The 72,089-nt window shown below is 43.8% G+C and overlaps 1 protein-coding gene across 1 annotated transcript; it reads right to left on the bottom strand.

The window, feature by feature from the left end:
- Window positions 1-27,334: 27,334 nt before the first annotated feature.
- Window positions 27,335-66,924, bottom strand: ANGPT4 (angiopoietin 4). The gene is given in 10 exon segments (XM_081323883.1): window positions 27,335-28,219; window positions 32,926-33,056; window positions 35,241-35,407; window positions 36,459-36,560; window positions 37,776-37,891; window positions 38,933-39,165; window positions 42,535-42,646; window positions 42,649-42,655; window positions 46,407-46,562; window positions 66,600-66,924. Coding segments are annotated over 10 exon segments (1,512 nt in total). The 5' UTR covers window positions 66,915-66,924; the 3' UTR covers window positions 27,335-28,046.
- Between the last annotated feature and the right edge of the window lie 5,165 nt (window positions 66,925-72,089).

The following is a 72,089-nucleotide window of genomic DNA, read 5'->3' as shown; positions in this document are numbered from 1 at the left end:
TGAAGACCCCTGCTCTAGTGTCACAGCTAGTCCTTGACTTACACCCATTCATTTACTGACCGAAATTACGACATCACGGAAAAGCCTGACTTAACAACCGCTTTTTCGCACTTACGACCATCGGTCAGGTGTTCAAAATTCGGGTGCTTGGCAACAGGCCTGTATTTAGGACGGTCACAGCATCCTGTCCCAGGGGTGTGTGTGTGTGTGTGTGTCTTTTGATTGCCATGTGTGGCCCTCCCAGCCGGCTTTGGATGGGCAAATTCAATGGGGGGAAGGTCGATTCGCTTTACGACCGCAGGAATCGCCGAACGAACGGCGGCGATTCGCTTAACGAGCGTGGAGAAAAGGTCGTAAGAGGTTGCAAAGCTCACTTAGCAACCGTCCCGTTCAGCAACGGAGATTTTGGGGCTTCGGTTGTGGCCGTAAGTGGAGGACTACCTGTATTGTGCTGGGGATGAGGGGAGTTGTACAGTCCATCAAGCTTGGGAAGTGGCAGATTCGGGCAAAATGCTTTTGTGATATTTTTTTGCTTTTTTTTTTTTTGCTTTCCAATTTTCCATTGCTTTTTTCTCCCTCCTGGAGGGGAAAAAAAACAACACACCTCGATCTGCAAATCACGCCGGTAGGTTTTTAGCCAAGCCTGGCACGTTGTGCGCGAAACACAATCCTTTGTGTCTGAGCGTATCGTAGTCCAGCCTCTCTCTAGCCACCTTCCTGTCCATCTTTGTTCAGCGGAACGGTTAGCTCTGTTGGAGAAAGGCCTTCCAGCTTTGCCTTCCAGCTCAGAGAGTGCAGGTGACTTTGTGGGAACGGGATGGGCAAGATTTCAATGGGGAAAGCATTTCCTGGCCTGGCATGGGCAGTCTGGCCCAATGGTGCCAGCTGCCCGATGTGCTGGACAATACAAGGAACGGTGGCTGCAACTGGGGATGTCTGGTTTAATGAAGAGAAGGACGAGGGGTGACAGGATAGCAGCCTTCCAGTATCTCAGGGGCTGCCCCAAAGAAGAGGCAGTCAAGCTCTTCTCCAAAGCCCCTGAAGGCAGGACAAGAAGCAACGGATGGAAACTCATCAAGGAGAGAAGCAGCAACCTGGAACTAAGGAGGAATTTCCTGACAATGAGGACAATTAACCAGTGGAACTACCTGCTTCCAGAAGCTGTGGGTGCTCCATCACTGGAAATTTTTAAGAAGAGACTGGACAGCCATTTGTCTGAAATGGGATAGGCCGGCAAGGGTAGGCAACCTTGGCTCTTTTATGACTCATGGGCTTCAACTCCCAGAATTCCTGAGTCAGCTATGGGGTTTCCTGCCTGAGCAGAGGGTTGGACTAGATGACCCCCAAGGTCCCTTCCAACTTTTTTATTATTATTATTATTATTATTATTATTATTATTATTATTATTATTATTATTATTATTATTATTATTATTATTATTATTATTATTATTATTATGCCTCCGCTGGCTAAAGGAGGCGGAGAGTTGCCATCTCCGATATCAGAAAGTCCTAGAATGTGAGTCTGGATGAGACCACAGAGGTCATCTAGTCCAACCCCTGCCCGAGGCAGGACCCAATGCAGTTGCTTTGGCCTGTGGTTTTATGTCCTGGAGCAGACAGAGGAAGCCAGACATTTTTGCGAGCGCACGCCTTTTAGGTCTGTTCTTTCTAAGGGGCCATTCTTCAGATGCAGATAGTCCTCGAATTGCCACGATTCGTTTAGTGACCGTTCAAGGTTACGACGGGACTGAAAAGAAATGAGGCCATTTTCAAACTTGCCACCTTTGCAGCATCCCAGTGGCCGCCTCGATCAAAACTCACGGCAATTGACTCGTATTTATGACGGTTCCAGTGTCCCGGGGGGTCAGGTGATCCCTTTTTGCCACCTTCAAAGCCCACGGGGAAAGCAGGTTCACTTAACGAGCATGTGACTCACTTAACAACCGCAATGATTTAGTTAACCACTGTGGCAAGGAAGGTCGTGAAATGGGGGCAAAAGTCACTGAACAACTCTCGCTGAGCAACAAAAATCCTAGGCTAAATTGTGGGTCGTAAATCGAGGACTACCAGCTACTGTACTTTAACCCTCCCCCAGCACCCTGAAACATCTAGAACAAGGGTATTCAAACTCGGCCCTTTTATGACTCATGGACTTCAACTCCCAGAATTCCTCAGCCAGGCACTCTGGCTCAGGAATTCTGGGAGTTGAAGTCCACGAGTCATAAAAGGGCCGAGTTTGAAGACCCCTGATCTAGAATAGCTCTTTGACCCTTCCAAATCCTTTGGCTTATCTCTGCGTTTCATGAATATTGTTCGTATCGCCCTAACAGATCCTTTGACATGTGTCAGAAGGTTCCAAAGATCTTCTTCCTCTGTTTTTCAATCTCAGAACACCCTTCCCCATTAAGATGGGATTTTTTTTTTCAATTATGCGGGACTTCAGTTCCCATCAGCCCTGGCTAAAGCTGCGATAGGACACCTGGAGATCCGAAATAGACATTGTTGGCAGTGATTCCGTAGGAAAACGTTTCACGAGAGAGAAGGAAAAAATTGTCCCGAAAATGTCAGGATTCCACCGCTGGGGGTTATGAAGTGGCTGAGTTAACCCAACACGTGACGTCCAGCTTAACAAATTCTTCCATTCAGAATAACCGACTTGGGAGGGACCTTGGAGGTCATCTAGTCCAACCCCCCTGCTCAGGCAGGAAACCCTATATACCATTTCAGACAAATGGCCGTCCAGTCTCTTCTTAAAAACTTCCAGTGTTGGAGCATTCACCGCTTCTGGAGGCAATTTGGTCCCTCAATTAATTGTTCTCACTTTCAGGAAATTTCTCCTTAGTTCCAGGTTGCTTCTCTCCTTGAGCAGTTTCCGTTCGTTGCTTCTTGTCCTGCCTTCGGGGGCTTTGGAAAAGAAATTGACCCCCTCTTCTTTATAGCAGCCCCTCAAATATTGGAGCACTGCTATCATGTCCCCCCTGGTCCTTCTCTTCATTAAACTAGACATTCCCAATTCCAGCAACCGGTCCTTATATGTTTTAGCCTCCAGTCCCCCCCATCATCTTTGTTGCTCTTCTCTGCACTCTTTCTAGAGTCTCGACATCTTCTTTACATCGCGGTGACCAAAACTGGATGCCGTATTCCAAGTGTGGCCTTACCAAGGCGTTGTAAAGTGATATTAACACTTCACGTGATCTTGATTCTATCCCTCTTATTGATGCAACCAAGGATTGCGTTGGCTTTTTTGGCAGCTGCAGCACACGGCTGGCTCATATAATTCGCAGTGCCCAAACCGGACATAAGCCGATGGCTTAATACACACTCCATGTTAACGACAAGTATTTAATCCCTCCCAACCACAATTTTTGCCTTTTATCCAGCTTAGTGTGATGGGCAAACCCACCTAGAGCAGGGGGTCTTCGAACGTGGCCCTTTTATGACTGGTGGACTTCAACTCCCAGAATTCCTCAGCCAGGCACTCGTGCCTGGCTGAGGAATTCTGGGAGTTGAAGTCCACAAGTCATAAAAGGGCCACGTTTGAAGACCCCTGACCTAGAGTCTCATATCTTGTTTGGTCAATGACCCCACCAGTTTGACTTCTAGGGGAGCTGGACAGGATGTTTAAACCATTGTTTAATTGATGTTTGATTTAAAAAAAACCAAGTTGGTTAAGAGAACCCAGTTCAGCTGAGAATCACGGAAACAGGTTGATTTGGGAATTGGCAAATTTTGGTAACTGTTAGCCCGCTGGAGGTTCCCCCTTCATCTCTGTGGGGAGACACTAAGTGTGTACTGCATGTGAGTGTGTGTTTGTGAACAGGCATCCTCCCCTTGTATTCCAAGAACGACGGACCTGCAACGACTGTTTCTGCTATTTATAATTTTTTTTCCCCCTTTCCCCTGTCTGCTCTTTCGGTTATATTTGTACACGTTCCTTTGTGCTGAAGATTTAATATGGAGGAAGTGTGGCGGTGGGGAAGGGAGGGAGGGAGGGGAAGAACACAAGTCCTGTAAATTTATTTGTATTAAAGTCTTGTTCTTTAAATACAGCCCTGTTGTGTCTCTTTTCTGTTTTACTCTGGGTTGGGTTGAATAAAGCCCGAGGGGGGGGGGAGACAGAGGGACTGAAAATGAGATGGGGTGAATCGGAGGGGGAGCCCAAAGGGGCTGCTCTAATTTGAGGTGGGGGGATTGTTAAAACGGAGAAGGATACCCCTTGCTTTGTCACTGAGGGACATAATAATAATAATAATAATAATAATAATAATAATAATAATAATAATAATAATAATAATAATTGTAAAGTCGCGTGCTTCACATAGAGACGGACACAGAGCTGGGGTGAAGATGAGTTTATTCTGAACAGAACGAACTGGGGAAACAGGGAAGCCTGGCGTCTATTTGTACCTGCCCAGGTGGATCAGTTCAAACCTGGGCTTCCTGCCAGTGCAGGTGACAATGGGTGTAGATCCTGGCTTCCCACCAGGCTGACCATGCCTGGGGCTGTCAACAGCTTAACTCATTAGGCTTATCCTGAGTGAGCAGTCATCGCCCGGAGCTGTCCAACCCCTCTGCTGATCTGCACCATCAGCCTCCTGCTGTGCTGTCCCTTTGTGTATGCTGGGAGGCATACACTGCAATAATAATAATAATTTAATTTTTATACCGCCCTTCTCCCGAAGGACTCAGGGCGGTGAGTCTCTCAAGGCTAGTCTCTCGCCTCTGGCCAGGACTTATACGTACTTGGATGGATCTGTCCAGCACGTTTCTGGAAGGAAGGCTGGGAGAAAGAGAAGAGAGTGGAGGAGGAAGGGAGGAAGGTGGGTCAGCTGGGGGAAAGAGGAGGAGAAGAAAGGAGGGAGGGAGGGAGGGAGGGAGGGGGGAGGGGGAAAAAAGCAAGAAAGTGGGGAGGGAAAAGGGAGGAAGAAGAGGGGAAAGGAGGAAAACAGGGAAGGAATGAAGGAAAAGAAAGGGAAGAACGGAGGGAAGGAAGGAAAGAAGGGAGGGAAAGGGGAGGAAGAGGAAGGAAAGGGGGAGGAAGGAAGGAGGAGAGGAAAAGGGAAGGAAGCAAAAAGGGAAGGAAGGGAGAAAGGTGGAAAAAAGGGAAGGAGAAGGAAGAGAAAGAGTGAAGAAAAGAGAAGGGAAGGAAGGAAGGAAGGAAGGAAGGAAGGAAGGAAGGAAGGAAGGAAGGAAGGAAGGAAGGAAGGAAGGAAGGAAGGAAGGAAGGAAGGAAACACACTAAGAGGGGGAGCCGGGGAAGGAAGCGAATAGGAAGAGAAGAAAGGGGAAGGAGGGAGAGAGGAAAGAAGGAATTGAGGACTGGCAAAATGGAAGAAGAAAAGGGGAAACGGAAGGCAGGAGAGAGAGAGAGAGAGAAAGGAAGAAGGAGGGATGGGAAGAGGAGGGAGGGAGGGAGGGGGGAAGGAGGAATAATCTAGCAAGCTGGGACCGAATGAGGGAGGCCGGCCGAGATAAGCCACAGCAAAAGGTGTCTGAATGAAGGGCAGCCGCAGGTCAAACGGGTCCCCTGGAGTTGGGTAGCCCATAAATGTAAATATATAAGTAACCAACAGGCTGGGAGAAGACACGCTTGGCTTCCTCTGCCACATCCCCCTCACTGCAGCGTTTCTCAAGCGGGGCGCCTTTAAGAGGGATGGACTTCAACTCCCAGAATTCCCTAGCCCAGAGGAGGGGGAGGGGTCAAATTGCGAAAAAGAAAAAAAAAAAGAAAGAGGAAGAAATAAAATAGGGAAGAACAGGGCATCTTGGATAAGGTGAGTGATTCTTTAGAGCCGGATGCCCAGACAATTGTCCTTAATCCCTTTCCTCCTGTTTTCTTTAAAAAAAGAAAAATTGACTGTTATTGAAAAGCAACCTTGACTGATTGATCTCTGGAAGGGTTTGGCCTTCTTTGATCCTTGGGATGGGAGACCACGTGGTGATCCCTAGAGGGGGGAGGGGAAGAGGCGTGCTGCTCAAAGGCTGGGCTGGATCCGTTCCCAGCTGATGGGTGGGTTAAGCCTCCTGGCTCAGCCAGCTTGCCCAAACCACGAAACCATGGTCTTGCTTACAGGGATGGGGAACCTTGGCTCTTTCATGACTTGTGGGCTTCAACTCCCAGAATTCCTGAGACAGCCCCACCCCTGGTCTAGCGCAACCTGGTTCCATCCCTGCGTCTCTCCCCCCCACCCCCGGGACCCTGTCTGTCTCAGAGGAAGCCAATTGCAAGCCAGATTTGTATTTGTATTTGTATTTTATTAAATTTGTATACCGCCTTTCTCCCGAAGGACTCAGGGCGGTGAACAGGGCATATATAAATAAGTAGAAAATACAAAAATTAAAAGAGAATTAAACAATTGCCCAGATAAAAACAGTAACAGTATAAAAACCCATTAAAAACCCTAACGTCCCCCATCAGGCCAGGCCAGCTTGTTCAAATAAATGGGTCTTCAGACCGCGCCGGAAGGAGCGAAGGTCCGGTGCCACCCGGAGCTCAACCGGCAGTTGGTTCCATAGCGCCGGAGCGCCCACAGAGAAGGATCTCCCCCTGGGGGCCACCAGTCGGCATTCCCTGACCGGAGGCACCCTGAGGAGGCCCTCTCTGTGGGAACGCACAGGGCGGAGGGAAGTTGACACCGGCAGCAGGTGGTCCCCGAGGTACTCCGAACCCATGCCATGTAGGGACTTAAAGACCATAACCAGCACCTTGAATCTCACCCGGAAGACAACTGGTAACCAATGCAGCTCGTGGAGCAAAGGTGTAACATGGGAGTACCGGGAAACTCCCAAGACAACTCTCGCGGCCGAATTCTGTACCAGTTGGAGCCTCCGAGTGGTCTTCAAGGGGAGCCCCATGTAAAGAGCATTGCAGTAGTCCAGGCGAGAGGTCACGAGCGCATGAGTGACCGTACACAGGGCATCCCGGTCCAGATAGGGCCGCAACTGGCGCACCAGGCGAACCTGGGCGAAAGACCCCCTAGTCCATGGTCTCACCTGGAAAGTCACAGCCACCTGCCTGAAAGAATTCCCAGTGCTTTGCTTCTCTCTCTCTCTCTCTCTCTCTCTCTCTCTCTCTCTCTCTCTCTCTCTCTCTCTCTCTCTCTCTCTCTCTCTCTCTCTCCCTCCCTCCCTCCCTCCCCCTCCCTGCTGGAGTTCTTGCAAACGTTTTAACAACCCAACTATGGAACATTCTCAGTGCTACAAGGAGGGGGGAGGTGTTTATGGATAAGAAGAGGAAGAGGAAGAGGAGGACCGTGGGGTCCTTGGTGCTCTCTGAGCTGGGTGGTTTCCTTGTAGACGTTTCATGACCCAACTGGATAACGTCATCAGTGCTAGAAGGGAGGAGGAGGAGGAGGGGGAGAGGAAGAGGAGTGTGGGGTCCTGGGAGCTACCTGATCTGGGCTGTTTTCTTGCAAACGTTTCATGACCCAACTAGGGAACATCATCAGTGCTAGAAGAGAGTGGGGCTTTTGGAGAGGAGGAGGAGGAGGAAGAAGAGCAGAAGGACTGTGGGATCCTCGGTGCTCTCTGACTTTGGTAGTTTTCTTGAAAATGTTTCATGACCCAACTAGGGAACATCATCAGTGCTGGAAGGGAGGAGGAGGAGGAGGAGGAGGAAGAGGAGGAGGAAGAAGAAGAAGAAGAAGAAGAAGAAGAAGAAGAAGAAGAAGAAGAAGAAGAAGAAGAAGAAGAAGAAGAAGAAGAAGAAGGAGGAGGAGGAGGAAGAAGAAGAAGAAGAAGAAGAAGAGAAGGAGGAGGAGGAGGAGGAGAAGAAGAAGAAGAAGAAGAAGAAGAGGAAGAGGAGGAAGAGGAGGAGGAGGAGGTGGAGTGCAGCTATCTGAACTTCGGTACTTCTCAGGTACCCCTGAGAAGGTCTGTCATAATTTGAACGGTCGCTAAGCGAGCAGTCGTAAATTGAGGAACTATCTGTAAGGCTTCTCTTCCGAGGTGGTGGGTTTTTTTTTGGTTCTTACTGTTTTTTTTCCCCGATGCTTCTTCCCAGCTGCCAAGTCTGGTGAATGCAAGTCTATTGAAATGCAATTTGAGCTGAGCGCGGGGGGGGGGGGGGGGACACAACAATTCAAAAATCTGGCATGGTTTTTCAAGCAGCTGCCCGCATTGACGGTTGAGCTGTTTGCACAGGGCGTCATAGGTGGTTGTTGTTGTTGTTGTTGTTGTTGTTGTTGTTGTTACTATTATTATTATTATTATTGTCATTATTATTTGCTAAGGGGTTTTTTGGGGCCAAGCGTCTGCCTTGCGGGAAGCCGGCCTGCAATTGCCCTGATGAAGCCCCTGGATTTTTCTGCTGCTTCCTCTCCGCCAGCGGTGCTAAAAGCAGATCTGGAGGCTGCTGTCTGGAGTGGGAAGAATCAATTATAGGAGTTCATGGAATCAGAGGGCTGGCAGGAGAGGATGCTGGTGGCTCAGGGCTGAACTGTGGGGTCCTTGGTGCTCTCTGAGCTTTGGGGTTTTCTTCCAGATCCTTCATTACCAAACTAGGGAACATCATCACTGCTAGAAGGGAGGGGGAGGAGGAGGAGGAGGACGATGACTGTGGGGTCCTTGGTATTCTCTGAGCTTGATGGTTTTCTTGCATACTTTTCATGACCGAACTAGTAACATCATCAGTGCTAGAAGGGAGCGGGATTCAGCAGAGAGGAGGAGGAGGAGGAGGAGGAGGAGGAGGAGGAGGAGGAGGAGGAGGAGGAGGAGGAGGAGGAGGAAGACGACTGTGGGGTCCTTGGTATTCTCTATAAGATGGAGGGTTTGTTGTCACTGTGAGTTTGGGGTGGGGGCACGAAGGGAGGCTCAGCCAATCTCAATATATACATGGTTGTACTTTGACAATAAAGGTTCACTCATTCATTCATGACCCAACTAAGTAACATCATCAATGCTAAAAGGGACTGTGGGTTGGGAGGAGGAGGAGGAGGAGGAGGAGGAGGAGGAGGAGGAGGAGGAGGAGGAGGAAGGAGGAGGAGGAGGAGGAGGAGGAGGAAGATTGTGGGGTCCTTGGTGATCTCTGAGCTTGGTTGTTTTCTTGCAGACATTTCATGACCCAACTAGGTAACATCATCAGTGCTAGAAGGGAGGAGGAGGAGGAGGAGGAGGAGGAAGAGGAGGAGGAAGACGACTGTGGGGTCCTTGGTATTCTCTATAAGATGGAGGGTTTGTTGTCACTGTGAGTTTGGGGTGGGGGCACGAAGGGAGGCTCAGCCAATCTCAATGTATACATGGTTGTACTTTGACAATAAAGGTTCACTCATTCATTCATGACCCAACTAGGTAACATCATCAATGCTAAAAGGGACTGTGGGTTGGGAGGAGGAGGAGGAGGAGGAGGAGGAGGAGGAGGAGGAGGAGGAGGAGGAGGAGGAGGAGGAGGAGGAGGAGACGACAACCGTAGGGTCCTGGGTGCTCTCTGAGCTGGGTGGTTTTCTTGCAGACGTTTCATGACCCAACTAGGGAACATCATCAGCGCTAGAAGGGAATGGGGGTTGTAGAGAGGAGGAGGAGGAGGAAGAGGAGGGGGAGGAGGAGGAGGAGGAGAACTGTGGGGTTCTTGGTGCTCCCTGAGCTGGGTGGTTTTCTTGTAGATGTTTCATTACCAAACTAGGGAACATCATCAGTGTTGGAAGGAGTGAGGTTTGCAAAGAGGAAGAGGAAGAAGAGGAAGGAGGAGGAGGAGGAGGACTGTATGGTCCTTGGTGCTTTCTGAGCTTGGTAGTTTACTTACCCAACTAAGTAATATCATCAGTGCTAGAAGGGAGGGGGGGGGTTGTGAAAAGGAGGAGGAGGAGGACTGTGGGGTCCTTGGTGCTCTCTGAGCTGGGTTGTTTCCTTGCAGACATTTCACGACCCAACAAGGGAACATCATCAGTGCCAGAAGGAAGGGGTTTCTGAGGAGTAAAGGAGGAGGAGGAGGAAGAGGAAGAGGAAAGAAAAGAATTAGAAGAGGAGGAAGATTGTGGGGTCCTTGGTGCTTTCTGCCCTTGGTGGCTTTCTTTACGGCATTTCATGACCAAACTAGGTAATATCATCATTCCACTGACGACGTTACCTAGTTTGGTCATGAAACGTCTGCAGGAAAAGAACCAAGCTCATAGAGCAGGAAGCACCCCACACTCCTAGAGCTGGAAGGGGCCTCAGAGGTCTTCTAGTCCAACCCCCCTACCCAAGGCAAGAGACCTTAATATATACCATCCAATGGCTCTCCAGTCTCTTCCTAAAAACCTCCAGCACCCACCCCTCTTCCGCTGATTCAATGTTCTTGCTGTCCAGGAATTTCCAGATTGGATCCCTTGTTAATGAGCACCCTATTTTGGGGTGCCCCGGCAGAAGGGGAAGAAATTCTAGCTTCCTCGGGGATCATTTTAGGCTGAAGAAGCTCAGCGGGGCTTATTTTAGCCAGCAGACAAACTTTCCGTGGGAAGCAATCTCGAATTCTTTTACTTAAAAGACATGCAGAGCTTGACCCTTTGGGCGTCATTGCATTCCATGGGACTCCAGTCTGGAGGGGGAAGCTGATGGGTCGGAACAGCTCTGTGGAGCGGGGGGGGGGTGTTTAGCGTGGAACTGGGTGTGTGTGTGTGTGTGTGTACGTGAGCCTGATAATGGCTGAGCTGCAAATCAGGAAATCAACTTTGACCCCCAGCACAGAAGGATGTGCTGGTCTGGGAATGAGAATTTTAATCTGGGAAATATCCTTTTCAGGATCGCTGGGCTAAGGAACTAGAACGGATTACAGGTAGCCTTTGCCTTTCCCTTTCAGCCTGCAATTACAGTTGGGAGAGAGAAAGAGGGAAAAGGAGAGAGAGGAAGGAAGGAAGGAAGGAAGGAAGGAAGGAAGGAAGGAAGGAAGGAAGGAAGGAAGGAAGGAAGGAAGGAAGGAAGGAAGGAATAGGGAGAAAGGGAGGGAGGGAGGGAGGGAGGGAGGGAAAGAAAGAAAGAAAGAAAGAAAGAAAGAAAGAAAGAAAGAAAGAAAGAAAGAAAGAAAGAAAGAAAGGAAGGAAGGGAAAAAGGAAGGAAGGAAGAAAGGAAGGAAGGAAGGAAGGAAGGAAGGAAGGAAGGAAGGAAGGAAGGAAGGAATAGGGAGGGAGGGAGGGAGGGAGGGAAAGAAAGAAAGAAAGAAAGAAAGAAAGAAAGAGAAAAAGAAAGAAAGAAAGAAAGAAAGAAAGAAGAAAGAGAAAGGAAGGGAACAGAGGAAGGAAGGAAGGAAGGAAGGAATAGGGAGGGAGGGAGGGAAAGAAAGAAAGAAAGAAAGAAAGAAAGAGGAAGAAAGGAAGGAGAGAAAGAAAGAAAGAAAGAAAGAAAGAAAGAAAGAAAGAAAGAAAGAAAGAAAGAAAGAAAGAAAGAAAGAAAGAAAGAAAAGAGGGAGGGAGGGAGAGAAAGGAAGGAAGGAAGGAAGAAAAAGGAAGGAAGGAGGGAGAAAGGAGGGAGGGAGGAAGAGAGAGAGGAGGGAAGAAAGAAAAAGGAGGGAGGGAGGAAATATTCATTCCACCATTCCCCCCCCCCTTACTAATCCAGCTTCAGGGGTTTTTTTAATAGTATGAAACCAAAATGAACACAAAGAAAAAGCAACATTTTCTCCCCGCCTTCCCAATCTCAGCTCAGGGGAACCAACCAGGCAATTATTACCTGCAATGGGAATTTGGGGGGGCGACCCAGAAGACGGGGGGATGATGGGGATGGTTATCAACTCCCACCAAATGCCAGCTGGGATTTTAGCCCTGACGAGAACGTCCCGGGCACGTTGGGAGGAAAGAAAAACAACAACAACAAAAAAGAATCTGCAGGAACTGAGCAGAACAGAATACAGGGGGTCCTCGACTTACGACCACGCTGGAGCCCCGAACGGTTGCTACGTGAGGCAGCCGCTAAATGAGCTTCGCCCCATTTCACGACCTTTCTCGCCACGGTTGTTAAGTGGATCCCTCAGTCGTTAAGTGAGTAACGCGGTTGTTAAATGAACCTTGGCTTCCCCCGTTGGCTTCACTTGTCAGAAGGACGCAAAAGGGGATCACGTGACCCCGGGACGCTGCGACTGTCGTAAGCACGAGTCGGTGGCCAAGCTTTTGAATCTGGATCGTGTGATCACAGAGATGCCGCCACGGTCGTTAGGGTGGAAAAGGAGCAAGTCTCCTTTTTCGGGGGCCACTGTGAGTTTCAACGGTAGCGAAATCACTAAATCAACGGTTGTAAACTGATGACTGCCTCTTAAGCTGGAAGGGACCTTGGAGGTCTTCTAGTCCACTCCCCTGCTCAGGCAGCAGACCTGATGCCATTTCATACAAACAGCTGTGAAGACTTGGGAGAGGCTATCGCGGGGTGGGGAGGCAACAGAAGGCAGCGTTGCGTGTTCGCACAAGCGATGACAAGCCTCACCCCCCCTGCTTGGCCAACTTTCTGACTCAAAAGTGTGTTGCAAACACGACAGCCTGTGTTTGTTGGAAGGCCAGCTTAGGACAGCCTGCGCACACGCGTGTGCCACAGCCCACGTGCTTCTCCGGCTGGCTGTGACGGAGATGCCTTCCAGCGGGCGTGGAAAGCGTAGGTGCAAATAATGTAGGAGCGCATTTACGCAGCCGAGAAGAGCTCTGAGACCCAAATGACCTCTAGAGGGCAGCAAATGTTCTCTTTTCAGCCCCCTAGAGGATGGGTGGAGTTTTGCAGTCCAGATCTGGGACTCGGGATGGCTGAGTGTAGATCGTTCAATTCATTTTATCGTAAAGGTGCTTTTTCAGAGGGCATCTGGATTTTTATATTCCTTGCAGACAGCTGGTCATTTGCATTCTTTATATATATAAATATCTATTCTATTCTTCTATTCTATTCTATTCTATTCTATTCTATTCTATTCTATTCTATTCTATTCTATTCTATTCTATTCTATTCTATTCTACTCTATTCTACAATCTGTTTGTTCTATTCTATTCTATTCTATTCTATTCTATTCTATTCTATTCTATTCTATTCTATTCTATTCTATTCTATTCTATTCTATTCTATTCTATTCTAAAGTACCTGCATCCTTTTAAGAAGCATCCGTGTTGCCCAAATGCTGGATTGGCAGCATTTGGGAAAAGTCACCATGAAGTTTGGTTGGCTCTAAATTGAATAAGATAATAACATTAAAATGGATTCCTGTTCTGGAAAAAAAATGCCTCTTTTCAGAGAGCATCTGTCTAGAGGTCATGAAAAGAAAGGGCAATCTGTAGTAGGGTTTATTCACTTGCCAATTTATGCTGATTTAATAATCACGCCTCCTGAGGGTGGGGGAAGTTAAGAGGGAGGGGGGGCTTCTGACTCTCCCTCTGCAGGGCAAGGGGTCTCTGCTGGGGGCCCTGGCTCAAAAAGTCCCAATGGCAATGCAGGAGACGTTGAACAGCCGTCCTGCTCTGTGGCTGCGATCTTGACTTTTTGGACCATGAGAACAGACACCCTCACCTGGGACATTTTTTATTTTATTTTATTATTTTATTTTATTTATTTTATTTTATTTTATTTTATTTTATTTTATTTTATTTTATTTTATTTTATTTTATTTTATTTTATTATTTTATTTTATTTTATTTTATTTTATTTTATTTTATTATTCTATTCTATTCTATTCTGTTTTATTTTAATTTATATTTTATATTTTATTATATTTTATTATATTATATTTTTATTTTATTTTATTATTTTATTATTTTATTTTATTTTATTTTATTTTATTATTCTATTCTATTCTATTCTGTTTTATTTTAATTTATATTTTATATTTTATTATATTTTATTATATTATATTTTTATGTTATTTGTTTGATGTGATTTAGATGGTCCCTTCGATCTCACACGACTGGGCAGTTGTGAGGTCATGCAGTGAAAAACGGAGTTGCCAGGCAGGGATACAAAAACACCCAGCCACTGCAACCCTGCTTGGAAACACCACGAGGAGGGGGGGGGGAAATTATATCCAATAGGAAGAAAACGTACGTAAACAGAAATGGAATCAAAAGGGAGAAAGAAAGAGAGAGAGAGACATACACAGAGATGGTAGAGATAAATGGATAGATGGATGGATGGATGGATGGATGGATGGATGGATGGATAGATAGATAGATAGATAGATAGATAGATAGATAGATAGATAGATAGATAGATAGATAGATAGATAGACAGATAGATAGACAGATGATAAACAGATAGAAGATAGACAGATAGATGAATATATATTCATATATCTACGTATCTGTCTGTCTGTCTCTTTAGAAGGCCAGATCCTGAAGCTGAAACTCAAATACTTTGGCCACCTAATGAGAAGGAAGGACTCACTGGAGAAGAGCCTAATGCTGGGAAAGATCGAGGGCAATAGAAGAAGGGGACGACAGAGAATGAGGTGGCTGGATGGAGTCACTGAAGCAGGAGGCGTGAGCCAAGATGGACTCCAGAAGATGGTAGAGGACAGGAAGGCCTGGAGGAACGTGGTCCATGAGGTCGTGATGGGTCGGACACGACTTCGCAGCTAACATAACTAGATAAATGATTGATAGATAGGTAGATGCTAGATAGATAGGTGATAGAGGGAGAGAGAGATGATGGATGGATGGATGGATGGATGGATAGACAGATAGATGAGACAGGATGATAGTGATTGTAGATGATAGGATAGATAGATAGATAGATAGATAGATAGATAGATAGATAGATAGATAGATAGATAGATAGATAGATGGATGGATGGATGGATGGATGGATGGATGGATGGATGGACGGACGGACGGACAGACAGACAGAGCAGCCAGGTGCCAATCTTGGTGCTTTCATCCCTTATTTTATTTTAGCCTCTGGCTTCAGTTTTAAAAATTGGGCACCAATTCACACACACACACCCCTTTTATTCTTCCCTTCTCCCAGCCAGCTGCTTGTTCAGAGTCCCCGGGGCAAACTGGGGGGGGGGGTTTGAGGTTTGGGGGTGGGGAACAAGCCCGGGATCTGGGCTAATGGGAAAGCAATTACGATCTGTCTGTTTCTGAGGCAGGTAATTGCAGGCGGAACAGCTGAGGGCCTCCCCCTCTTTTGTCTTGCTCTCCAGCCGCCCCCTCCCTCCCTCCCTCCCTCCCTCCCTCCTTGCCACGAGCTGGGAGGGGGGAGGGAGGCAGGGAGGGACGGGGAGACTGTTGCCATGGCAACCGACTGGGGATGCGCGATGGGTACTAGAAGCAGATGCCGAAAATCTATATGGATCACCAAAGGCTGCAGCTGGAAAGGGTCATATCTCTGGCTGGACCGGAGGCAACGTTTGGTCAAATGTGGTCCAGACGGAGAGGAGAGGATGGATCCAACAGGGTGTAAAACTGGAGCAGGAGAGGAACTCCTCAGATCATCCTTAGTTTCGGTCCTCTCTCGTCGCGCAGGTCTTCTTGCTCCGCAGTTATCTGCTCCTTCCCACAAGTAGAGCTGAGTTGAGCAGCTGAAAAGGCTGCCTAGTTGGGCAATGAAATGCTTGCAAATAAACAGCCAGGCTGGGAGAATGCCAAGGGCCCCACATAAACCATAGAATCATAGGGCCTGGAAGGAACCTCAGAGGTCTTCTAGTCTATCCCCCTGCTCGAGGCAGGAGACCTTACACCTTTCCAGTCAAATGGTTGTCTAGTGTCTTCTTGAAAATGTCCGTGGATGGAGCACCGTGAAATAGAATAGAATAGAATAGAATAGAAGAGAAGAGAATAGAATAGAAGAGAAGAGAAGAGAAGAGAAGAGAAGAGAAGAGAAGAGAAGAGAAGAGAAGAGAGAATAGAATAGAATAGAATAGAACAGAATAAAACAAGAATAGAATAGAACACAAAATAGAAGAGAAGAGAAGAGAAGAGAAGAGAAGAGAGAATAGAGAATAGAAGAGAAGAGAATAGAAGAGAATAGAATAGAATAAACAGAGTTGGAAGGGACCTTGGAGGTCATCTAGTCCAACCCCCTGCTCAGGCAGGAACCCCTATACCATTTTAGACAAATGGCTGTCCAGTCTCTTCTTAAAAACTTCCAGTGTTGGAGCATTCACAGCTTTTGGAGGCAAATCGTTCCACTGGTTAATTGTTCTCACTGTCAGGAAGTTTCTCCTTAGTTCTAGGTTGCTTCTCTCCTTGACCAGTTTCCAACCATTGTTTCTCGTCCTGCCCTCTGGTGCTTTGGAGAATAATGTGACCCCCTCCTCTTTATGGCAGCCCCTCTGATATTGGAAGACTGCTATCATGTCCCCCCTCGTCCTTCTCTTCATTAGACTAGACCTACCCAATTGCAGCAACCTTTTTTCATATGTTTGATCCTCCAGTCCCCTAATCATCTTTGTTGCTCTTCTCTGGACTCTTTCCAGTGCAACTACAGGAGACAAGCTATTCCATTCATTTTTCTGCCTGGAAATTCCTCCTTAGTTCCAGGTTGCTTCTCTCCTTGATGAGTTTCCATCCGTTGCTTCTTGTCCTGCCTTCGGGCGCTTTGGAGAATAGCTTGACTCCCTCTTCTTTGGGGCAGCCCCTGAGATATTGGAAGACTGCTATCATGTTCCCCCTCGTCCTTCTCTTCATTAAACTAGACATACCCAAATTCCTGCAGCCTTTCTTCATATGTTTTAGCCTCCAGTCCCCTGATCATCTTGGTTGCTCTTCTCTGCACTCTTTCCAACTCCTAGAATTCATGGACTTCAATTCCCAGAATTCCCCCACTAGCGTGGCTGACGGGGGAATTCTGGGAGTTGAAGTCCATGTGTCTAAAAGTCACCAAGGTGGGGAAACCCTGGGTGTTTGTGAAGCACCTCGATTTTTATTTTCTTAAAAAAACGTGATTGCTGGATTTTTTTAAGGGTGCTTTTTTTTTGTCCTAAACTACCCAAGTCTTTTTCTGTTTGTTTGTCTGTTTTCTGGAGTTGTGTGGCCTCAAAAAGATCCAATAAATTGGATTAATTAGATTAAATTTATCCTGGTGTAAGGATCAGCCAGCAATACTTTCACCGGGAAAGCCGTTCAGACAACCCTTTTAAAAGGGCATTTTGCCTTTTAAATATTCCCTGGATATATTTCAGCTTCAGATGGAGTTGTCCTACTTGAGCAAGGGGGTTGGACTTAAAGACCCCCCGCCAGGTCCCTTCCGGCTCTGTTATTCTGTCATTTTGTTAACCTTAAACCCAGGTCAGCAAACTACGCTAGCTATGCTAAGACCAATTGCAGCAGAATCCCTGTGTTAGTGAGAAAGTTTCCTGTTGTTTAATCCTTTGCATTTCCCGATGATTAAATTGTGTCGCCTTGCAGAGCCTCTGAGATCTGCAAAATTGGCAGAACTCATGTTAAAACCTGCCTTTTAAGCAAAGCAGCTGGGCTGATCAGAAACAACTAATGACTGCCTTTCCCAGGAAGTTGTCCTTAATTATTTTTATTTTTCCTTATATGGGATTTCCTGAGCAAATACTGTACTGGCCACTTTTCCAAGGAAGTCCCCGATCAGCCAATGAAGCCTGGGCTGTATTTGCTGCAGAGAGTCGCATATAAAGCCATAAGACACCCCCCCCCATCTTTATAAACAAAAATACCACCCAAAGTGAACCAGGGTGAATACGAGGAGACTCATTTATCATGGTGTTTTGGTTAAAAATGTGAGGGTCTGCTTGTTTACGGATGGGTTTATTGGCAGGTATTTATGAGAAAATTGAACCCAGTTTTTGGGGGGAAAGAAAAAGAAAGTTTAGTTTCAAGTTTCAAGTTTTATTTAATTTGTATACCGCCCTTCTCCTTGGTAGGGACTCAGGGCGGTTCACAGGGCATAAATAAAAAAGACAATACAAAAATTAAAAAAAGATTAAACCCATGCCCAGTTAAAAACAGTAATACAAATCTAAAACGACAAATTAAAATTAAAAGAAAGAAAGAAAGAAAGAAAGAAAGAAAGAAAGAAGAGAGAGAGAGAGAGAGAGAGAGAGAGAGAGAGAGAGAGAGAAAGAAAGAAAGAAAGAAAGAAAGAAAGAAAGAAAGAAAGAAAGAAAGAAAGAAAGAGAAAGAAGGGAGGAAGGAAGGAAGGAGGAGAAAGAGAGAGAGAGAGAAAGAAAGAAAGAAAGAAAGAAAGAGAAAAAAAGAAAGAAAGAAAGAAAGAGAAAGCAAGCAAGAAAGAAAGAAATTGAAAGGAGGGAGGGAGGAAGGTGGAGAAAAAGAAATAAAGGAAGGAAGGAAGAAAGGAAGAAAGAAAGAAAGAAAGAAAGAGAGAGAGAAAAAGAAAGAAAGAAAGAAAGAAAGAAAGAAAGAAAGAAAGAAAGAAAGAAATTGAAAGGAGGGAGGGAGGAAGGTGGAGAAAAAGAAATAAAGGAAGGAAGGAAGGAAGGAAGAAAGGAAGAAAGAAAGAAAGAAAGAAAGAAAGAAAGAAAAAGAAAGAAAGAAAGAAAGAAAGAAAGAAAGAAAGAAAGAAAGAAAGAAAGAAATTGAAAGGAGGGAGGGAGGAAGGTGGAGAAAAAGAAATAAAGGAAGGAAGGAAGGAAGGAAGGAAGGAAGGAAGGAAGGAAGGAAGAAAGAAAGAAAAATAATAAATAAATAAATAAATAAATGAAAGAAAGAAAGAAAGAAAGAAAGAAAGAAATTGAAAGGAGGGAGGAAGGTGGAGAAAAAGAAATAAAGGAAGGAAGGAAGGAAGGAAGGAAGGAAGAAAGAAAGAAAGAAAGAAAGAAAGAAAGAAAGAAAGAAAGAAAGAAAGAAAGAAAGAAAGAAATTGAGGGAGGGAGGAAGGTGGAGAAAAAGAAATAAAGGAAGGAAGGAAGGAAGGAAGGAAGAAAAAGAAAGAAAGAAAGAAAGAAAGAAAGAAAGAAAGAAAGAAAAAGAAAGAAAGAAAGAAAGAAAGAAAGAAATTGAAAGGAGGGAGGGAGGAAGGTGGAGAAAAAGAAATAAAGGAAGGAAGGAAGGAAGGAAGGAAGAAAGAAAGAAAGAAAGAAAGAAAAATAATAAATAAATAAATAAATGAAAGAAAGAAAGAAAGAAAGAAAGAAAGAAAGAAAGAAAGAAAGAAATTGAAAGGAGGGAGGAAGGTGGAGAAAAAGAAATAAAGGAAGGAAGGAAGGAAGGAAGGAAGGAAGGAAGAAAGAAAGAAAGAAAGAAAGAAAGAAAGAAAGAAAGAAAGAAAGAAGAAAGAAAGAAATTGAAAGGAGGGAGGGAGGAAGGTGGAGAAAAGGAAATAAAGGAAGGAAGGAAGGAAGGAAGGAAGAAAGAAAGAAAGAGAAAGAAAGAAAGAAAGAAAGAAAGAAAGAAAGAGAGAGAGAGAAAGAAAGAAAGAAAGAAAGAAAGAAAGAAAGAAAGAAAGAAAGAAAGAAAGAAAGAAAGAAAGAAAGAAAGAAATTGAAAGGAGGGAGGGAGGAAGGTGGAGAAAAAGAAATAAAGGAAGGAAGGAAGGAAGGAAGGAAGGAAGGAAGGAAGGAAGGAAGGAAGGAAGGAAGGAAGGAAGGAAGAAAAAGAAAGAAAGAAAGAAAGAAAGAAAGAAAGAAAGAAAGAAAGAAAGAAAGAAAGAAAGAAAGAAAGAAAGAAAGAAAGAAAGAAAGAAAGAAAGAAAGAAAGAAAGAAAGAATTGCAGTCCTCTTTGGTTCAGACAGACAGGCAGGCAGGCAGGATTATATATTTCCCCCACAATTTGCAAGGGCACCTCCCCACTTTTAACCATTATTCTGAGGCCTAATGGACAGGAAGCTAATTTTAAAAGATTGCCAAATATTGAGTTTCATCTGGTATATTTAAAAAAAAATCAGTGGCAGTTTGCCATAGACTTGGCCTCTGGCGCCACCTAGAGGCGAAGATTTCAGCCGCAACCCTTTAATCTATAAATCCCAGTTGAGGAAAATGGTGCTTGAAATCATTGGCGTTATTCATGCAACCGTTTGTGTGGAGCAAAGGATCACGGGCATTCCCTAACTAGTGTTTCTCAATGTGGGCCACTTTAAGGCTTGCAGACTTCAACTCCCAGAATTCCCCATGTTGCCTGGGAAATTCTGGGCGTTGAAACCTACAAGTCTTAAAGTTGCCAAGTTTGGAGACCCCCGTCCTAAAGCAATCTGGGACCGCTGGATTATCTTTCTGTCTTTCACATCTGCAGAAATATAATCTGAGCAGGCATGCAACTGGAAGAACCATTTGTCTGAAATGCTACAGGGTTTCCTGCCTGAGCAGGGGGTTGGACTAGAAGACCTCCAAGGTCCCTTCCAGCTATTCTATTCTATTCTGTTATTTTCTATTCTATATATTTTCTATTCTATATTTCCGGGATATTTGCAGGACCGTCTGCTGCCGGGGACGACTTCCCATCGCCTAGTGCGCTCACACAGGGAGGGCCTCCTCAGGGTGCCGTCGGCTAGACAGTGTCAGCTGGCGACCCCCAGGGGGAGGGCCTTCTCTGTGGGAGCACCAGCCCTATGGAATCAGCTCCCCCTTGAGCTCCGGATGGCCCCGGATCTCCGGCCTTAAAACATTCCTTTTCCATCAGGCTGACCTGGACTGACGACAGGGTTTTTTAAAATGTTTTTTTTTAATTTTTAATTGTTTAGTTTAACTTATTTATTGGGGCTGTTTATTTAATTTCTTTTAACTTTTGTATTGTTGTTTTTATTGTTGTTAGCCGCCCTGAGTCCTTCCGGAGATAGGGCGGCATATAAGTCCCAAAAATAAATAAATAAATAAATAAATATTCTATTCTATTATTATTTTCTATTCTGTTCTATTATTTTATCATTTTCTATTCTTTATTCTATTCTATTATTCTTGGGTGCTTCTTCACTGGAGGTTTTTAAGAAGAGACTAGACAGTCACTTGTCTGAAATGGCATATGTTCTCCTGCTTGAGCAGGGGGCTGGACTAGAAGACCTCCAAGGTCCCTTCCACCTTCTATTCTATTCTATTCTATTCTATTCTATTCTATTCTATTCTATTCTATTCTATTCTATTCTATTCTATTCCATTATTCTATTCTATTCTATTCTATTCTATTCTATTCTATTCTATTCTATTCTATTCTATTCTATTCTATTCTATTCTATTCTATTCTATTCTATTCTATTCTATTCTATTCTATTCCATTATTCTATTCTATTCTATTCTATTCTATTCTATTCTATTCTATTCTATTCTATTCTATTCTATTCTATTCTATTCTATTCTATTCTATTCTATTCTATTCTATTCTATTCTATTCTAATTCTCTCCTTTCACCTTTATCCTGGCTCAACAATAGCAACTGTGAGAGGGATCTTGGAGTCCCAGTGGACAATCACTTAAATGTGAGCCCACCGTGTGCTGCAGCTGCCAAAAAAGCCAACACAGTGCTAGGCTGTATCAACAAGAGGGATGGCATCAACATCAGATTAAGTGTTAGTACCGCTTTATAAGGCACTGGTGAAGCCATACTTGGTACACAGCATTCAGTTCTGGTCAGCGCCATACAAAACACCATACAAAAAAGATGCTGAGATCCTAGAAAAAGCTATCAGTAACTAATCAGATTTTTCCGAGGGAAAACTAGAGTTGGTTTTGCTTCTTCAGTACCAAGATGTATATTCAGTAAAGTTTATCTTTCATGGCATCTCAAAGCCATGAAGATTCCTTAATTTTGAATTCGCTGGACGGGCAGTTGACACCGACTCATATGGATTTTTTTTAAAAAAAGTGAACATAAAGAAGGCAACACCACACTTAGAGGTTAACATTTATTTACACACCAGTGTGCAAAGTGCTGTACAGAATGGAACATTCACGCCAAGTAATATCGGTCAACCGGTTTTGAAAAGTGATCTGTCTTCAGATATTAGTCATCCTGACTTTCATTCCTCAAAATGGCACCCATGTCCTCTGCTAGCCAAAGAGGCTGGGGATGATGGGAGCTGAAGGTTAAATTAGTGGTGGGCACAGCTTGGAGAATGTGGCCATGACGTCTTTGTTGCTTCAAGAAATTTCACCATTTCTTCTACCGATAGAAGACTGGACCAGTTGAAGGAAGAAAGTCCTACCTTGTCTGTCCGTTGTACACAATTTGGGCCCCGCCGTACATTTGGAAATAAAATATAAGCCAGGGAGGTCCTGATAGGAAATAAAAGTTTCTTGTTTCCATGCCAGGAGTGTTTGGAGAAGTCAGACTTTCTACAAATCGGGGTTTAGTGAAAAGCTTAGGTTGGTTTATCAACGGCTTAATGCCGTGTTTCAAACCCTTGGCTGCTCTTAAGATGTGTGGGCTTCAATTCCCAGAATTCCTCAGGCAGCACGGCTGGCTGAGGAATGCTGGGACTTGAAGTCCACATATAGATAGTCCTTGACTTACAACCACTTGTTTAGCGACCGTTCAAAATTACAATGGCAGTGGAAAAAAACGATTTATGACTGTTTTTCACACTTACGGCCTCCGCAGCAAAAGTCATGGCCACGTGATCGAAATTCAAACACTGAAAGATCGGTTGCTTTTTATCAACCACACGTTGATAGGGCAAGTCCCTTGTGTTTAAAGAAATAGCAAATCCCTCTGCCTTCTCCCATGGATGATGTTCCCTACTTGGGTCATGAAACGTCTGCAAGAAAACCACCAAGCTTAGGGAGCAACAAGGACCCCACAGTCCTCCTCCTCCTCCTCCTCCTCTCCACAAACCCCCCTCCCTTCTAGCACTGATGACATTCCCTAGTTCGGTCATGAAACGTCTGCAAGAAAACCACCCAGCTCAGAGAACACCAAGGACCCCACCGTCCTCCTCCTCCTCTCCACAAACCCCACTCCCTTCTAGCACTGATGATGTTCCCTAGTTGGGTCATGAAACGTCTGCAAGAAATCAACCAACCTCAGAGAGCACCAAGGACCCCACCGTCCTCCTCCTCCCTCCCCTTCTCCTCTTCCTCCTCCTCCCCTTTTCCTTCTGCTCCACTCTGCAAACTCCACTCCCTTCTAGCTCTGATGATGTTACCTAGTTGGGTAATAAAACATCTGCAAGGAATCAAGCAAGCTCAAGGACCCCACAGTTCTCCTCCTCCTCCTTTCCACAAACCCCACTCCCTTCCAGCACTGATGACGTTACCTAGTTGCAGGGATTATTTTTTTTTGACATAGAACGCTCAGAACGGACTTCCGGCACCTTTTTTTGGATGGAACCTTGTAGGGTAGGCAAGGAGGGTTGTATGACATGTGTGAGTTCCGGCACCTTTTTCTTTTACAAAAAAAGCACTGCCTAGTTGTATAATGAAACATCTGCAAGAAAGCAACCAAGCTCAAGGACCCCACAGTTCTCCTCCTCCTCCTCCTCCTCCTCCTTTCCACAAACCCCCCCTCCCTTTCAGCACTGATGTTATAACCTAAGTTGGTAGTGAAAAGTCTGGAAGAAAACAAGATAGCTCAGAGATCACCAAGGACCTCATACTGAATTAAAGGGCTTTGGACCGTTTTATCTGACCAGGTGCACAATTGTGGGGTTGTTTTTTTTGGCGGACACCAAACAAATGATCCTTCTGGTCACCACCCATGATGTTAAACTTTTACTCATGCTTTTGTACCTGGCGCCCATTCAATGTACGCCTTGTGTAAGTCTTGTTGGGCTGCATAATCTGCAATGGGGTGGGCACCTACAGTACCTAAAGTAGCTACAATAGTGGCCAAAATTGTGGAACCCTTTTGGGAAAAGTGTAATTTTTGAGGTTTGATGGCTAATAACACCACTCTCTCTCTCTTTTCTGTTTTTTGGAGTAGTACCACAAAATTATATATCAATGGAAAGATCATTTAATCAAGAATGCAATGCAACAAAGTTTGTTCAATTATCAGTACTGTATTCTGTGAAAAGTGATAGCCAAATAGCCGGAAAAAGGAAGCACAACTTGCTCAGGTTGATCTCAGGTAGTTCTCCTTCATCCGATTGTAGCCAATGAGCGCGCGTGTTGAGAGAGCCAATCGGGTGTCATCTTGCTTTGGCAGTGAGCCAATCAGATCACAGTAGGGTTCAGTTATTGACGTCACATATTGAAGCTGAGAGGAAGGACATTTGTCAGTGTGTTATTGTGATCGCTATCAAGTCGATTGGGGTTTTTGTGTGTGTGTGTGTTCTTTCATTTAGCAAGCTTGTAAAACCTAATAAAATTAAAGCAACGGTGCAAAGAGTTGACTGGTTGCCCAGAAAGCCATGTAAAATAGTATTATTAAGTGAACGAGGCTACAGTTATAAAGAAATTGGAAGGAAAAATTGATGGAAACTTAACCAAAGGTGGCATTTCTACTGTACACTTTTCCCAAAAGATTTCCATAATTTTGGCCACTCCTGTAGTATGCTTTGGAAACAGAGAAGCCACTTTCAGGCACCAGAGGGCGCTCAAACCATTCTTCTTTCTTCTTCTTCTTCTTCTTCTTCTTCTTCTTCTTCTTCTTCTTCTTCTTCTTCTTCTTCTTCTTCTTCTTCTTCTTCTTCTTCTTCTTCTTCTTCTTCTTCTTCTTCTTCTTCTTCTTCTTCTTCTTCTCCTTCTCCTCCTCCTCTTTCTTCTTGTGCCATATCCGTTATCGGACGTTGGCGATCAGACTGACGATCCTGTTTTTATCAGCAGCCTCATGAAAAAGTGCTGCTGAGTTTTGTCCCAAGCGGTCCCTTAGATTTTGAAGCCATGATGTTCTTCTTCTGCCTAGACCTGGTTTGCCTACAGTCTTTCCCTGGGGGATTAAACGGAGTACGCCGTATTTTTCTGGGTGTCGCATCCCATGTCCGAAATATTCTAACTTTCGTTTTTTTAAAAAATTGTTTTGATGATTTCCCTCGGCTTGCCCAGGCGGCTTATCACCTCCTCGTTTCTGATCTTGTCCACCCAGCTTATACATAACAGCTGCATCTGAAAGGCTAATTTAATTAATCTCTTCATGTGGCCTTCAGGCAGAGACCAACTCTCTACCCCACAGAGCAGGATAGAAAAAAAAATATAACATCTGACAAACCTGATTTTCAATCTTAGGCTTCTGTCGACGTAAGCTCAAACCATTTAGAAAACCCCAATTTTTACCGCAGGTGCGAACTAAGCCCAGCTGGGCTGTTTCCAAATATATAGGACAAGGGGCAATAAGTGAAAAGCTGGCATGGCAGAGAACGCTTAGGAAATCTGCGGAACGCACGAGCTTTTCGGGCAAAGAAGAAAACGTCTGTATTATTTTAATGTGCTGTATACTTTTTTTTGCATCTAATACCTACCTAGGCTTTATACAGAATGACAAGAACTGCTTAGGCAAGGTATGAAAAGAGAGTCATGAAAAGGAGCTCGGGTTAAGGGTTGGGTTAAGAATTAGAAAGGCTTAGGGATAGGATTAGGGCTAGGGTTAAAATTAGGGTTTGGGTTAAAATTAGGGTTAGGGATATGATTATGATTAGGGATTAATGTTAAGGGTTAGGGTTAGAGTTAAGGATTAAGGGTTAAAAGTTAAGGGTTGGGGTTAGGGATTAGGATTAAAGTTTCGGGTTAAAAGGTAAGGGTTAGGGTTAAGAGTCAGAAAGACTTAAGGATTAGGGGTTACGGTTAAAATTAGGGTTAGGGTTAAAATTAGGGTTAGGATTAAAATTAGAGTGAGGGTTGAAATTAGGGTTAGGGATAAGGTTAGGGATAGGATTATGATTATGGTTAGGGATTAATGTTAAGGGTTAGGGTTAGAGTTAAGGATTAAGGGTTAAAAGTTAAGGGTTGGGGTTAGGGATTAGGATTAAAGTTTCGGGTTAAAAGGTAAGGGTTAGGGTTATGAGTCAGAAAGGCTTAAGGATAGGATTAGGGTTAAAATTAGGGTTAGGATTAAAATTAGGGTGAGGGTTGAAATTAGGGTTAGGGTTAAGGTTAGGGGTAGGATTATGATTAGGGATTAATGTTAAGGGTTAGGGTTAGAGTTAAGGGTTAAAAGTTAAGGGTTAGGGTTAGGGATTAGGATTAAGGTTTTGGGTTAAAAGTTAAGGGTTAGGGTTAAGAGTTAGAAAGGCAGGGATAGGATTAGGGATAAAATCAGGGTTAAGATTAGAGTTAAGGCTAGGGTTAGGGTTAGGGATTAATGTTAAGGGTTAGTGTTAGGGTTAGAAAGGGTTAGGGTTAGAGCTAAGATTACAGTTAGAGTTAGGATTAGAATTAGGATTAGGATTACCCTAATCCTAATCCTAACCCTAACTCTTTATTGAAAAGATGTGTATGGAAATGAAACGAGAAATGCAAAATAAAATACAGGACTTTCTTACTGAAAAAAGAAACCCAACAGAAAAAGACTAATTTTTTTTTTAATCCCATTTATATCCCGCCCCTTTCCGAAGACTCAGGGCGGCTTACAATCTAAAGCACAAATCAATGTGCTTAGCAATATTGCCCTCCTGGTTGCCACAACGAAAGCCAGACTGGCATTTTAGCAGGAGGATCTTATACTTGGCCTGTTTGCCTTTTGGCATGACACAGGAGGCCCAGTAGGTGTGTGAAATATTAAATGTTTCCTACTTTGCCGGGCGTTCTACATGTTGTGATTCAGGGTCAGCCTGTGGGTTCGGCAGTTGGGTCGGACGACTCAGAGGAGGAGGGGGGTGTTGAAGACCTTGCTGAGGGGGTTGAAGATCTTGCTGATGAGAGCCCTCAGCCAGGCCCCTCCCACTTGGTCACCATGGAGACCCAGCTGTGTGAGCCTGACAGTGTGGATGAAGATGACCCACAGCTGGCCCTGTTCAAGGACGCCCGACGCAGGAGGCAGTCAATTAGGAGTAAACAGAGGAAGGCAATGGGGCTTCTCGGAAGGAGGCAGAGAGAAGCCACGCCCTGAACTCTATATAAGGGGAATGTGTGGGGAGGGCTGGTTTGCTGAAGGCAACCGCTCGGATGGTTCATGTTTCTTAAAGCTCCTGTTTCTTGGTTCGTGTCTTGTTTGTTTTTGTAGCTATAAATTTGGCAGGCGTAATTCCAGCCTCTTGCCAGTTGTAAAGGGGTTGTCCCTGCCTTTTCTGCAGGGCCGGTAGCAGGCTGGTACAGAACACTACAAAATGCCTAATTTTACGCATTGAGGATAACATATATTGGTGCATCATCCATCCCGGCCAGCTGTTTTCGAAACAGGTGTGACTTACCGGTATTTGATATTTTTTTTAAAACCTGTTGGGCTGTTTCTTACAGACCAGCTTTGCAACGGTCTAAAATTACACAAGCCGCTTTTGGTAAATTTGAAAGACTAGACTTGCATCTTCTCTTCCTTGGGGTGCGGGGGGGGGGGGAATGCAGAAGCTGTCCCCAAGCCTCTTTGCTGATCTGAAATGTAATTTTCTCCTTGCAATCTTGCCTGGCGGCGAGCACTCCACCCTGGTGCAAAGCATCATGGGGCCTGAAGTCCATTGCTGTCTTCCCATGCGTCCAACCAATTGAAGAGAGGTCCAACCTAGGAGAAATTTCCTGACAGCGAGAACAATGAATCAATGGAACCGCTTGCCACCAGACGTTGGAGGGGCTCCATCACTGGAAGCTTTGTCCGAAGGTCGCAAAAGGGCATCACGTGACCATCGTAAATATGAGCCAGTTGCCAAGTGACTGAATTTTAATTGCATGGCCATGGGGATGTTGCAGTGGGTGTGGAGAACGGTCATTTTTTTCCCCCAGCGCCGTTGTAACTTTGAACCATCACTAAATGAAGGGTTGTAAGTCAAGTTACGGGTGCTCCATCACTGGAGGCTTTCAAAAAGAGACTGTCTGAAATGGCATAGGATCTCCTGCTTGAGCAAGGGGTTGGACTAGAAGACCTCCAGGGTCCCTTCCAACTCTGCCTTTCTGTTCTTATCAAGGAGAGAAGCAACCTTGAACTAAGGAGGAATTTCCTGACCATGAGAAGAATTAACCAGTGGAACTACCTGCCTCCAGAAGCTGTGGGTGTTCCGTCCCTGCAGGTTTTAAAGAAGAGATTGGACATTTGCCATTTGTCCAGAATTGTGTTGGGTCTCCTGCTTGAGAAGGGGGCTGGACTAGAAGATCTCCAAAGTCCCTTGCAACTCTGTTATTCTGTTATCGAGCAATCCGACTCAGAGGAATCGTATGCTGGCCAGTGCTGTTATGCCCCTTCGCGGCCGCTGGATGGTCTGATCATCATCCGTGTGGCTTTTAATGAGTATCCTGGTCCCTGGAAGTAATGCCAGCGGACGCCGTTCAGTTTCCGGATGTTGTGCCGAGCTGGATAATAAATACCGTTGAGATTGGATTGGCCACAGGCGTCAAACCACCAGCCTGTTGATGGAAGGATTAGAAAAAGTCAGTCCTGGGTCATACCTAACAAGGATTGACATCTTCAAATTAACGATCAGCTAGTTAGAGAACCCCCTTCATGGATTACTGCCTTGTCGTGGCGAAGGGGCTTGCGTAATTCAATGAAGCTATGAGCTATGCCGTGCAGGGCCACCCAAGACGGACAGGTCATAGCAGAGAGTTCTGACAAAACGTGATCCACTGGAGAAGGAAATGGCAACCCACTCCAGTATCTTTGCCATGAAAACCCTATGGACAGTACCAAAAGGCAAAACGATATGACGCTGGAAGATGAGCCCCTCAGGTCGGAAGGCGTCCAATATGCTACTGGGGAAGAGCAGAGGGCTAGTACTAGTAGCGCCAGAAAGAATGAAGCGACTGGGCCAAAGCCGAAAGGACGCTCAGCTGTGGATGTGTCTGGTGGTGAAAGGAAAGTCCGATGCTGTAAAGATTCTTTCTCCATAGGAACCTGGAATGTAAGATCCATGAATCAAGGAAAGCTGGACGTGGTCAAACAAGAGATGACAAGACTGAACATCGACATCTTAGGTATCAGCGAACTAAAATGGACAGGAATGGGTGAATTTAATTCAGATGACCATCAGGTATACTACTGCGGGCAAGAATCCCTCAGAAGAAATGGAGTAGCCTTCATAGTCAATAAAAAAGTAGGAAAAGCAATACTGGGATACAACCCTCAAAATGACAGAATGATCTCAGTTCGAATCCAAGGCAAACCATTCAATATCACAGTAGTCCAGGTCTATGCCCCAACCACCAGTGCTGAAGAGGATGAAATTGACCGGTTCTATGAAGCCTTACAGCACCTTATAGAACTAACACCCAAAAATGATGTCCTTATCATCATGGGGGATTGGAATGCTAAAGTAGGAAGCCAAAAGATAACTGGAATAACAGGCAAGTTTGGCCTTGGAGTACAAAATGAAGCAGGGCACAGGCTGATAGAATTTTGTCAAGAGAATACGATGGTCATAGCAAACACTCTTTTCCAACAACCCAAGAGACGGCTTTACACATGGACATCACCAGACGGTCAACACAGAAATCAGATTGACTATATGCTCTGCAGCCAAAGATGGAGAAGCTCTATACAGTCAGTAAAAACAAGACCAGGAGCTGACTGTGGCTCAGACCATGAGCTTCTTGTTGCAAAGTTTAGGCTTAAATTAAAGAAAGTAGGGAAAAGCGCTAGGCCAGTCAGGTATGAATTAAATCATATCCCTGTTGAATATACAGTAGAGGTGACAAATAGATTTAAGGAATTAGATCTGATAGACAGAGTGCCTGAAGAACTATGGACAGAGGTTCGCAACATTGTACAACAGGTAGCAACCAAAACCATCCCAAAGAAAAAGAAATGCAAGAAAGCAAAATGGCTGTCTGAGGAAGCTTTGCAAATAGCTGAGGAAAGGAGGGAAGCGAAAGGCAAGGGAGAAAAAGAAAGATATGCCCAATTAAATGCAGAATTCCAAAGAATAGCTAGAAGAGATAAGAATGCCTTCTTAAATGAACAATGCAAAGAAATAGAAAAAAACAATAGAATAGGGAGGACCAGAGAGCTTTTCAAGAAAATTGGAGAGATGAAGGGAACGTTCCATGCAAAAATGGGCATGATAAAGGACCAAAATGGCAGGGACCTAACAGAGGCAGAAGAGATTAAGAAGAGGTGGCAAAATTACACAGAAGAACTATACAAGAATGAGCTTAATGTCCCTGATAATCACAATGAGGTGGTCACTGACCTCGAGCCAGACATCCTAGAATGTGAAGTGAAGTGGGCCTTAGAAAAGCTGAGCAACAACAAAGCTAGTGGAGGTGACAGTATTCCAGCTGAGCTATTCAAAATCTTAAAAGACGATGCAGTAAAAGTGCTACACTCAATTTGCCAGCAAATTTGGAAAACTCAACAGTGGCCACAGGATTGGAAAAGATCAGTTTACATTCCAATTCCAAAGAAAGGCAGTGCCAAAGAATGTTCAAACTATCGCACCATTGCACTCATTTCTCATGCTAGTAAAGTTATGCTTAAAATTCTACAAGCTAGACTCCAGCAGTATGTGGATCGAGAACTACCAGAAGTACAGGCAGGATTTCGAAGAGGCAGAGGAACTAGAGATCAAATTGCTAACATACGCTGGATCATGGAGAAAGCTAGAGAGTTCCAGAAAAACATCTACTTCTGCTTCATTGACTATGCTAAAGCCTTTGATTGTGTGGATCATAACAAACTCTGGCAAGTTCTTAAAGAGATGGGCATACCAGACCATCTTATTTGTCTCTTGAGAAACCTATATGTAGGCCAAGAAGCAACAGTGAGAACTGGACACGGAACCACTGATTGGTTCAAAATTGGGAAAGGAGTCCGGCAAGGCTGTATACTGTCGCCTTGCCTATTTAACTTATATGCAGAGCACATCATGAGAAAGGCAGGGCTAGATGAATCAAAAGTTGGAATTAAGATTGCCGGAAGAAACATCAACAACCTAAGATATGCAGATGATACCACTCTAATGGCAGAAAGTGAAGAGGAACTAAAGAGCCTCTTGTTGCGAGTGAAGAAGGAGAGTGCAAAATGTGGGTTGAAACTAAACATTAAGAAAACCAAGATCATGGCATCTGGCCCTCTCAATTCCTGGCAAATAGATGGGGAAGAAATGGAGGTAGTGACAGATTTTATTTTCCTGGGCTCCAAGATCACTGCAGATGGGGACTGTAGCCAAGAAATTAAAAGACGCTTGCTCCTGGGGAGGAAAGCCATGGCAAATCTAGACAGCACACTAAAAAGCAGAGACATCACCCTGTCAACAAAAGTGCGTATAGTCAAGGCTATGGTCTTCCCAGTTGCAATGTATGGCAGTGAAAGCTGGACCATAAGAAAGGCTGAGCGCCAAAGAATTGAAGCCTTTGAACTATGGTGCTGGAGAAGACTCCTGCGAGTCCCTTGGACTGCAAGGCGATCAAACCGGTCAGTCCTAGAGGAGATCAACCCTGACTGCTCTTTAGAAGGCCAGATCCTGAAGCTAAAACTCAAATACTTTGGCCATCTAATGAGAAGGAAGGACTCACTGGAGAAGAGCCTAATGCTGGGAAAGATTGAGGGCAATAGAAGAAGGGGACGACAGAGAATGAGGTGGCTGGATGGAGTCACTGAAGCAGTAGGCGTGAGCTTAAATGGACTCCAGAAGATGGTAGAGGACAGGAAGGCCTGGAGGAACATTGTCCATAGGGTCGCGATGGGTCGGACACGACTTCGCAACTAACAACAACAAGTTAGAGAACTGGTTTGTGATCACGCCAAGAAGTTATAATAATTCCGCTTTGTATCGCATTACTGAGGCCACACTGGGAATCCTGCAGCTGCCTTTGGTCGCCACGACGTAAAAAAGAGGTTGAGACTCTGGAAAGAGTGCAGAGAAGAGCAACAAAGATGATCAAGGGACCGGAGGCTAAAACATACGAAGAACGGTTGCTGGAATTGGATAAAACCCTAGTGAGGCCACAGCTGGAATACTGCAGCCAAGTTTGGTCACCATATCACAAAAAAGACGTTGAGACTTTGGAAAAAGTGCAGAGAAGAGCAACTAAGATGATCCAAGGCCTGGAGACCAAAACATATGAAGAACGGATGCGGGATTTGGGTCTGGCTAGTCTAAAGAAAAATAGAGGAGACGTGATAACAGCATTCCAGTATCTGAGGGGCTGCCACAAAGAAGAGTTATTCTCCAAAGCTCCAGAGGGAAGGACAAGAAACAATGGATGGAAACTACTCAAAGAGAGAAGCAACCTGGAATTAAGGAGAAACTTCCTGACAGTGAGGACAATTAACCAGTGGAACAGCTTGCCACCAGAAATCGTGGGCGCTCCATCAATGGAGGTTTTTAAGAACAGACTGGACAGTCACCTGTCTGAGATGATATAGGTTGTCCTGTTTGAGCAGGGGGCTGGACTAGAAGACCTCCAAGGTCCCTTTCAGATTCTATTCTATTCTATTCTATTCTATTCTATTCTATTCTATTCTATTCTATTCTATTCTATTCTATTCTATTCTATTCTATTCTATTCTATTCTATTATTATTTTTTCTGTTCTGTTCTGTTCTGTTCTGTTCTATTGCATTCTCAGAGTCACCTGAGTGGGGCAAATGGGTGTGGAGCCTTCTTGGCTGCAGGATGTTTTTCTGCCCTGGGTCCCTTCACTGTTGAATGGTGACCCTGAGGACACAGGTAAGCCTCCAAGTGGCCTCAAGGACTCTCTAAAAGGATGCAAACGACCGGCTGTCTGCAAGGAGTATAAATCCTTCCATTCCCCACCCTCCAGTCAGAACCCGAAGAAGCTTCTCGGGTGAGAAGCGAAACCTCTTCAAAGAAAAAACGAGGAAGTCCAGCGGCCTCCTGACCAAAATCACTTTTGGGACAACCCTGACCTGGGTGGCCGAGAACCCCCATGGACGGTGCTGTTGTAAGTTCGAACCATCCCTAAACGAATGCCCGTTAAGCCAAGGACTAGGCGTGATGACCCTGCAGGGTTTTTTGAACCCCTCTGAAGGGCAGCCCGCCCATTTCAAAGGACCCCCTCCCCCGCTCCTCCTGCATCCCATAACTTTTTCTCTCCGGGACCAGGTCTCTCCCCCCACCCTCCTCCTCCTCCTCCTCGCCAGAGCACACTCACCTCCAGAGAGCATCTGGGCGCATTTGCACAGGCAGTTGTCGTTGTCGGAGTCCCAGGTGCTGAAGGAGGTTCCTTGGAGAGGCAGGGCGCTTTGGAGACCGGCCGAGCCCTTGTAGCCTCGGAGAGCCAGCCTGGAACAAAGGAGCAGAGCCCGGAGGAGCAGAAGGTTAAAAACTCTCCTGATCGGGACCACAGACTTCTGCCGAAGCAGACAAAGATTGCAACACGGCACAGAAGCGGCGCTCGAGTGGGGTCCTTGGGATTGTCTGGGACACCACACATCCTCTTCACGACCTATATATATTTGGAGAAGCTCTTCTCCAAAGCGCCCGAAGGCAGGAGAAGAAGCAATGGATGGAAACTAGTCAAGGAGAGAAGCAACCTGGAACTAAGGAGAAACTTCCTGACAGAACAATTAACCAGTGGAACAACCTGCCTCCAGAAGTGGTGAATGCTCCAACACTGGAAGATTTTAAGAAGAGACTGGACAGCCATTTGTCTGGAATGGTATATTGTTTCCTGCCTGAGCAGTGGGTTGGACTAGATGACCTCCAAGGTCCCTTCCAACATTATTATTATTATCATTATCATTATTATTATTATTATTATTATTATTATTATTATTATTATTATTATTATTATTATTATTATTCACACACATATATTTATGTATATGTATATGTTTATAGCATATGTATATGTGTGTTAGGTGTGTGTATGGGTAGATATATGCTTTCTTTGTAGAGCAGGCAGCAGAATTTCATTTTTAACATGGGCCAATGTGCCCACAGTAAAAAATATCAATAAAGGTTATGCCATCCTATCTTACATCTATCTTATATCTTAGATCTATTATATCTTATATCTTTTATATCTTATATCTATCTATCTTATCTATCTTTTATATCTTATATCTTTTATATCTTATATCTTATATATAATATATCTTTTATATCTTTTATTTATTATCATATATCTTATGTATCTTATATCTTTTATATCTTATATATATCTTATATCTTTTATATCTTATATCTTTTATATCTCATATCATATATATCTTTTATATCTTTTATCTTATACAGTATATCTTATATCTTTTATATCTTATATGTTACCTTACCTTACCTTATCTCTTCCCATTTCTGGCTGATACTCAAGAATCAACGAAGACGCCAGTATTTTTCACAAGAGCTACTAACAATATATAACAGAATAACAAAGTTGGAAATAATGTTGGAGGTCTTCTATCTAGTCCAACCCCTTGATATAGGGAAACCCTATATCATTTCAGACAAATGGCTGTCCAGTCTCTTCTTAAAAGCCTCCAGTGATGGAGCACCCACAACTTCTGGAGGCAGGTTGTTCCACTGGTTAATTGTTCTCACTCTCAGGAAATTTCTCCTTAGTTCCAGGTTGCTTCTTTCCTTGATGAGTTTCCATCCATTGCTTCTTGTCCTGCCTTCAGGCGCTTTGGAGAATAGCTTGACTCCCTCTTCTTTGGGGCAGCCCCTGAGATATTGGAAGACTGCTAGCATGTCACCCCTGGTCCTGCTCTTCATTAAACTATATATATCCAATTCCTGCAACCATTATTCGTATGTTTTAGCCTCCAGTCTCCTAATCATCTTTGTTGCTCTTCTCTGCACAATTTCTAGAGTCTCAACATCTTTTTTACATCGTGGTGACCAAAACTGGATGCAGTATTCCAGGTGTGGCCTTACCAAGGCATTGTAAAGTGGTATTAACACTCCACGTGATCTTCATTATGTCCCTCTGTTAATGCAGCCTAGCACTGTGTTGGCTTTTTTGGCAGCTGCAGCACACGGCTGGCTCATGTTTAAATGATTGTCCACTAGGACTCCAAGATCCCTCTCACAGTTACTACTATTGAGCAAGGAACCACCTATACTATACCTGTGCATTTTATTTTTCCTGCCTAATGCAGAACCTTACTTTTTTCACCATTGAATTTCATCTTGTTAGATAGCGCCCAGTGTTCGAGTCTGTCCAAATCCTCCTGTATTTTAAGCCTATCTTCTGCAGTATTGGCTATTCCTGCCAGCTTGGTGTCGTCTGCAAATTTGATGAGTTCCCCATCTATCCCCTCGTCCAAATCGTTGATGAAGATGTTGAAGAGCACTGGGCCCAGAACAGAGCCCTGGGGCACCCCACTACACACTTCCTTCCATGTAGATGCAGTTCCATTGAGGACCACACGCTGAGTACGGCCGGTCAGCCAGCTACGAATCCATCTGGTGGTGATGCTATCTAACCCACCTTTTTCTATCTTTTCTACCTCATAGGTATCTCACCTATAGCGCTGGCGCTCGTTTGCAAGCCGGAACTTGTCATATTGGGCATAAGCGCGGTTGCCTTCCCAGTCCAGAAGCTCCACCCGCAGAGCAGAGGCAGCTTGGTTGGTCAAAAGATGGATGGCCTCATTCCCTAGCCAGTATTCTCCAGCTGCAGCCCCGAAGCCCTGGGAGGGAGGAACAGAGGCAGTCAACGGGATGCGGGAGGGAAGGAGGGAGAGAAGGAAGAGGGGAGAGGGGGAAGGAAGGGAGGAAGGGGAGAGAAGGAGGGAGGAAAGAAAGGGAAAGGGAGGGAGGGAGGAAGGGAGGAAGGAGAGAGAAGGAGTGAGGAAGGGGAGTGAGGAAGGAAGGAAGGAAGAAGAGAGAGGGACGAAGGGAAGGAAGGGGACTGAAGAAGGGAAGGAGGGAGGGAGAGAAGGAGGGAGGGAGGAGGGCAGATAGGGAGGGAGGAAAGAAGTGGAGGAAGGAAGGGAGAGAAGAGAGGGAGGGAAGGAAAGAAGGGGAGGGAGGAAAGAAGGAAGGAAGGAAAGAAGGAAGAAAGGAAGGAAGGAAGGAAGGAAGGAAGGAAGGAAGGAAGGAAGGAAGGAAGGAAGGAAGGAAAGAAGGAAGGAAGGAAGGAAGGAAGGAAGGAAGGGAGGGAGGGAGGGAGGGAGGGAGGAAGGAAGGAAGGAAAGAAGGAAGGAAGGAAAGAAGGAAGGAAGGAAGGAAAGAAGGAAGGAAGGAAGGAAGGGAGGGAGGGAGGGAGGGAGGAAGGAAGGAGGGAAAGAAGGAAAGAAGGAAGGAAGGAAAGAAGGAAGGAAGGAAGGAAGGAAGGAAGGAAGGAAGGAAGGAAGGAAGGAAGGAAGGAAGGAAGGAAGGAAGGAAATCTTTTCTTAAAAGCGCCCAGCAACGCTCGTCCTGCCCTCTGGTGCTTTGGAGGGTAAACCAGTCCCCTGTGACAGACCCTCAAATATTGGTGATGCTCTCAGGTTTCCCCTGAGCACTGATAACGGATGCCGTCCCTCTGTTGATGCAGCCCAGAACTGCACTGGCTTTTTTTTTTTTTGGTAGCTGCAGCACACGGCCGGCTCATATTTAAGTAATGGTCCAGCTGGACACCTGCATCCCTTACTTTGAGCAGGTTTCCCTGACACCGGGCCTTCAGTGAGTGCATTTCTTCCAAGAACTTTGGACCCATCTGGACATCACCATGGTAACTGGAAAGCAGCAGCAGCCCACCTGTTTATACTCTTTCCAGCTTTTTTGGAAGCTGATGCTGCCGTTGACCCGGCGTTGAATCACGGTCCAGCCCCCTCCGTCGGTTTCCATGTCGCAGAAGGCCTGGAAAGGTAGAAAGAGAGAACAATAAATGTCTAGATTCTCAGTCGTCCAAGTCAGGATTGTCCCAAAGGTGCTTTTTCAGGAGGCAACTGGACTTTCTTTGTTTTTTTCTTTGAAGAGGTTTCGCTTCTCATCCCAGAAGCTTCCTCAGGTTCTGACCGGATGGTTGGGAAGGGAAGGATTTATACTCCTTACAGACAGCTTCTCATTTGCATCCTTTTAGAGAGTCGTCGAGGCCACCTGGAGGTTTATTAACTGTGTCCTCAGGGTCACCTGAGTGGTGCAAACGGGCGTGGAGCCTTCTTGGAACCGCTGAAAGGACCGTGTGGTAGACTGGAGATAGAGGGTGTCGTGTCCCTCCCCGTCTGTTGAGGGGGAGGGCTGTTCAATTTTGACCTAGATGGCTTCTCGGATCCCTCTTTCAAACCAGAATTCCTCTCCGTCCAAAAATGTGGACTTTGCTGTCTTCGAAAGAGCGGCCTGTGTCTTTCAAAGGCAGACGGACCGCGGAATCTTGTCCTGGTGGCTTTGTTCTCCTACGTTGTGCCCTGCGCTTCTGAAGTGGTTGTTTCGTTTCCCCCAATGTGCAGATCAGTACACGGATGAGAAGCGAAACGTCTTCAAAAGAAAACAAGGAGGTCCAGTTGCCTCCTGAAAAAGCACCTTTGGGATAAGGAGCGATAAAGGGAGATAAAAAAAAAACACCAAACAAGCCAAGAATAAAATCAGCAGCTTGAAATTTATAGGATGGTCAACAGGAACTTTGACCAATTGCTGGAAAGGACCTATATTTTCATCTTGGTTAGAAATACCCAGTTTTCGATATTTTTTTCCAAAATATCAGGAATTATGGGTACTCTGTGGAGTGATGGAGAGAGAGAGAAGCAACAATATTCCTTATACAGGTAGTCCTTCATTTACAATAGATCTATCTATCTATCTATCTATCTATCTATCTATCTATCTATCTATCTATCTATCTTTTTTTCGATATCTATCATCTATTATCTACCTATCTAAGAGCAACTAAGATGATCAAAGTCGAGCAATGGCTGCAGAACTTGGGTTTGGCTACCCACCCACCCCTCTCTCCCTCCCTCCCTCCCTCCCTCCCTCTCTCCACCCATCCATCCAACCACCCACCCACCCACCCATCCATCCCGATCGACTGACTGACCGATCAACTGGACCCATCTAATCTTTGGGTCAACGGACCTTTTTGGGTTCGGTCAGATTGTTAATCTGGAGGGTGTAGACCCCACTGAGGTTGAATCCAGACTGAAGGACGTCCGTGCAGTCCTGGAACAGCCGGTCTTCTTTTTTCAGAAGAACTGTTGAGGGAAAAAGAAGCTCTCTGCAGATTTTGGGATCAAAGAAGGGGAGCATCCGTCTTATTTAAACAAGAAGATGAGAGGGGGTGGGTGTGGGTGTGTTTGAAACTATTTTGAGGTGGCGTTATCAATTAAATAAATGAAATAAAATAAATAATAAAACATAGTAACATAAAATAAATAAAATAAATAAAATGAAATAATAAATTAAATAAAAATAAAATAATAAATAATAAATAAAATAAAATAAAAAACAAAATAAAATAACAAAATAAAAAAATAAAATAAAATAATAAACAAAATAAAAAATAAAATAAAAATAAAATAAAAAATAAAATAAAATAAAAAATAGAATAATAAAAAATAATAAAAGAAAATAAAAGAAAAGAAAAATAATAAAATAAAAGAAAATAAATAAAATAAAAAATCAAATAATAAATAATAAAATAAAATAAAATAAAAAATAAAAAATAAAAATAAAAATAAATAAAATAAAATAAAGTAAAATAAAATAAAAAATAAAATAAAATAAAATAAAATAAAATAAATAAAATAAAATAAAATAATAAAATAAAATAAAATAAAATAAAATAAAAAAATAAAAAATAAAAATAAATAAAAATAAATAAAATAAAATAAAAATAAAATAAAAAATGAAATAAAATAAAAAAACAAAATAAAATAAAATAAAAATAATATAAATATTATAAACAAAATAAAATAAAAAATAAAATAAAATAAAATAAAAAAATAAAATAAAAAATAAAAAATAATAAAATAAAATAAAAATAATAAAATAAAAAATAATAAAATAAAATAAAAATAATAAAATAATAAAATAAAATAAAATAAAATAAAATAAAAAAATAAAATAAAATAAAATAAAATAAAATAAAATAAAATAAAATAAAATAAAATAAAATAAAATAAAATAAAATAAAATAATAAAATAAAATAAAATAAAATAAAATAAAATAAAATAAAATAATAAAATAAAATAAAATAAAATAAAATAATCTCCTTGGATGTTGCAGGAGCTACCTTTTCCCTGGGAGACGAGGGAGACCAAATTCTGGACCGATTCCAAGAGCTGCAGCTGCTGTTGCTGGAGGAGGCTGGCGTTGCTGCTGGCGACATGGAGGGACTTCTCCAGACCTTCGATGGTGTTGCTCTGGTGACTCACCAGCTGCTGGAGTTGGTCCTTCTCGGTCCGAATGTCCTCCAGTTCCTTCAAGTGCTTCCTTTCCATCTGCTGGACTCGGGTTTCTAAGATGCTGCGGAGACGGGAAGATGGTCACAGCAGGAGCTGAGAAGCTCCACTCCAGGGGTCTCCAAACCAGCAGGGCTGAGGAATTCTGGGAGTTGAAGTGCACAAGCCTTAAAGTTGCCAAGTTTGGAGACCCCTGGTCTAGCCTAATGGAGAGAAGGACGAGGAGTGACGTGATAGCAGTCTTCCAATATCTAAGGGTCTGCCACAAGGAGGAGTGGGGTGTGTCAACCTATCCTCCAAAGCCCCTGAAGGCAGGACAAAAACCAACGGATGGACACTAAATCAAGGAGAGAAGCAACCTGGAACTAAGGAGAAACTTCCTGACAGTGAGGACAATTAACCAGTGGAACTGCTTGCCTCCAGAAGTTGTGTGTGCTCCATCCCTGGAGGTTTGCAAGGAGAGATTGGACAGCCATTTGTCCAGAATGCGATAGGCTTTCTTTCTTGAGCAAGGGGTTGGACTAGATGACCTCCAAGGTCCCTTTCAGCTCTGTTATTACTCTGTTATTATTAAGTGAGTTTTGCCCCATTTTATGACCTTTCTTGCCACAGTTGTTAAGTGAGTAACACGGTTAAGTGAATCTGGATTCCCCATTGACTTTGCTTGCCAGACAGTTGCAAAACAGGATCACGTGACCCGGGACACTGCAACCGTCACAAGTACATGCCAGTTGCCAAGTGTCTGAATTTTGGGATGCTGCAACAGTTGTAAATGTGAAAAACGGTCATGTTATTTTTTCAGTACTGTGATAACTTTGGAAAAATCATTAAATGAATGAATGAATGAATGAATGAATGAATGAATGAATGATAGATACATACATACATACATACATACATACATACATGATAGATAATAGATTATAGAGAGATGATAGAGAGATGATAGATAGATATGATAGAAGATACATACATACATACATACATGATAAATAGAGATATAGATAGAGGGATGATAGAAATAGATGATAGATAGATAGATAGATAGATAGATAGATAGATAGATAGATAGATAGATACATATAAATAGAGATAGAGATGATATAGATGATAGATAGATGCAGTGCTTTTTTTGTAAAAGAAAAAGGTGCCAGAACTCACACATGTCATGCAACCCGCCTTGCCTACCCTACAAGGTTCCATCCAAAAAAGGTGCCGGAACTCCGTTCTGAGCGTTCTATGAGGAAAAAAGCCCTGGATAGATGATAGATGATAGATATGATAGAAAATACATACATACATACATGATAAATATAGATATAGATGATAGAGAGATGATAGATAGATAGATAGATAGATAGATAGATAGATAGATAGATAGATATGGATACAAAGATAGATGGATATGGATAGATAGGTAGGTAGGTAGGTAGGTAGGTAGGTAGGGAGTTAGGTAGGGAGAGAGAGAGAGAGAGAGAGAGAGAGAGACAGACAGACAGACAGACAGACAGACAGACAGATTTTCGGGATGGCTTCTAGAATGTATATACTTGTGAAGACGCTTGGAATTGAGTTGAATTTTCCACACTTCCATCCCTCCTGTTTTTGCAAATATTTCCAATATGGTGAAGATCACAGTTTATGCTGACCAGCTGGCTCTGCAATCCTTGGGAGAAGATGGCCGTTGTTAAGTGCAAAGCACGATTTGACTTCTTCACAGGGCCTCCAGCCTGTGCCAGAAAAAATTTCTGGAAAGCTACCACGGGATGGGGATCTTGTTGTGCCAAGAGAGGGGAAGGTCAGCCACGGAGGCCAAGGTCTCTCGCGAGTGTCATTTGATCGAGAATTCAACCCACCCCACCCCACCCCCCAGAGGATTTCAGCGGCCTTATTTTCGTTTCCTTAAACAAACACACTTCTGATTGCAAAGAAGACAGCCTTTCCAGCTCATTGCCAAGCCGTAACGAACTGCTGGGCGATGAACAAAATACGGGTTTTTCGGGTGGTTTGAATCTACGTATCTCTGAGGGAGGGGACCTTGGAACCCACTTCCTCTTTCAAGGTATCACCGACGACGTTCACACGATACAGCTAACCAGGTTTGTTACAAACCAGCAGCTGGGTTCAGGCAATGTGCTAAACCAGATTAATCAGGGTGGTTGAGCATGTTGTAGAAGCCATCCTGAAAAGTCTGTCTGCCTGTTTCTCTCTCTCTCTCTCTCCCCCCCCTCCGCTTCCCTTCATCTATCTATCTAGTTAATCCCCTTCAGACCAACCATCAGGTAGGCAATATCCTAATCAAGACACTGCCAAAGAGCCATGAGTAAACAGCCCATCCAAAGAATCCCTAAGACCATCTCCATCCAGACAGGCAAGACGCCAGAATATAAACAGACAGCAAACAGCACTCCTCCTAACGCTGATGATCTTACCTAGTTTGGCAATGAAATGTCTGCAAGAAAACAAGCAAGCTCAGAGAGCACCAGGGACCCCACAGAGCTTTCCTCCTCCTCCTCCTCCTCCTCCTCCTCTGAAACCCATTCTTTCTAGCACTGATGATATTACCTATTTAGGTCATGAAATGTCTGTAAGTAAACCACCGTCCTCCTCCTCCTCCTAGCACTGATGATCTTACCTAGGTGGGTAATGAAACGTCTGCAAGAAAACCACCCAGCTCAGAGAGCACCAAGGACCCACAGTCCTTTCTTCTTCTTCCTCCTCCTCCTCCTCCTCCTCCTCCTCTCTCCTCCTCCCTCCCTTTCCTCCTCCCTCCTCCTCCTCCCCCTCCTTCTCTCCACACACTCACCTAGCACTGATGATGTTACCTAGTTGGGTAATGAAACGTCTGCAAGAAAACCACCAACCTCAAAGAGCATCAAGGACCCACAGTCCTTTCTTCCTCCTCCTCCTCCTCCTCCTCCTCCTCCTCCTCCTCCTCTTCCTCCTCCTCCTCCTCCTCTCTGCATCTCTCCACACACTCACCTAGCACTGATGATGTTACCTAGCTGGGTCATGAAATGTCTGCAAGAAAACCACCCAGCTCAGAGAGCACCAAGGACCCACAGTCCTTTCCTTTCCTCCTCCTCCTCCTCCTCCTCCTCCTCCTCCTCCTCCTCCCCTCCATCTCTCCACACACTCACCTAGCACTGATGATGTTACCTAGTTGGGTAATGAAACGTCTGCAAGAAAACCACGAAGATCAAAGAGCATCAAGGACCCCACAGTCCTTCTGCTCTTCCTCCTCCTCCTCCTCCTCTCCCCCTCCTCCTCATGTCCACACACCCCACTCCCTTCTACCACTGACAACGTCATCTAGTTTGGGTTATGAAACGTCTGCTGGAAAACCACCCAGCTCAGAGAGCCCTCATTTCAACCCTGAGCTGCAAAGATCTTCTTTCCTGGCTACCTGTATTTCCTTTGGCCAGGGGCTCACCTGTTCTGATCCTGGAGTTTGTGAATCTCGTTCGTCTGCATCAGCAGCTGCCGTTCCAACTTGTTTGTGGACAGGGAATTCTCCAGGAGTTGTATTTCGATCCGGGAGGTTGGTTCAGGACCTAGAAATAATTATAATAATAATAATAATAATAATAATAATAATAATAATAATAATAATAATAATAATAATAATAATAATAATAATAATAATAATAATAATAATAATAATTATTATTATTATTATTATTATTTATTTATTTATTTATTTATTACATTTATATACCGCCCTTTCCCGAAGGACTCAGGGCGGTTTACAGGGTAATAATAATAATAATAATAATAATAATAATAATAATAATAATCAATAATAAACAATAATAATAATAAACAATAATAATAATGATAAGAAGAAGAAGAATAAAGTTGGAAGGGATCATGGAGGTCATCTAGTCCATCCCCATGCTCAGGCAGGAAACCCTATACCATTTCAGACAAATGGAGCGCAAGGATGCCAAGATCAGGCTTGGAAACTTGGAAACCTCTGGAAACTTCTTGGAAACTTCTGTGCGGTTTCGCCCAGAGCGAAACCGCACAGAAGGGAGACAAAAGAGCGTCTTTACGCAGGGAGTCCTTGACTTACGACCAAAATGGGGGTCCAAAATTTTAGGCCGCTAAGTTTGTTCGGTGAATTTTGTCTGATTTTACGACCTTCCTTGCCACAGTGATTCAGTTAGCAAGACGGTCGTTAGGTAACTCCGGCTTCCCTCATCGACTTGGCTTGTTGGGAAGTCACAAAAGGGGATCGTGTAACCCGGGGATGCTGCGACCGTCATAAATACGAGTCGGTTGCCACGCGTCCAAATTTCAATTACGTTGACTGCGGGGATGCTGGAAAGGGCCCGTCAGCGTGAAAAAAGGGGTCAAAGCTCCCTTTTCCCGGTGTGGCTATAACTTTGAAGGGTCACTAGATGAACTGTTATAAGTCGAGGATTACCTGTGCAGACTCAGGACTGACTCCACCAGGCATTATAAAGCATGCAGACTCAGCAGTCCCGGAAAGTGAAAAAATGGAAGTCAACTCCAAGTTATAGTGGGAGGAGCCTAACAGCCCCTACGTAGGACACACAGACAGAAGATGAGCAGAGGACATCCGTGAAGCCCACATAGCAGTGGGAAGACGGGATGAAACCTCCTTAGTTGCACAACATGTGGATAGATTTAATTAACTGTGGTTTCAACTGGGGAGCTGGCAGCATATTAGACCGAGCCAAGCGCAAAAATGCTAGTGAATCTCTCTAAGGTGAAATAGTCTTCCTCTTCCTCCTCCTCCTCCCCACATATCCCCCTCCCTTCTAGTACTGATGATGTTAGCTAGCAGGGTCATGAGATATCTTCAAGAAAAAAAACCCAGCTCAGAGAGCACCAAGGACCCCACAGTCCTCCTCCTCCTCCCTTCTTGCACTGATGATGTTACCTAGTTGGGTCCTGAAATGTTTGCAAGAAAACAGCCCAGGTCAGGTAGCTCCCAGGACCTCACACTCCTCTTCCTCTCCCCCTCCTCCCTTCTAGCAGTGATGATGTTCCCTAGTTGGGTTATGAAACGTCTGCAAGGAAACCGCCAAGCTCAGAAAGCATCAAGGACCCCACAGTCCTCCTCCTCCTCTTCCTCCTCCTCCTTATAACAATCAATTGCCAATTAATTCTGTTCCATCATCATTGGCGTCCTTCAGTCTCGAGAGACTATGGTATCGTGCTCTGGGAAGGGGTCCTATACAGCGTTTGGTGTGGCTGAAAAGGCCAATTCGAGAGTGGCATTGAGGGCAGATACAACCTGTCCCCTGTCCAGCCCCCAAATTTCGCTGGTTCCGGGACTGCTTCTTTGCCTCAGCTTGCCGCACAAGTCTCTCTTCGAATTGGAGAAGGCCAGTGCTTTTTTTGTAAAAGAAAAAGGTGCCGGAACTCACACATGTCATACAAACCGCCTTGCCTAGCCTACAAGGTTCCATCCAAAAAAAGGGTGCCGGAACTCCGTTCTGAGCGTTCTGTGACAAAAAAAGCCCTGGAGAAGGCCATGCTGCGTCTTTAGCCTCCAAGCCGAACGATCAGAGGTCAAGGCTTCCCAGCTGTTAATGTCCATTCCCAAGGCCTTTAGATCCCTCTTGCCGATATCCTTATTGTTGTGTAGTGAGTTCTTCACGCAGGAAAGGAGAGGAGGCAAGTGAGTTCAGCAAAGCTCATGGTTTATTGCTTGCAGGATCTGAACTGAGAATTGGGTTGCAGCTTGCAGCAATTTATAGCCTGGCCCCTAGGCGGCAGCCAATAGGTTTAAAGTAACCCATTGCCGCCTAGGGGCAGCCAATAGCAGCACTGGAGACCTGGAGTCTGGGTTGCTGGAGAGCCTTAGCTGCTCCAGCTTACCACCTGGTGTTACACTTGAGCCCAATAAATAACACTTATATCGCAGCTCTGGTCTCCCTCTGGGGCACTTTCCCTGCACTAGTTCTCCATACAGGAGATTTTAAATATATAATAATAATAATAATAATAATAATAATAATAATAATAATAATAATAATAATAATAATAATAATAATAATAATAATAATAATAATAATAATAATAAGAAGAAGAAGAAGAAGAAGAAGAAGAAGAAGAAGAAGAAGAAGAAGAAGAAGAAGAAGAAGAAGAAGAAGAAGAAGAAGAAGAAGAAGAAGAAGAAGAAGAAGAAGAAGAAGAAGAAGAAGAAGAAGAAGAAGTAGTTGGAAGGGACCTTGGAGGTCATCTAGTCCAACCTCCTGCTCAGGCAGGAAACCCCTATACCATTTCAGGCAAATGGCTGTCCAGTCTCTTCTTAAAAACCTCCAGTGTTGGAGCATTCACCACCTCTGGAGGCAGGTTGTTCCACTGGTTAATTGTTCTAACTGTCAGGAAGTTTCTCCTTAGTTCTAGGTTGCTTCTCTCCTTGACTAGTTTCCATCCATTGCTTCTTGTCCTGCTTTCAGGTGCTTTGGAGAATAGCTTGACTCCCTCTTCTTTGGGGCAGCCCCTGAGATATTGGAAGACTGCTAGCATGTCACCCACTCATCCATCTCTTCATTAAACTACACATCCCCAATTCCAGCAACCGTTCCTGACATGTTTTAGCCTCCAGTCCCCCAATCATCTTTGTTGCTCTTCTCTGTACCCTTTCTAGAGTCACAACATCTTTTTTACATTGTGGTGACCAAAACTGGATGTAGTATTCCAGGTGTGGCCTTACCAAGGCATTGTAAAGTGGTATTAGTACTTCACGTGATCTTGATTCTATCCCTCTGTTAATGCAGCCTAGCACTGTGTTGGCTTTTTTGGCAGCTGCAGCACACTGCTGGCTCATATTTAAGTGATTGTCTACTAGGACTCCGAGATCCCTCTCACAGTTACTACTATCGAGCAAGGTACCACCTATACTATACCTGTGCATTTGATTTTTCCTGCCTAAATGTAGAACCTTACTTTTTTCACCATTGAATTTCATTTTGTTAGATAGCGCCCAATGTTCAAGTCTGTCCAGATCCTCCTGTATCTTAAGCCTATCTTCTGGAGTATTGGCTATTCCTGCCAGCTTGGTGTCGTCTGGAAATTTGATGAGTTCCCCATCTATATGCAAAGAACAGGAAAGTGTTTTTCTTTTGGTACCAGAGGGAACTCTGGGTGTTGTTTTTTTTAAAAGCCAATTCCAAGAACAAAAGTCCAGAAATTGAAATAGAAGATTTGACAAGTTTTCCTTCCTATGTAGGAAAATCTGGAAAGTTTAATCCCTGTGTACCTTCTAAATACGCATGCATATTTTTTTTTGTCTCAAACTGCCCCATTCGTGTAATAATAAATCACCTGGGTCTCCACATCGGTCAGTTTTCGAGTCTGCTCAGCTGTTTGGCTCAAAAGGCTGGTGCCAATCTCCAATATGGCCGCTGTTTGGTTCTGGACCACGTTCTGTTGGATGTGGGCCATCTCAGTCTTGATGTTCATCTGGATGAAGTTCTCCAGCTGAAGAGAAAGCAGTCACGTCAATATGAGAAGGTTTTGGATCTGTCTTCTCCCCAGCCTTGGTTGCAACCAACTGTGGGAAGTCAGCCCACCCCCACCCCCACCCTAGAGAAGGAAATTATTAAAAGGGCAGAATATTATATTTCCTCAAAGGATCTTAAAGAGGCAGAAAAGCATGCCCAGTTTTTCTTAATAGTCCCAAGTCTCCCTCCCCCAAGCGGAAACCAGCTCTGTAGAAATGCAGATGTGATAATCCATTCAGGAAGGTTGGAGGCCCCCAGCTAGAAGCTTAGGAAGACAAGACACTTAAAATCTACATACCCCACCCAATCTCTAAGACAGGACAGAATAGGATTAACCCACAGATGCCAAAGGGACACAGGTCAAAATACATGACACAGGAAATACAAAGCCTCAAGCAGGAACAGGAAGGAACTCCAGACAAAAGGCTCCAGAGGGTATAAAAACCCACTCCCTACATGTGCTTGACACTTTTTTTCTTTTCTTCCAGAGCCATCTTCCTGTCTGGCTCTCCTCTTCAATAAACCTTCTTTCTAAAGCAGTCGCCATGTTGTTTATTCCCAGCTTGGACTGGACCCTGATGAAGATTTTTCCTCCAACACAACATTACCCCAATATTGGGAGGCAGTTTGGTGTAGTGGTGATGCTGCTGGCCTAGAGACCAGGAGATGGCAAGTTTTAGTCCTGACTTAGGCATGAAAACTGGCTAGGTGACTGTGGGCCAAGCACCGGGAGACTGTGAGTTCTAGTCCTGCCTTGGTTATGAAAGCCAACCGGTCTAGTCATGTCTAGTCTAACAAAGAAAAGGATTAAGGGCGACACAATATTCCAATATTTTGCAAAGCTTCCGAGGGCAGAACAAGAAACAGTGGATGGAAATAAATCAAAGAGAGAAGCAACCTGGAACTAAGGAGAAATTTCCTGACAGTGAAAACAATTCACCAGCGGAACTACCTGCCTCAAGATGGGGTTGGACTAGAAGATAGATAGATAGATAGATAGATAGATAGATAGATAGATAGATAGATAGATAGATAGATAGATAGATAGATAGATAGATAGATAGGCAGGCAGGCAGGCAGGCAGGCAGGCAGGCAGGCAGACAGACAGGTGATAAATAGGTGATAGATAGATAGATAGATAGATAGATAGATAGATAGATAGATAGATAGATAGATAGATAGATAGATGATAGATAGATAGATACATAGATACATAGATACATAGATACATAGATACATAGATACATAGATACATATATATAGACAGACAGACAGACAGATAGACAGACAGACAGATAAAGAAAGAAAGAGGGATATATATGTGTGTGTGTGTGTGTGTATGTGTGTGTATCTATAGATAGATAGATAGATAGATAGATAGATAGATAGATAGATAGAGAGAAAGAAAGAAAGAAAGAAAGAGAAAGAAAGAAAGAAAGAAAGAAAGAAAGAAAGAAAGAAAGAAAGAAAGAAAGAAAGAAAGAAAGAGAAACAATAGACAGACAGACACATACAGTATAGATGATAAACAGTGGAGGGATGATGGGTGGATATAGAGTGTGATGAGAGATGGATAGAGTATGTGGTTGGAGAGAGAGAGACAGAGAGAGACAGAGTGAGACAGAGAATAAGTGTGGCATTTCTGAATCTCCTGGGCAAAACAACACAAGCGCTGTGTACAATCCCCATGGGGTATCTCTGACCCCCTCCGTCCCATTGCCCAACAGCCTGGAAATGTCTCCAGGGCATCCCCTGGGGGAATCCAGCAACACCAGCCAAAAATAATAATAAAGAAATGCTGAATGCTCTAGCACCACGTAAGAAGAACAAACATGCCTATGTGTAAGTCGCTTTTCTCTTGGCAAAAGCCCCTCTTGGACAGTGCCAGTTTTAATCAACTCCTGGCTGCGGATCCCGTTGGAGCCACGGGAATCGCAGTGCCCCCCCTAACCCGGTCTCTTTGCTTCCCTCCTGGCTGACTAATTGGACAAATTGTTCGCTCCACGGATCTCCCTCCGTTGGACGCCGGGCAGTCCCCGGCTGCGAGCAAAACAGTCCAAAGCTGGAAGAAAGAGAACATCCTGCATTTGAGCCGCAGCTACGGCACGGAACGGGCATCGGCTCGGCCATCCCTCCTCGTTGGGCAAAGTTTTGCCAGCCGGACTCAGAAGCTGAGAGGGGTAAATGAGTCACTGCAGGGGATAAGTTAGCCACCCGGTCGCTAAGCGAATCTGGCTTCCCCACGGCCTCTGCTTCTCAAAAGGTCGCAAGAGGGGATCACGTGACCCTCCCGGGGACACCGCGCCCATCGTAAATGTGAATCAGTTGCCAAGTGCCCGTCATAAATATGAATCGGTGGCCAAAGATCCCAGTTTTGATCGTGGGACGGTGGGGAGGCCACAAAGGTCATAACTGTGAAAAACGATCGTAAGTCCCTTTTTTTCCCAGTGGTGTGATCATTTTGAACGGTCGCTAAATGAACGGTTTGTAAGCAGAGGACCGCCTGCATTTGTTTGTTTATTAAACAGATATGTTACCTGGCTCACTATCCAGAATGACTCAGGGAGACACCAGGAGGGTGTGGAGGATTCTGCAGAGGGTTAGGTTTTGTTCTAGCCCATCCCAATCACAATAAATTAACATTTATTTGAATGGAATAGCAGAAAGAACGAGATCCAATTTGGTCTAGCAACTCGGTGACTGTGAGCCAATCACCAGGAGACGGTGAGTTCTAGTCCTACCTTAGGCATGGAAGCCAGCTGGGTGACTTTGGTCCAAACAACAGGAGACAGTGAGTTCTAGTCCCGCCTTAGGCATGAAAACTATTTGGGTGACTTTGGGCCAATCACCAGGAGATGGAGAGTTCTAGTCCCGCCTTAGGCATGGAAGCCAGCTGGGTGACTTTGGGCCAATTGTCAGGAGACAGTAAGTTCTAGTCCTACCTTAGGCATGGAAGCCAGCTGGGTGACTTTGGTCCAATCACCAGGAGACGGTGAGTTCTAGTCCCGCCTTAGGCATGAAAACCATTTGGGTGACTTTGGGCCAATCACCAGGAGATGGAGAGTTCTAGTCCCGCCTTAGGCATGGAAGCCAGCTGGGTGACTGTGAGCCAATCACCAGGAGACAGTGAGTTCTAGTCCTACCTTAGGCATGAAAACATTTGGGTGACTTTGGGCCAATCGCTAGATGGTGAGTTCTAGTCCCGTACCAGGCACAAAAGCCAGTGAGTGACTTTGGACCAGTCACCAGAAGATTGTGCACTGCAGTTATAGTCCTGGTTGCACGGAAGCAACCAGGTGACTTTGAACCCCAATACCAGGTGATGGTAAATTCTAGTCCCACCTTAGGCATGAAAGCTGACTGGGGAATCCTGGGAGCTGACCTCCACCCATCTTTAAATGACCAACGTCATTTAACACTGACCTAATATGTGTGCATCACACTCACATCCATACACACAGCCCACCCCCTCCCCAATTAACACTCCCCATGCTTGGCACGGTGGCATAACTGCCTCTGCTAGGCCTCCATCTCAGTTAATTCATAGGGTTGTGTGAACGCAAAATGCTCTCTCAGCCCGGCTTGCTTCCCAGTTTTGTTACAGAGATGATTTTCGGAAACCCTTTTGAGTTCTCAAGAAAGAGAGGAAAAGAAAACAAACGAAGGAGGAAAGAAAGAAAGAAAAAAAGCGGTGACGACATCTTTCACCAAGACATGTTAGGATCAATGAATAAGGTTCCAAGATCAACTGGATCCAGATGGTTAAAATCCCTCCCTGGGGACTTCAAAGTAACTTTCTTGGGATAAGCAACAGTGTTCCCGCAAGACAGAAAGAAGACGCAGCGATGAGACACAGATGTTCATCTTTGGAGATCCCCGAGGGAGATGCGTTTCCTGAAGTCCTCTATTTTTAGGAGAGATTCTTATAACTGAGGTCTGTCTGATAAATTCCAGATTTTTGGGAAGACTCTGGGAAGTGGGGGCTTCCAACGACAGGTCAACGGAGGCAAGGGGTCCCCTCCGGTGGCAACACAGAAGCTAAGAGCTTCAATATCAGCTGGGAAGTCAAAACTCAACAAGGATAGATTTGTATCTATGATTCTGACGTTCTACGATTCACAGAATCGCAGAATCATGAAATCACAGAAACATAGAATCACAGAATTATAGAAACATAGGATATAGAATCATGGAATCATAGAAATTGAATCATAAAATAACGGAATCACAGAATCATGGAATCACAGAAGCAGACATAGAATCACGGAATCATAGAATCACAGAATTATAGAATCACAGTATCATAGAATTACAGAATCATAGAAACAGAATCACAGAATCAAGGAATAGAAACGTAAAATGACAGAATAAGCACAGAATCATGGAATCACAAAAACAGAGAAACACAGAATCATAGAATCACAGAATCATAGAATAAGGGAGTCACAGAATCATAGAATCACAGAAACAGACATAGAATCAAGGAATCATCAAAACAGAATCACAGAATCACAGAGTTAGAGAAACATACTCATGGACTCATAGAATCACAAAATTACAGAATCATATAAACATAGAATCACAGAATCATAGCAATAGAATCATACAATTGTGGAATCATAGAAACAGAGAATCAAGTATCCCGGAAACATAGAATCAAGAATTTCAGAAACATAGAAACTTAGAATCATGGAATCATAGAAACTGAATCATAGAATAACAGAATCACAGAATCACAGAAACAGACATAGAATCACGGAATTACAGAATCATAGAATCATATAAACATAGAATCACAGAATCATAAAATCACAGAATCATGGAATCACAGAATTATATACACAGAAACAGACTCATAGAATCATGGAATCATAGAAACATAGAATCACAGAATTATAGAAAGAAACTCAGAATCACAGAATTACAGAATCATATAATCATATAAATATCGAATCATAGAATCGCAGAATTATAGAAATGTATAACAATATAAACATAGCATCATAGAATCCCAGAATCATAGCAACAGAATCATAGAATTGTGGAATCATAGAAACATAGCATCAAGAATCCCAGAATCATGGAATCATAGAAACACAGAATCACAGAAACATAGAATCACAGAATCAGAGAAACAGAATCAGAGAAACATAGAATCATGGAATCATAGAAACTTAGAATCACAGAATCACAGAATCATATAATAATATAAACATAGAATCATAGAATCACAGAATCATAGAAACAGAATCATAGAATTGTGGAATCATAGAAAAATAGCATCAAGAATCCCAGAATCATGGAATCATAGAAACACAGAAACACAGAAACACAGAATCACAGAATCACAGAATCAGAGAAACAGAATCAGAGAAACATAGAATCATGGAATCATAGAAACTTAGAATCACAGAATCACAGAATCATATAATAATATAAACATAGAATCATAGAATCACAGAATCATAGAAACAGAATCATAGAATTGTGGAATCATAGAAACATAGCATCAAGAATCCAAGAATCATGGAATCATAGAAACTTAGAATCACAGAATCATATAATAATATAAACACAGAATCACAGAATCATAGAAACAGAATCATAGAATTGTGGAATCATAGACAGAATAAAAAATCTCAGAAACATAGAATCACAGAAACACAGAATCACAGAAACATAGAATCGTGGAATCATAGAAACACAGAATCACATAGAATCATAGGGTCAGAAGGGACCTTAGAGGTCTTCTAATCCAACCCCCTGCTCAGGCAGGAGACCTTACGCCATCCCACTTGAATGGATGACCAATCTTGGAAACCTCCATGCCCAAGCGTAGGAGCTAAGCTGCTCAAGTGATCTCCCAGTCAGGAAAGGGCTCCTGAGTTCCAGGGTGGGTCTCCCTTTGAGGAGCTCCTACCCCCCGCTTCTTGTCCTGCCCTCAGGTGCTTTGGAGAACACGTCAACCCTCTGTGATAGTTTGAAGGGAAGGTGAACTATACCCACCTACAAGCAGCATCTAGAAAACAGGACAGCAATTAATAGCCGCCATCCTGATTTGTCAAACAGAAGCTTTGGTCCCAATGACTTCCTTTTCTGAGTAGCTCTTAGTTGATTGGGGGTATGCGGTGGATGTAATATATCTTGATTTCAGAAAAGCAATTGAGGGGAATACCTGATAGCATTCTGATTAGAGGGAGAGAGACAGAGACGCCTTCTTGAAAAATCCGTGCTCACTGCACTGTTTCCAAGATATTTTTCAGCTGTTTGGGAATTCACCGACTCTAGTTTACCAGTTCCTCGTTTTTTTTGGGGGGGGGTTGTTTTGTTTTTTTGAAAGGTAGATTCTCACAGTCTTCTTTAACTAGATTGATTGAAAGAGAACGCTATTAGATGACAGAAATTTCCGCATTTCATTCTCTTTTTAAGAGCCCTGTTAGGGCAGGGGAACTGGCCATTTGTATTCCTTTTAATGAAAGACTCCGCGAAGGTGCTAAGCTCGCCAAATTCTGGCCGCCATCTTGAATTTTCTGACTCCCTCGGACAGCCCTTCCTTTGCTCAGGTCCCTAGAACTTGCTGCTCTCTGAGGGAGAGAGAAGTTCCCTGTAAAAAGTGCTTTGGGGGAAAAAAAAGAAGAAGAAATAATCCCCGGGATTAACACAGGAAGTGGGCGGAAACTATTAATAATTCTCTGATCTTTTTTGGAAAAATCAATGTAAAGTGGGCCCTTGGGAGGCTGGAAGGACGAGAGAAGCAAAATACAGAAACAGATGCTTTTCTATTGAGGGAGAAGACTTGAAACATGGGAAATAATTAGCAAATGCATCCAGATCTTGAGCTTAAACCAGTGTGGCTCAGCCTTGGCCACTTTAAGTTATGTGGACTTCAACTCCCAGAATTCCCCAGCCAGCATGGCTGGCTGCAGAATTCTGAGAGCTGAAGTCCACGTATCTTAAAGTGGCTAAGGTTGGGAAATATTAGCTTAGATCAGGGGTCTTCCAACTTGGCCCTTTTATGACTTGTGGACTTCAACTCCCAGAATTCCTCAGCCAGGCACTCTTGGCTGGGGAATTCTGGGAGTTGAAGTCCACAAGTCATAGAAGGGCCAAATTTGAAGACCCCTGCTTGTGGACTTCAACTCCGAGAATATCAGCAAACAGCCCGTGCATGTCAGCAAACAGCCCGTGCCTGCAAAGATGAAGTGAGAGAAGCTAAGGCTCAAAATGAACTAAGGCTTGCGACAAAGTCAAAAATAACAAAAAAGCTTCTTTCAACATATAAGAAACAAGAAAAAAGTTAAGGAAATGATTGGTCCATTAGTGGGGGAAAGTGGCAAGAAAGTGACAAGTAACAGGGAGAAAGCAGAACTATTTAACTCGTTTTTTGCATCTGTCTTTACACAAAGGGAAAAAACATTCCAACCTACAAAACCAGTGCCATAAAAAACAGAATAGAAACGCAAGTTCTCTTCAACATCTTCATCAACGATTTGGATGAGGGGATAGATGGGGAACTCATCAAATTTGCAGACGACACCAAGCTGGCAGGAATAGCCAATACTCCAGAAGACAGGCTTAAGATACAGGAGGATCTGGACAGACTCGAACACTGGGCACTATCTAACAAAATGAAATTCAGTGGTGAAAAAAGTAAGGTTCTACATTTAGGCAGGAAAAATCAAATGCACAGGTATAGTATAGGGGGTACCTTGCTCAATAGTAGTAACTGTGAGAGGGATCTCGGAGTCTTAGTAGACAATCACTTCAATATGAGCCAGCCGTGTGCTGCAGCTGCCAAAAAAGCCAACACAGTGCTAGGCTGCATTAACAGAGGAACAGAATCAAGATCACATGAAGTGTTAATACCACTTTATGATGCCTTGGTAAGGCCACACCTGGAATACTGCATCCAGTTTTGGTCACCACGATGTAAAAAAGATGTTGAGACTCTGGGAAGAGTGCAGAGAAGAGCAACAAAGATGATTGGGGGACTGGAGGCTAAAACATATAAGGAACGGTTGCTGGAATTGGGTATGTGTAGTTTAATGAAGAGAAGGGTGAGGGGTGACATGATAGCAGTGTTCCAATATCTCAGGGGCTGCCCCAGAGAAGAGGGAGTCAAGCTATTCTCCAAGGCACCTGAAAGGCAGGACATGAAGCAACAGATGGAAACTAGTCAAGGAGAGAAGCAACCTAGAACTAAGGAGAAACTTCCTGACAGTTAGAACAATTAACCAGTGGGACAACCTGCCTCCAGAAGCGGTGAATGCTCCAACACTGGAAGGTTGTAAGAAGAGAACGGACAGCCATTTGTCTGAAATGGTATAGGGTTTCCTGCCTGAGCAGGGGGTTGGACTAGATGACCTCCAATGTACCTTCCAACATTATTATTATTATTATTATTATTATTATTATTATTATTATTATTATTATTATTATTATTATTATTATTATTATTATTATTATTATTATTATTATTATTATTTTATTTATTTATTTTTGGGACTTATATGCTGCCCTATCTCCCGAATGACTCAGGGCAGCTAACAACAATAAAATACAGCAATACAAAAGTTAAAAAGAATTAAATTAACAGCCCCAATAAAATAAATTAAAATTAAAATTAAAAATTAAAAAACATTTTAAAATCCCTGTCGTCAGTCCAGGTCAGCCCGATGGAAAAGGAATGTTTTAAGGCCGGAGATCCGGGGCCATCTGGAGCTCAAGGGGAAGTTGGTTCCATAGGGCTGGCGCTCCCTGGGGGTCGCCAGCTGACATTGTCTAGCCGACGGCATCCTGAGGAGGCCCTCTCTGTGTGAACGTACTGGGTGATGGGAGGTCGTTCCCGGCAGCAGACGGTCCTGCAAATATCCCGGGCCTAGGCTGAGGAATTCTGGGAGTTGAAGTCCACAAGTCATAAAAGTGCCAAGTTGGAAGACCCCTGGCTTAGATACCTGATAGTCAGCTGTTCTCAAGATGGTACTCTTTGAGCTCTCTGACCCAGGCTGAGAATTTTAACTGGGTTTTATTTTCAGGGATAATTTAATCTTTTATTTGTCTTTTAACTTTGTATTTTGTATTGGTATGATTTTAAAATGCCCTGTAAACTGCCCTGAGTCCTTCCGGAAAGGGCGGTATATAAATCTAATAAAATCTAAATCTAAATCTACTCTTCAGGTGTGTTGGACTACAATCCCCATCAGCCCCTGCTCACCCATGGAGACCATTGGATGGGAAAATGCCTTCTAGAACAGGGATGGTCAAGCCCCGACACCTGCATTCACTATTGCAGTGTAATCTGGCTGAAGAATCTGCAACTTGCCACAGATGGAGACAAGGAATAGTGGGTGGGGCTGGAGCACTGGATGGGTGTGGCCAAAACGAATCGTGGGCGGGGTCACTGAGTCCCAGGTTTGGTGTTGGTTTTTTTGCTAACTTCATATATCTCTTCATGGGAGTGTTTCTCAACTTTGACAACTTTAAGACAGGTAGACTTCAGCTCCCAGAATGCCCTAACCAGCCCACGTGGCTGGGGCATTCTGGGAGTTGAAATTTGCCTGCCTTAAAACTAGCAAGATCGAGAAATACCGCTCTGTGGCATAACACAGGTCGTCTTCAGCTTGCAACCATTTGTAAGTTTGCCGTTTGAGGTTACAACGGCAGTGGAAAAAGGGGACTTATGACCGGTTTTCACACTTACGACTGTTGCAACATTCTCTTTAATAGCCTAGACTTGGGGTCTTCAAACGTGGCCCTTTTATGACTTGTGGACTTCAACTCCCAGAATTCCTCAGCCAACGTGCCTGGCTGAGGAATTCTGGGAGTTGAAGTCCACAAGTCATAAAAGGCCACGTTCGAAGACCCCTGGTCTAGACCAGAGGTGGGGAACTATGGCCCCTTTATAAGTTGTGAACGTCAACTCCCAGAATTCCTGAGTCAGCAATGCTGGCTCAAGAATTCTGGGAGATGAAGTCCACAGCTCCTAAAAGGGTCATAGTTCCCCACCCCTGGCCTGCCCAAACCTCCAGACTCCTGATCATCTTTGTTGCCGTTCTCCACACTCTTTCTGGAGTCTCAACATCTTTTTTTTATATCATGGCTACCAAGACTGGATGCAGGATTCCAAGGGTGGCCTTAGCAAGGCCTTGTAAAGTGGCATTAACACTTCACATGACCTTGATTCTGTCCCTCTGTTGATGCAGCCTAGGACTGTGCTGGCTGCAGCACACGGCTGTCTCATAATTAAAGTGACTTGTCCATTAGGACACCAAGATCCCTCTCACAGTTACAGTTCTTAGCTGCAGAAAAAGCATCTAACCTCTTTTCCTTTCTCTGAAGTCCTTTGAATTTTCAGGGCACCAGAAATGTCTTCCCTAGTGACCCTCGTCTTGCAGGAGACGCCCAAAATATCCAACTTTTAGCTTTCATAAATTGCAGCTTCCTGGGAACTGTCTGGGTTTAGTTGTCTAGGACAACATGATTTAGCATCTGGATTGTTCCTTCTTAATCATGGTACCTCACTCCCAAAGTGGTCCCTGACGCAAAACTTCCTGGCTCTCAGCCGCCCCCGCGCATACTAACAATACTCCACGTTCTCCTTCAGCCAACATTCAAAATTTATCTGCGGTGCAAAACTCAGCTCAGTTGCAAAGGGTTCTCACCGTCAGCCCAACTGCTTAATTTTAGATGCAGATACTCCTCAACCTATGACTGTTACTGAGCCATTTGGGTCATAAGCCATGATGGTCGTTAAGTAGGTCGGCATGTGACTGTGCCTGATTTTACAATCTTTTTTGTGGCGGCCATTAATTGGCTGCAACAGCTGTTGAGCCCCTTCTTTCTTCTTCCTGACATTGCAAGATTCCTTTTTTTAAAAAAAAATCTGCAACACAAATAGGCAACCATCCAGATTTTCTCTTTAACAGAATAACAGAGTTGGAAGGGACCTTGGAGGTCTTCTAGACTAACCCCATACCATACCATTGCAGACAATGTAGAATGGAATGGAATGGAATGGAATGGAATGGAATGGAATGGAATGGAATAGAATAGAATAGAATAGAATAGAATAGAATAGAATAGAATAGAATAGAATAGAATAGAATAGAATAGAATAGAATAGAATAGAATAGAATAGAATAGAATAGACAGATTGTAGAATAGAATAGAATAGAATAGAATAGAATAGAATAGAATAGAATAGAATAGAATAGAATAGAATAGAATAGAATAGAATAGAATAGAATAGAATAGAATAGAAATAGAATCACCCTTAGTTACAAAATGGCCATAACCATGAGACCAAACCCCACCCCTTTTTAACAGCTGGGCTTTTGATCACATGATTAGGCCTGCCATTTTGACTCTTTTGCCCTCACCCCTCTGTGGATCCTTCTAGTTGGTTACCCTGCTTAAAAGATCTAATCTTAGGCAGGAAAGTGGATGATGGAAGTGGAAAGATCTTACGCTTATCCAATCTCTTTTAAGAGGGCAAGATAAGAAACAACAGTTGGGTCCTGACCAAAGAGAGAAGCAACCTGGAATTAAGGAGAAACTTCCTGACAGTGAGGACAATTAACCAGTGGAACAGCTTGCCACCAGAAATCCTGGGCGCTCCATCGCTGGAGATTTTTAAGAAGAGACTGGACCAGTCACTTGTCTGAAGTGGTATAGGGTTTCCTGCCTGAGCAGGGGGTTGGACTAGAAGACCTCCAAGGTCCCATTCTATTCTATTCTATTCTATTCTAACCCTTTTCGTTTTGTTTCCTCCTCCCCTCCTTCTCTTTCTCCCTTCTTCCCTCCTGCCAGCCCCCTCTGTTTATTTCCTTCAATGTCTGAATCCAAAGAAAACAGGGACTGCTAAGTGGTTCCAGCTGAATTTGTGAAGAGCAGCCTATTTTGGGGGAAGCCGTGAGGGAGGCAGTGTTTGCAGAGAGGCCGCTGAAAGACACGGTCTCCGCTCCGTGTCCAAGAACCGGTCACCAAGCTTCAGATGTTCATCGTGTTCTTTGCAGGGCCTCAGAGTTGCAACAGCGGACCGTCGGCCAAGATCTCAGGAAAGGAGAACATTTTAAAATAGAAAACGGGCCAGACTTGAGTACGAACGTTTTGAATGTCCTACGAACGAGTGTTGGATTTCTCAACACAAGAATCCAGGCACCCAAAGTGCAATTAGACAGTGGGATTTTCTCCAGCAGGATTTGGCTCTTGCCCCACTTCTCTCCACACACACACACCCCGCCGCGACCCATAACTCTAAGGAACAACTGCTCAGAAGCAATCTCTGTGGGTTCTACAGAAAATCACATTTCCTGCAGTGCACACTTGGTTGTTGTTGTTGTTGTTGTTGTTGTTGTTGTTGTTGTTGTTGTTGTTGTTGTTGTTGTTGTTGTTCTTCTTCTTCTTCTTCTTCTTCTTCTTCTTCTTCTTCTTCTTCTTCTTCTTCTTCTTCTTCTTCTTCTTCTACTTCTTCCTCTTCCTCTTCCTCTTCCTCTTCTCCTCCTCCTTTCTTCTTCTCCACCTTTTCCTTCTTCTCTTTCTTCTTTCTCCTCCTCCTCCTCCTCCTCCTCCTCCTCCTCTTCTTCTTCTTCTTCTTCTTCTTCTCCTCCTCCTCCTCCTCCTCCTCCTCCTCCTCCTCTTCTTCTTCTTCTTCTTCTTCTTCTTCTTCTTCTTCTTCTTCTTCCTCTTCTTCTTCTTCTTCTTCTTCTTCTTCTTCTTCTTCTTCTTCTTCTTCTTCTTCTTCTTCTTCTTCCTCTTCCTCTTCCTCCTTTCTTCTTCTCCACCTTTTCCTTCTTCTCTTTCTTCTTTCTCCTCCTCCTCCTCCTCCTCTTCTTCTTCTTCTTCTTCTTCTTCTTCTTCTTCTTCTTCTTCTTCTTCTTCTTCTTCTTCTTCTTCTTCTCCTCCTCCTCCTCCTCCTCCTCCTCCTCCTCCTCCTCCTCCTCTTCTTCTTCTTCTTCTTCTTCTTCTTCTTCTTCTTCTTCTTCTTCTTCTTCTTCTTCTTCTTCTTCTTCTTCTTCTTCTCCTCCTCCTCCTCCTTCTCCTCCTCCTCCTCCTCCCCCCACCCTCCTCCTCCTTCTTGTCATCCCCTTTTTTCAAGCAGGGCAGAAAGTGTAAGCAGAACCAGAGAACTGGAAGGGACCTTGGAGGATATCTAGTCCAACCGCCCCACTCAAGTTGGGGACCCCTATACCCATTTCAGACAAATGGCTGCCCAGTCTCTTCTTGAAAACCTCCAGTGATGGAGCAGCCACATTATGGAACCAACTGCCGGTTGAGCTCCGGACGGCATCGGACCTCCGATCCTTCCGTCGCGGGTTGAAGACCCATTTATTTGAACTAGCGGGTCTGGCCTGATGGGGGTATATGGGTTTTTATAGGCTTGTTATTATTTTATCATTCTTGTTTTAATTGGGCATTGGTTTAATTTTCTTTTAATTTTTGTATTGTTATTTATATATGCCCTGTGAACCGCCCTGAGTCCCTTAGGGAGAAGGGCGGTATAGAAATCTCAATAAATTAAATTAAATTAAACTTCTGGAGGCAGGTTGTTCCGCTGATTATTTGTTCTCGATTTCAGAAAAGGCAGGAACAGCCATGCTCCTCTGTGCATTAATGATTCACCTGCGGAGATGGTTATCAGCATCAAATTCCTGGGTGTTGCAGCTAACGAGTAGGCTGGCTTGGTTGCTCAACAGTGAGAAACCGGTGAAGCGGGCACAGCAGCGCCTGCATTTTCTGCGTCGCATGAGAAAAGCACATCTTTCTTCCTCTGACCTCACCACTTTCTGCAGAGGGACGATCGAGAGCATCCTGTCACACAGCATCACAGTCTGGTTTGGAAGCATCCCTGCTTCGGACAGGAAGGCGGTGCAGAGAGTGGTGAGGACAGCAGAAAAGATCATTGGCAGTTCCCTTCCTCCCATCAAGGACATAGCACAGAAGCGTTGCTTGAGCAGGGCCTGCAAGATGGTCTGGGACACGACACACCCTCCCCACCACCTGTTTTCCTTGTTCCCTTCTGGGAGGAGGGGGCTCCGTGGCATCCGTAGCAGAACATCCAGATTCAGCCATAGTTTCATTCCATAAAGCTTGTGAACTCTCAGGCTTCCTCCTTCTGTTATGTATTCAAGATGGACAATCATTAATAGTTATATGCAGGGCTTTTTTGCCATAGAACGCCCAGAACGGAGTTCCGGCACCGTTTTTGGATGGAACCTTGTAGGGTAGGCAAGGCGGGTTGTATGATATGTGAGAGTTCCGGCACCTTTTTCTTTTACAAAAAAAGCACTGGTTATATGTTACTTATATATAAGGGTGTAGGTCTATACGTACGTTGTACATAGTATGTTTTAAATTTATTTATTTATTTTATTCAATTTATATACCGCCCTTTTCCTGAAGGACTCAGGGCGGTTTACAGGGCAAATTAAAAAAAAATACAATATACAAATTAAAATACAATTAAATTAATAGCCCCAACACTTTAAAATTGAATTTATTTATTTATACTTATTTTATTAGACTTATATACTGCCCTTCCCCTGTAGGACTCAGGGCGGACTAGGTTAGGAACAGATCAGCCTGGAGAAAACCTATCTGTGTAGTCGCTAAGAGTCATCGGAGAGTTGAAGGCCTATAATCAATCAATTAACAGGGAGACAGAATTCCTTCGAGAAGTCCATAACGCTGAGAGAAGTGGAAGGAAAGAGAAGAGGGTGACCATCAGCTAGGTGGAAGGACTCAATCACGAGTCGATGGAGACAACGTTGGAAGATCTGAAGGACCAAACTGGGGACAGGTCAGTCTGGAAGAGGTTGAGCCTTTCGGTGGTTAAGCGACAATCAATGTCAAGACCAGGTTCCTTTGAGAAGTCCATAATGCTGGGGAAAGGTGGAAAGAGAGAGAGAGAGAGGAAGAAGAGGATGATGAGAAGTAAGGTGGATTGACTGAGCTGCGATGATGATGGGGGCACCGTTGGGAGACCTGACTGGGGACAGGTCCTTCTGGCTAACACCTACAGGATTGCTAAGAGTCAACAATGACTTGATAGCACCTAATCACTCATCAATCTATCTGGAGTTCCTTTCAGAAGCCCATAATGTTGGGAAAAATGGAAGAGAGGACCAGGAACATGGGAAGGACAAGAAACTAGCCAGATGGAGATCCAGACTGGAAATTAGGAGAAATTTCCCAATAGGGAGAACAATGAATCAATGGAACGGCTTGCCTCCAGAAGTTGTGGGTGCTCCATCACTGGAGGTTTGCAAGAAAAGATTGGACAACCATTCATCCAGCATGCCTTGGGCAGAGGGCTGGACTAGAAGACCTCCAAGGTCACTTTTAGCCTTATCTGTGCATGATTCTATCACTCTGTTACAAGGGTGAGGGTGGGGGGGGGAGGGGAACCATTGGGAGGATGCCTAAAAGACCAGGTTAGGAACAGATCGTGGTTACGAAAACCTAACTAGGTGGTCACTAAGAGTCAAGGGTGAGTTGTTGGCACATAATGAAATCAGGATTATTTCCGAGGATTTGCTGAATACACTCATTATTTGATTCTATTCTTTTTACCGGCAGTTGACATAAACATTTTTGCTTGAAGCCCTGTTTCCCAGGATGGATTAAGTACCTTGTTTATTTAAAGTGCCACAAGGGGAAAGGAGGAACGGACGAGGATGCAATTTCAGTGATCCCCAAATCCGTCCTTAAATTTTCACAAAGTTCCCTTAGGATCAAACCACTTGGTTTTGCTGTGTTGTTGCCGGACCACCATGTTGTTCTCGTTCTCGATTTATTTTTAATTTATTTTTTTAGAAAAAAAAGTTCTTATTTTTCTTGTTGGATGTTTATCTTGTCCCCGATTTTACATCCAGTGTTGTATTTTTATGTTGTGGTGACATTGTGAACCACCGAGAGTAGTTTGGAATTGGGGAAGGCCGAAATTGAATAAAATAATAAAGTAAAACAAATATAAAAAATAAAAATAAAAATAAATGAAAAATTAAAAATAAAACAGATAAAAACAATAGAGTATAGTAATAATAATAACAGATTGCCCTCACATCGATAATAATAACAGAATAACAGAGTTGGAAGGGATCTTGGAGGTCATCTAGTCCAGCCCCCTTGCACAGGCAGGAAACCCTATACCATTGCAGACAGGATAGGGATAGAATAGAATAGAAAATATGGAATGGAATGGAATGGAATGGAATGGAATGGAATAGAATAGAATAGAATAGAATAGAATAGAATAGAATAGAATAGAATAGAATAGAATAGAATAGAATAGAATAGAATAGAATAGAATAGAATAGAATAGAATAGAATAGAAAATATGGGATGGAATAGAATAGAATAGAATAGAATAGAATAGAATAGAATAGAATAGAATAGAATAGAATAGAATAGAATAGAATAGAATAGAATAGAATAGGAATAGAATAGAATAGAATAGAATAGAATAGAATAGAATAGAATAGAATAGAATAGAATAGAATAGAATAGAATAGAATAGAATAGAATAGAATATATAAGAATAGAATAGAATAGAATAGGAATAGAATAGAATAGAATAGAATAGAATAGAATAGAATAGAATAGAATAGAATAGAATAGAATAGAATAGAATAGAATAGAATAGAATAGAATAGAATAGAATAGAAATAAAGAATAGAATAGAATAGAATAGAATAGAATAGAATAGAATAGAATAGAATAGAATAGAATAGAATAGAAATAAAGAATAGAATAGAATAGAATAGAATAGAATAGAATAGAATAGAATAGAAATAAAGAATAGAATAGAATAGAATAGAATAGAATAGAATAGAATAGAATAGAATAGAATAGAATAGAACAGAACAGAACAGAACAGAACAGAACAGAACAGAACAGAATAGAATAGAATAGAATAGAATAGAATAGAATAGAATAGAATAGAATCTGGAAGGGACCTTGGAGGTCTTCCAGTCCAGCCCCCCGCTCGAGCAGGAGAACCTATACCATCTCAGACAGGTGACTGTCCAGTCTCTTCTTAAAAAACCTCCATTGATGGAGCGCCCACGATTTATGGTGTCAAGCTGTTCCACAAGTTGATTGCCCTCACTGTGAGGAGGTTTCTCCTTCATTCCAGGTTGCCTCTCTCCTTGATCAGCTTCCAACCGTTGTTTCTCGTCCTTCCCTCTGGTGCTTTGGAGAATAATGTGACCCCCTCTTCTTCTTTGTGGCAGCCCCTCAAATACTGATACGCTGTATTTTTTCTTTTCTTTAGACAAGCCAAACCCAAGTCCTGCAGCCCTTCTTCCTATGTTTTAGTCTCCAGGCCTTGGATCATCTTAGTTGCTCTTCTCTGAACTTTTTCCAAGGTCTCAACATCTTTTTTCTGATATGGTGACCAAAATTGGTTGAAGTATTCCAATTGTGGTCTTACTGGGGTTTTTAAGGCGGTACTAATACCTCTCGTGATCTTGATTCTATGCCTCTGTTTATACAACCCAGGATTGTGTTAGCTTTTTTGGCTGCTGCTGCACACATCCGGCTCACGGTCAAGCAATCATCCACTAGGACTCCAAGGTCCCTCTCACAGTGGCTGTTTTTGAGCTGGGTCTCACCCATTCTGTACTTTTATGCCTTTGGGTTTTCCTGCCTAAATGTAGGACTTCGCTTTTCTCCACATTGAAACTCATTTTGTTCCAGTTTGTCAAGATCTTTTTGGATCCTGAGTTTGTCTTCCGGGGTTTTTGGCTACTCCTGCCAGTTTGGTGTCATCTGCAAATTTGATGAGTTCCCCTTCTATTCCCTCGTCTCAAGTCATTTATGAAGATATTGAAGAGTACTGGGCCTAAGACGGAGCCTTGTGGCACCCCACTGCTTACTTCTCTCCATGTGGATGTAGTGCCATTGAGGACTACTCGTTGAGTATGGTTTGCCATCCAGCTGCAGATCCATCTGGTGGTGACGTTGTCTCTCTAGTCCACCTTCTCATAGCTTGCCAAGGAGTAGGTGGTGGTCTACTCTGTCGAATGCTTTACTGAAATCTAAGTCTACTGCGTCCACTGCGTTTCGCTGGTCTACTAGTTTACTCACTTTATTGAAGAATGAAATAAGATTGGTTTGGCATGATCTGTTTTTAACAAAGCCGTGTTGGCTACTAGTTGTGAATTTATTTGCTTCTAGCTGTTCGCAGATCTGTTTTTTTATTATCTTTTCTAGGATCTTCCCAGGTATTCATGTTAAACCGATTGGTCTGTAGTTTCCTGGGCCCGTTTCCCCCCCCCCTTTCTTGAAGATGGGGACCACATCAGCCCTTTTCCAATCTTTGGGTACTTCGCCACTGCTCCAGAATTTATGAAAGATGTGGTACAGCAGTTCTGAGATAACATCTGCCAGCTCATTCAGAACTCTGGGATGTAATCTGTCAGGCCCTGGTGATTTATCTTTGTCAAAGTTGGATAGGTGTTCTCTTACCATTTTCTGGCTTATTTTAATTTTTGGTTCTAGTATGTCTTTTGCAGTGGTTTTTTTTTGTTTTGTTATGTTGGACTATGGTGTCTTTTTGTGTGAAGACTGATGCAAAATAGAATAGAATAGAATAGAATAGAATAGAATAGAATAGAATAGAATAGAATAGAATAGAATAGAATAGAATAGAATAGAATAGAATAGAATAGAATAGAATAGAATAGAATAGAATAGAATAGAATAGAATAGAATAGAATAGAATAGAATAGAATAGAATAGAATAGAATAGAATAGAATAGAATAGAATAGAATAGAATTACAGAATAGAATTACAGAACAGAACAGAACAGAACAGAATAGAATAGAGTAGAATAGAATTACAGAATAGAATTACAGAACAGAACAGAACAGAACAGAACAGAACAGAACAGAACAGAACAGAACAGAATAGAATAGAATAGAATAGAATAGAATAGAATAGAATAGAATAGAATAGAATAGAATAGAATAGAATAGAATAGAATCTGGTAGGGACCTTGGAGGTCTTCTAGTCCAGCCCCCTGCTTAAGCAGTAGAACAACTTGCCTCCAGAAGTTGTGATTGCTTCAACACTGGAAGTTTTTAAGAAGAGACTGGACAAGCATTGCTTTCCTGCCTGAGCAAGGGGTTGGACTAGAAGATCTCCGAGGACCCTTCCGTTATAGAAATAGAGAAAAAAAATCCCACCTGCCCTCTTTCTGCCCCGGTGCCTTTAAAAAAAATTATAGATATAGATACAGATAGATATAGATATAGATATAGATATAGATATAGATATAGATATAGATATAGATATAGATATAGATATAGATATAGATATAGATATAGATATAGATATAGATACAGATAGATATAGATATAGATATAGATATAGATATAGATATAGATATAGATATAGATATAGATATAGATATAGATATAGATATAGATATAGATATAGATATAGATATAGATAGATAGAGATAGAGATAGAGATAGAGATAGATAGATAGATAGATAGATAGATAGATAGATAGATAGATAGATAGATAGAGATAGATAGATAGAGATAGATAGATAGATAGAGATAGATAGAGATAGATAGATAGATAGATAGATAGATAGATAGAGATAGATAGATAGAGATAGATAGATAGAGATAGATAGAGATAGATAGATAGATAGATAGATAGATAGATAGATAGATAGATAGAGATAGATAGATAGATAGAGATACATAGATAGAGATAGATAGATAGATAGATAGATAGATAGATAGATAGATAGATAGAGATAGATAGATATAGATAGATATAGATAGATAGATAGATAGATAGATAGATAGATAGATAGATAGATAGATAGATAGAGATAGATAGATAGATAGAGAGATAGATAGAGATAGATAGATAGATAGATAAATAGATAGATAGATAGATAGATAGATAGATAGATAGATAGATAGATAGATAGATAGATAGATAGATAGATAGATAGATAGATAGATAGATAGATAGATAGATAGATATTTTACCTTCATTAGCCACTGAGTGTTGTTTTCCAACATCCTCTGCAGCTGCTCGACCCTCAAGGCGGGCTGGGCGTCGCTGGCCGGGAAAGGCTCGCCGGGAGAGTCCCGCTGCAGGGCGTTGATGGCGAGGGGGTCTCCGGGGCTCTGGCAGGGGGGAGGCTCCGCTTCGGGGAGGACGAAGGTGTAACTGCAGCGACCCTGCTGAACGCGGTGGGCGCGGCGGCGGAAGACCCCCTCGCTCGCCCTCCGCTGGCTGCCCTTCGCCTCCCGGGCTGCCAGCAGGGCCCCGACGGCCAGGCAGGCCAGGAGGAATTGCATAGCGGCCAGGTGGGTGGAGGGGCGAAGAAAAGCCCACCTACCCTTCTCCGGCCCTTAAGGTTGATTTTTTTGGTTTTTTTCCCCTCGGCTCAACCTCTCCCCTGCAGTGAAGTGCCGGGATGCAAAGGCTCGGCTGATGCCAGAGGGAACGGCTGTACTTCCTTCTGTGGGTCAGACTGGGGTTTCTTCCCCCCCCACTCCCCCTTCTTCAGAGTGCGTTCACATTCTGTAAAATTAGAACTTCCTCTTTCCCTCTGCCCCTCCTCCTCTCCCCCCCTTTTTTTTTGACAGCCCCCCTCTTCCTCAACAAGTCTGGGTTGTTGTTTTTTTTTTTCTTTAATCATCCGGCGGCTTTCAGGAGCTATGAGGTCAGGCCTGCCAAAAAATAGAGGAGGAGAAGGAGGAGGAGGAGGAGGTATACAAGAGAATTTTGAGGGGCTGCCCCAAAGAAGAGGGGGGGGTCAGCTTGTTTTCCAAAGCGCCCGAAGGCAAAGACGAGATGCAACGGGTGAAAACCAATCGAGGAGAGGAGCAACCTGGAATTAAGGAGAAACTTCCTGACAGGGAGGATAATGAATCACAGCTTGTCTCCAGAGGCGGTGAAGGCTCCAACACTGGAAGTTTTTAAGAAGAGACTGCACAACCATTTGTCTGAAATGGTATATTGTTTCCTGCCTGAGCAGTGGGTTGGACTAGAAGACTTCCAAGGTCCCTTCCAACTCTGTTATTCTTCCTTCCTTCCTTCCTTCCTTCCTTCCTTCCTTCCTTCCTTCCTTCCTTCCTTCCTTCCTTCCTTCCTTCCTTCCTTCCTTCCTTCTCACTGGAGGCTTTTAAGAAGAGACTGGACAACCATTTTTCTGAAATGGCATAGGGTCTCCTGCCTGAGCAGGGGGTTGGACTAGATGACCTCCAAGGTCCCTTCCAACTCTGTTATCCTTCCTTCCTTCCTTCCTTCCTTCCTTCCTTCCTTCCTTCCTTCCTTCCTTCCTTCTCACTGGAGGCTTTTAAGAAGAGACTGGACAACCATTTTTCTGAAATGGCATAGGGTCTCCTGCCTGAGCAGGGGGTTGGACTAGATGACCTCCAGGGTCCCTTCCAACTCTGTTATCCTTCCTTCCTTCCTTCCTTCCTTCCTTCCTTCCTTCCTTCCTTCCTTCCTTCCTTCCTTCCTTCCTTCCTTCCTTCCTTCCTTCCTTCCTTCCTTCTCACTGGAGGCTTTTAAGAAGAGACTGGACAACCATTTTTCTGAAATGGCATAGGGTCTCCTGCCTGAGCAGGGGGTTGGACTAGAAGACCTCCAGGGTCCCTTCCAACTCTGTTATCCTTCCTTCCTTCCTTCCTTCCTTCCTTCCTTCCTTCCTTCCTTCCTTCCTTCCTTCCTTCCTTCCTTCCTTCCTTCTCACTGGAGGCTTTTAAGAAGAGACTGGACAACCATTTTTCTGAAATGGCATAGGGTCTCCTGCCTGAGCAGGGGGTTGGACTAGAAGACCTCCAGGGTCCCTTCCAACTCTGTCATCCTGACAGTGAGAACATTTAACCAGTGGAACAGCTTGCCTCCAGAAGTTGTGGGTGCTCTCTGAGTTGCAGGTTTTAATGACCCAACTAGGGGACATCATCAGTGCTAGAAAAGGAGTGGAGTCTGCAAGGGGGAGGAGGGGGAAGGGTTGGAGAAGATGGAGACAGAAGGAAAACGGAAAAAGAGAAGAGGAGGAGAAGGAAGGAAGATGGAGACAGGAGGAGGAGGATGAGCAAGAGGAAGAGGAAGAAAAAGAAAGAATTTTTTGCCAAGAATTTCTCCTTCCCCTCCAATCCTGTTATAAGCGGTCATTTTTCAAGGCTGAAGGTTACACACAACCGGGCAACCCAAAAGGGAGTGGTGGGTGTTACGGGTTTTTTAAAAAATCCCATCTGGAGTGCTTTAAGTAAATGTACAATGTTGGGGGGGGGGGTTTGGGGGGGATAATTAGAGAGGGATAATTCAAGGCTGTCACTCTGCATGTGCTTCAGTTTGGCACCAATTGCGTCTCCCCTGCACTTCTGGCCCCCTCCCAGGAGATTTGCAAAGATTGGCTTGACATTTCTTTGGCTGATTTAATTAATGGAACTTAACTGATTCTGTTTTCTCTGCGTTTTTTCCCCCCTAAATGTTTTAATTAGAGGTTAACCCTTCTAGCACTGATGATGTTACCTAGTTGGGTCATGAAATGTCTGCAGGAAAACCAAGTACCGAGAACCCCACAAACCTCACAGTCCTCCTCCTCCTCCTCCTCCTCCTCCTCCTCCTCCTCCTCCTCCTCCTCCTCCATCATTCCAGCATTGATGATGTTACCTAGTTGGGTCATGAAATGTCTGCAGGAAAACCAAGTACCGAGAACCCCACAAACCTCACAGTCCTCCTCCTCCTCCTCCTCCTCCTCCTCCTCCTCCTCCTCCTCCTCCTCCTCCTCCTCCTCCACCATTCCAGCATTGATGATGTTACCTAGTTGGGTCATGAAATGTCTGCAGGAAAACCAAATACAGAGAACCCCACAAAACTTACAGTCCCCCCCCTCCTCCTCCTCCTCCTCCTCCTTCTTTCCACAAAACTCACTCTCTTCTAGCTCTGATGATGTTACCTAGTTGGGTCATGAAACGTCTGCAAGAAAATCTCCAAGCTCAGAGAACATCAAGGACCCCACAGTTCTCCTCCTCCCTTCTAGCGCTGATGATGTTACCTAGTCGGGTAATGAAATGTCTGCAAGAAAACAACCAAGGTCACAGAGCACCAAGGACCACACAATAGTCCTCCTCCTCCTCCTCCTCCTCCTCCAGGCACACCCCTTCAGGGATGGATGATGTTACCTAGAGTAGTCGTGAAACATCTGCAAGGCTCAGAGAGCACCAAGGCCCCCACATCTGCCTGAGCTGCTTCCATGTTAAACTGAGGACAGGCAGATCGGAGCTGGTTCAGTATCTTGAAGCTGAACTATTTTCCATGTGGAACCTAGAACTCTGTTCTAGATAGCCCAACCAGGGCTCTAAGTAAGATGGCACAGGTTAATTTATTTATTTATTTATTTTATTACATTTATATACCGCCCTTTCCCCAAGGACTCAGACTTAATGCGGATTGGTTGGTCTACTCCTTCAGTCTCTCCCCCGGGGGAAGACTAGGCTGAGTTCTGTAGCCCCACAAGTTTCACAGACACTCAAGGAGAACCAATATTACTTTTAATGTTTAATTTATATGTAAGAGAATCAAGATGACGTGAAATGTTAATACCACTTTTCGAGGCCTTGGGAAGGCCACACTTGGAATCTTGCATCCAGTTCCGAACACCACGATACAAAAGCGTGCAGTTAAGAGCAACAAAGATGATCAGGGGACTGGAGGATAAAACTGGAAATGGGCATATCTAGTTTAATGAAGAGAAGGACCAGTGGGGGACATGATAGCAGTCTTCCAGTATCTCAGGGGCTGCCCCAAAGAAGAGGGAGTCAAGCTATTCTCCAAAGCACTCAAAGGCAGGACAAGAAGCAACAGATGGAGACTCATCAAGGAGAGAAGCAACCTAGAACTAAGGAGAAACTTCCTGACAGTGAGAACAATTAACCAGTGGAACAACCTGCCTCCAGAAGTGGTGGGTGCTTCATCACTAGAGGCTTTTAAGAGACTGGACAGCCTTTGGTCTGAAATGGTGTAGTAGTGTTTCCTGCCTGAGCAGGGGGTTGGACTAGAGGACCTCCAAGGTCCCTTCCAACTTTGTTATTCTGTAATATTAGTTGAAAGGCAAAGGGAGGGATTTCGGGGAAGGCTTTTCCTGCATCATCAAAATGTCCACCTCCCGAATCAATCTTAGCCAGGGATTTCTGGAAATCTCAGCTTCCCTCGGATGCAAAGAGGATAGGGATCTCAGGAGGAAGGCGATGCTGTTTGCTTTGGCTGGGCTTTTCCTGATCAATACCAGATGTTTGCTGGCTCCAGAGCAGCAACAGGAACACGTCAGGAAGTGTTTCCTTTGCTTGGGGGCAAAAGCATCACCCAAAAGCAAAGGAGATCTTCTTGTGAGCTCAAGAAAATGTATCGCATTTATTATTATTATTATTATTATTATTATTATTATTATTATTATTATTATTATTATTATTATTATTATTATTATCCCCACGCCGATCTGGCTATTTGTCAGGATGCCTTCCTCTCTTGTCTTCTCCTGTGAAATCCGAACTGAGCAGAAAAGCCAGAGTTACGTTTTAAGGCCCATTTAGATCCCATTTGGCTTGCATCTGGAATGAGTGTTGCTATTTTGGGAAAGGCTCAAAGCCAGCCAGCCCCCCCCCCCCATGTGGGAAGGAAGGGGGATGGGGCTGTTTTCCTAAGCGCATGTTTAAGATGTTCTCTGAGTCTGTTTGGAACTGGTAGACAGTTCCCAAGTGAGGGGAGGGGGGAAGAGTCAACTGGCTTGCGGCAATCTGATGAGCAACTCCAGGAATTTCTGCAAGCTAGGATTTCTTTACATCTCCAGAAAGCCCCCAAGGCATAAACCTATTTCTTTAAAAGTCTTTTGTATGCATAGATCTAGAAACATACCTACCTGAGTTGAGATGGGTTGGGTTGGGTTGAGTGAAGTAGAATTGGGTTGGGTTGGGTTGAGTTGGATTGGGTTGAGTTGAGTTGGATTGGGTTGAGTTGAGTTGCGTTGGGTTGTTGGGATAAGTTGAGTTGAGTTGGGTTGGGTTGAGTTGAGTTAAATAGAACTGGGTTGGGTTGGATTAGGTTGAGTTGAGTTGGGTTGGGTTGGGCTGGACTGGACTGGACTGCATTGTGTTCATCTGGGTTTGAGCTGAGTTGCATTGAGTTGAGTGAGTTAAAGTGAGTTGGGTTGCATTGAATGGAGTGAGCTGAGTTGAGCTGAGCTGTGTTGAGTTGATTCCGCTGCATCCCATTTTACCCATTGGTGTGGACAGACTGAAGAATTTGAATATATTTAAAGAAAACCGAACATGATAATAAGCCTGCATCAATCCCTACGCATGACCAAGAATATAATGACATTCATCAGGTTACCTGTTTTCTGGATTCGCCCAACACAGAACCGTCAAAATTACAAATGGACTAAGTTCACACAGTGTATTAACAAGTTAACACCTAACCAAGCTGACCCTATTGGATGAATACAATCCCTAACAGACATG

This window comes from Vipera berus (genome assembly GCF_964194415.1).
Source record: "Vipera berus genome assembly, chromosome: 3".
NCBI lineage: Eukaryota > Metazoa > Chordata > Lepidosauria > Squamata > Viperidae > Vipera > Vipera berus.
The sequence above is the reverse complement of the archived record's forward strand: the minus strand, read 5'-3'. Positions and strand labels throughout refer to the sequence as shown.